At 47.2% G+C, this 72,089-nt stretch overlaps 1 long non-coding RNA gene across 1 annotated transcript; it reads right to left on the reverse strand.

Annotated features, from left to right (window-relative positions):
- Window positions 1-13,872: 13,872 nt before the first annotated feature.
- On the reverse strand, window positions 13,873-33,715 carry LOC109549644 (uncharacterized). The gene is made up of 4 exons (XR_002175990.3): window positions 33,458-33,715; window positions 32,829-32,961; window positions 30,672-30,821; window positions 13,873-22,746 (listed from the first exon to the last, which is right to left on the reverse strand). It is a non-coding gene; the product is annotated as an uncharacterized lncRNA (long non-coding RNA).
- Between the last annotated feature and the right edge of the window lie 38,374 nt (window positions 33,716-72,089).

The raw sequence follows: 72,089 nt of genomic DNA on the forward strand, positions 1-72,089 counted from the left end.
GGTTAGTGTTAGTGTACTGGTTAGGATTAGGGGACGGCTTTGGGTAAGGGTTGGGGTTAGGGAACGGGGACGGTTTAGGGTACAGGTTAGGGTATGACAACGGTTTAGGGTTAGCATATGTGTTAGGGTACGGGTTAGTGTTAGTGTACGGGTTAGGATTAGGGGACGGGTTAGGGTAAGGCTTTGAGTAAGTGTTAGGGTTAGGCTTAGGGTTAGGGTTAGGGAACGGGGATGGTTTAGGGTCCAGGTTAGCGTACGACAATGGTTTAGAGCTAGTGTACGTGTTAGGGTATGGGTTAGTGTTAGTGTACCGATTAGGATTAGTGGATGGGTTAGGGTAAGGCTTCAGGTAAGGGTTAGGGTTAGGGTTAGGGAACGGGGACAGTTTAGGGTACAGGTTAGGGTACAACAACGGTTTAGGGTTAGTGTACGTGTTAGTGTACTGGTTAGTGTTAGTGTACGGGTTAGGATTAGGGGACAGTTTAGGGTAAGGCTTCGGGTAAGGGTTAGGGTTAGGGAATGGGGACGGTTTAGGGTACAGGTTAGGGTACAACAACGATTTATGGTTAGCGTACGTGTTAGGGTATGGGTTAGTGTTAGCGTACGGGTTAGGATTAGGAGATGGGTTAGGGCAAGGCTTCGGGTAAGGGTTAGGGTTAGGGGACGGGGACGGTTTAGGGTACAGGTTAGGGTACAACAACGGTTTATGGTGAGCGTACATGTTAGGGTACGCGTTAGTGTTAGCATACAGTTTAGGATTAGGGAATGGTTTAGGGTAAGGCTTCGGGTAAGGGTTAGGGTTAGGGGACGGGGACGGGGACGGCTTAGGGTACAGGTGAGGGTACGACAACGGTTTAGGGTGAGCGTATGTGTTAGGGTACGGGTTAGTGTTAGCATATGGGTTAGGATTAGGGGACGGGTTAGGGAAAGCTTCGGGTGAGGGTTAGGGCTAGGGTTTGGGTTAGGGGATGGGGATGGTTTAGGGTACAGGTTAGGGTACGACAACGGTTTAGGGTCAGCGTACGTGTTAGGGTCCTGGTTAGTGTTAGCGTACGGATTAGGATTAGGGGATGGGTTAGGGTAAGGCTTTGGGTAAGGGTTAGGGTTAGGGTTAGGGTTAGGGAATGGGGATGGTTTAGGGTACAGGTTAGGGTACGACAACGATTTAGGGTGAGCTTATGCGTTAGGGTACGTATTAGTGTTAGCGTACGTGTTAGGATTATGGGACGGTTTAGGGTAAGGTTTCGGATAAGTGTTAGTGTTAGGGGACGGGGACGGTTTAGGGTACATGGTAGCGTATGACAACGGTTTAGGGTGAGCATACGTGTTAGGGTACGGGTTAGTGTTAGCGTACGGGTTAGGATTAGGAGACGGGTTAGGGTAAGGCATCGGGTAAGAGTTAGGGTTAGGGTATGGGGACGGTTTAGGGTACAGGTTAGGGTACGACAATGGTTTAGGTTGAGCGTACGTGTTAGGATACGGGTTAGTGTTAGCATATGGGTTAGCATTAGGGGACGGGTTAGGGTAAGGCTTCGGGTAAGGGTTAGGGTTAAGGTTAGGGTTAGGGGACGGGGACGGTTTAGGGTACAGGTGAGGGTACGACAACGGTTTAGGGTGTGCCTATGTGTTAGGGTATGGGTTAGTGTTAGCGTATGTGTTAGGATTAGGGGACAGCTTAGGGAAAGCTTCAGGTGAGGGTTAGGGTTAGGGTTAGGGCTAGGGTTCGGGTTAGGGGACGGGTATGGTTTAGGGTACAGGTTAGGGTACGACAATGGTTTAGGGTCAGTATACGTGTAGGGTCTGGGTGTTAGCATACGGGTTAGGATTAGTGGACGGGATAGGGTAAGGCTTCGGGTAAGGGTTAGAGTTAGGGAACGGGGATGGTTTAGGGTACAGGTTAGGGTACGACAACGGTTTAGGGTGAGCCTATGTGTTAGGGTACGGGTTAGTGTTCGCGTACAGGTTAGGATTAGGGGACGGGTTAGGGTAAAGCTTTGGGTAAGGGTTAGGGTTAGGGGCCGGGGACGATTTAGGGTACAGGTTAGGGTACGACAACGGTTTAGGGTGAGCGTACGTGTTACGGTACGGGTTAGTGTTCGCGTACAGGTTAGGGTTAGGGGACGCATTAGGGTAAGGCTTCAGGCAAGGGTTAGGGTTAGGGAACGAGTACAGTTAATGGTACAGGTTAGGGTAGGACAACGGTTTAGGGTTAACGTACATGTTAGGGTACGGGTCAATGTTAGTGTACGGGTTAGGATTAGTGGACGGGATAGGGTAAGGCTTCGGGTAAGGGTTCGGGTTAGGGTTAGGGAACGGGTAGAGTTTAGGGTACAAGTTAGGGTACGACAACGGTTTAGGGTTAGGGTATGTGTTAGGGTACGGTTTCGTGTTAGTGTGCGGGTTAGGATTAGGGGACGGGTTAGGGCAAGGCTTCGGGTAAGGGTTACGGTTAGGGTGAGGTTTAGGGTTAGTGTTAGGGAACAGGTATGTTGTAGGGTACAGGTTAGGGTACGGGAACGGTTTAGGGTTAGCGTACGCCCGCATCTCCTCAAGGGGGCCTGCGGGGGCTCAGCAGTAGGGGGTCCTGAGTGGATGAAGCCAGGGGACGGGAGACAGGAAGTGAGTGAGAAAGGGTCACCCTTTCCTTCCTTCATTTGCTCATTTGTTCACTTGTGTGCTTGCGTATTCATTTGTTTGTTTGTTCATTTATTAGATCGGTCGCTCATCCTCTCGTTTGGTCGCCCGCTCACTCGCTCACCTGTTCAGTCCCTAACTTCTCTAGTTCATCCACTCACTGCTTCATTTGTTTATTCATTCACTCCAAAGCTGTCTCCTGGCACAAGGTCAGGACCTGTTTCCGGGACTGAACAGGAGGTACTGTCCCCTGTGCCTGGTGCGACCCCGCCGCTTCCCGAAACGCCTCCTCGCGTGGCTGCGACCCCCTACCTCCCTTGCCCGTGGTGGGATGGTGGCCTTGCCGGTGTGGGTGGCAGCCTTCCTGCTGGCCAGCCTCAGGGCACAAACCGGGAGAGACCACGTCGGGCCACCCTGCAGGGCCTGGGGGTGCGAGCTCCTGTGTGGCTTAGGTGGCTGGTTCACCAGGTCAGGGTGAAAAGGGCACCGGCCGGAGTGGGGGTAGATGCTGGGGGACCTCTCCCCTCCCAGGACGCCGTGCTTCAGGGGGCTCGGGAGCCGCATCACCGGGGGGCTGCCTCCCCTCTGAGACCTGAGGGTAAACTTGGGGAGGGGGCGAGCGACCCGGAAGACACTGGGACGTTAAAGGTGGCGGGAAGGAGGCTTTTTCCTCTTGAGACGGGGACTCACATTCTCTGACCCCAGGGGCAGAGCTGAGCACAGCCAGTGCCCCATCGCGAGCCGCCCCGTGTCCAGCCACGGGCAGTTATTTATAGCACGACATCCTTTTTACAAAATGACACCACCCAGGCTGCAGGCTGCATCACACTCAAGGCAAGCGTTCTGCTCCCCACGGAAGCCCTGTTGAGGTTTCCACACACAACGTGTGGCTGTAAAGGACCATGTGTAACTGTGTTTCTGCCACACCTCCTCACAAGGGAACAGGTTTCCCAGAGCAAGCTCTGCAGTGAGCGCGGCTGGGAAGGGAACGCCTGACATGATTGACGGCCACTGATGTCTATTTCAAACCAGCAGGAGAAGAACCGCAGTCTTCACGCCAACGCCGTCGAGGGTCTGGAGATGGGAAGGGCCGTGCCGGCTCCCTCTGCTTCGAGGGAGACCACCTCGACTGTCTCCGGGCTTCCCGCATGCAGTCCAGGACACAGCAGGTGGGGTTGGGGGGCCCGGTGCATACTGCTCCCGGCCAGGGCCCGGGGCCCCGCCCCACACATCCGCCAGCTGCATGCCTGCAGGTACAGCTCTGTGTAAATCGTCACTACAGGCCGCCATTCCCAGGAGGCAGAGGCAGAGCCGATGGAGAGCTGGACTCGGCTGAGACATGGCCCCAGGCCGAGGGTGAGGGGCCAGGATCGTCCAGGCCAGGGCGGCCGTGTCCCAGAGGGCGGCAGCGTCCCAGGAGGCAGCCATGAGGAGCGGCCCGGGGACACTGGCTGCGGGGTGGCAAGGTGGATTCTGTGCAGAGAATCGTACAAAGCTTTTTTTTTTTTTCTTTAGCTTTAGCATCAGTGAGGAACACCTTCATTTCCCTGCAGACAGCCTCCCATCAGGCCCACTTTTGAAATGGAAAGTAGTGACTGTGGTGATCATTTTTTTTTTTTTTTTTTTGCGGTACGCGGGCCTCTCACTGTTGTGGCCTCTGCCGTTGCGGAGCACAGGCTCCGGACGCGCAGGCTCAGCGGCCATGGCTCACTGGCCCAGCCGCTCCGCGGCATGTGGGATTTTCCCGGTCCGAGGCACAAACCCGTGTCCCCTGCATCGGCAGGCGGACTCTCAACCACTGCGCCACCACGGAAGGCCCCCGCCTGGACTCTTTTAGCTCAATGTATCAATTTAGTTTTCCCTTTTGGGATGGAGGAAAAATGGAGTCACCATTTCCCTCTTGTTTAGGGAGATGTTGAAAACAAGATCAAAACTCATTCTGTCCTCTGCAGTGAGAATTCCAGAGCAGAAAGAAAAGTCTTGTCCACATCAGAACATGAGGAGGAACCATGGGTGTCCCCTCTACCTTAGGAAGCCGGTGGCAGGGGGTCTAGGGGATGGAGGGGTGACAGCTTCCGGGCCACTTTGTCCAGTGACCCGAGGACGCAGGCACCATCTCATCAAGGTTCATCCAGCGAGTGGACAGTGGGGATCAGGTGCTTATGGGAAACACAATCTTTCAGAGGCCCAGGGTCTGCTTTCCGCTGTGCCGCGCACGTTCGCATGGAGATGTTAGCCTGCCACCACTAAGCAATGCTCGGGGTGGGGGGTGGGGGGCTCCACACCTGCTCCCCAGGCCAGAGTTCACACACGCAGCTGTGACGCTTCCCCGAAGGCCCAGGAGGTGTCACCAGCGTCCTCAGAATGAAGCCACCACCTCCCAGGGACACGCTAGAGTTAAGGCCATGCCGCTGAATAGCCAAGTGATGGTTATTAGTGGGGAAATGGCATAAAATTATTCCATCATTTAGTGAAACCATGATCCTCAAAAGCAGAAGAAGCCGCCTTAAAACTCCATCGGCGAGCGTGTGGAAGCTGGGGGCCTGTGACCTGCTGCCTTTGCGCCACCCTAACACTGCGCCTGTCGCCTGGCCTTCTTGGTCCCTCCTCACGCTGGAGGTCAAAGGTGAGCTGCTCTCCCTCCTGTGCAGCCCTGCCCTGCATCCCCACACACCCGGGAGGCAGCTTGGGGGTTTCCGAGGCCGGAACAGGGCAGGACCCTGGCATAGTGATAGGCACTTCGCAGGTGTGCTCAGGAGGCTGCCTGCTCTTCTCACGTCTCCCCGGGACCTCTCAGCCCACGACAGCTGGGCTTCCGTTTACTGTTGTTTCCAAGCTTTGCCTCGTGAAGCGATCACTTCCTGGGGCAGACTCGGCCTGGTCCTCGTACTCTACCAGGAGCAGATGGCGCGAGGACCAGACTCAGGCTGGCCTTCGGTCAGCTCTCCAGCCCGAGGCACCTGACGCTGGGTTTGGAGAACTGCTACTTGAGGCTAGAGATGCAATCGGCTGAACAACTTAGGAGCGATGACAAATACCTGTCGGCTTCTGCGTGGTGGAAACCGCAGCCACCCTGCAGGGTACAAGGAGATGTTTCCTGTGATTTTATTCTGCATCTTGGCGCTTGCTCCAGGGGGCCCCATATTTCTAGAAACCCCGGCCCAGCATCATTAAAGGAGGCATTATTTTGTGTTTAGTGGAGCACTAAATTGGTGATACAGTGCTGTGATGCTGGTGGCGAGTACCCCTCTTATCATGGCAACAGCAGCATGTCAGGTCAGGCTGCTCCTGGGAGCATGGTCTCCAACCCTCATTGACACAGAGACCCTCACATTCTGTGCGCGGAATGAGATCAGGCTTGTGAGGGCTCCGAATGAAGGCCTTGCTCTGTCAGTACATCAACTTACTGCATGTCAGGAAGCATCAGCATTAAAATAAAACAGTGAACCGCAAGTGACAGACGCACCTGCATCACACACACTTGTCCTTTAACGTTCACACTGCTTGCCTGGGCTCCACGGACCTCAGGGTCAGCGGTGGGATTCCTGTGTGCATGCACACACTCACACAGACACACACATATGGACACATACGTGATTACATGTGGATGGGCACACTCGCATACATACGCACGCACACACATTCACACACACACAGATTTGTGAGAAAAAGAGATTTACAGGGAACAGCCCCGCTCTAAAAGGCATGTCTCACCGTGTGACAAGCACATCGGGAACGACGGTGTTATCTTGGCAGAGAGCATGGGGCAGGGCCCGTGTATGCAGGAAAGAGGTGGCTGCAGGGAGGCCAGGCGGCGCTCCACGCAGGACTCCTCTTCCGCCCACCTCCCCGCTCCAGCCTAGCGTCTCTGAGCACAGCGGCGCCTAGCTGGGAGAGAGCCTGGTGTGTGTGTTGTGTGGGCTGTGTGGTGTGGTGTGTGTGCTTTGTGTGGGTTGTGTGTTGAATGTGTACTGTGTGTGCTGAGTGTTGTATGTGTGGGCTGTGTAGTGTATGTGTGTGTGGTGTGTGGGCTGTGTGTGTGTGTTGAGTGGGCTGTGTGTGTGTGGTGTGTGGCTGAGTGTTGTGTGTGTGGTGTATGGGCTGTGTGTGTGTGGTGTGTGTGGGGGCTGTGTGTGTGTTGTGTGGGCTGTGTGTGGTGTGTGTGTGGGCACTGTGTGTGTTGTGTGGGCTGTGTGGTGTGTGTGGGGGGACTGTGTGTGTGTGGGCTGTGTGTGTGTTGTGTGGGCTGTGTGTGTGTGTTGTGTGGGCTGTGAGTGTGGGGGGGGCTGTGTGTGTGATATGTGTGTGTGGGCTGTGTGTGGGGGGGGCTGTGAGTGTGTGATGTGTGTGTGGGGGCTGTGTGTGTGTGTTGTGTGGGCTGTGTGGGGGGGCTGTGTGTGTGTGTGTGTGGAGTGTGGGCTGTGTGGGGGGGGCTGTGTGTGTATGATATGTGTGTGGGGGCTGTGTGTGTGGTGTGTGTGTGATATGTGTGTGGAGGCTGTGTGTGTGTTGTGTGGTCTGTGTGTGTGTGGGGGCACTGTGTGTGTGTGTTGTGTGGGCTATGTGTGGGGGGGCTGTGTGTTTGTGTGTGTGCTGTGTGTGGGGGGGCTGTGTGTGGTGTGTGTGTGGGCTGTGTGTGTGGGCTGTGTGGGGGGGGCTGTGTGTGTGTGGTGTGTGTGTGGGCTGTGTCTATGGGGGCTGTGTGGGGGGGGGCTGTGTGTGTGTGTGGTGTGTGTGTGGGCTGTGTGTGGGGGCTGTGTGTGTATGTGTGGGCTGTGTGGGGGGGGCTGTGTGTGATGTGGGGGGGGCTGTGTGTGGGGGCGGGGCTGTGTGTGTGGTGTGGGGGGGGCTGTGGGGGGGGCTGTGTGTGTGTGTGGGCTGTGTGTGTGGTGTATGTGTGTGTTGTCTGCTCTGGGTGAGGTGTGGAAGCAGGGAGACAAGGTGGAGGCTGGGGAAGTGATAGGAGACCTGGGGGAGGAGGAAGGGGTGGTCTGATGGCGGGTGGGTGGCCTCCATCTGTGGCCACGAGGAGAGCCCTTTGCTGCCCCGGCGCATCCATCATGAGGTCCGAATGCCAGCTGTGACCCTGCTGCCCGCAGTGCTCGCTGGCCGACCTCCCCAGAGCCAGGCTCTCAGAGCAGAAGTAGGCCCAGGAGGAGGCCCGAGTTCTGACGGAGCCGGGGTGAGGCCTGGCTGACACCGAGTCTTCGGTGGCGGTGACCATCCTCAGCTCTGGAGGACTCGGGGCCCATGGGTCTGCCCCACCACACCACCTCCCAGGGACTTAGAACACGCCTTCCCCTGCCATGTGAGCTTTTCCTCATCACAAACTGTAATCAGCAGGGAATGACTGAGTCGTGCACTTTGGGACGGCAAACCCACAGCGGATGGTTTCCCCTTGTTGTTCAGCCGCGGCTCCCCAGGCGTCCCTGCCCTCGCACCCCACTAAACGGTTCTGTCCCTGGTGGCTCCAAAGCATCAAGACGTGGATGACATAGCGAAGCTGCTTACGGGCTATACTGATTCATGGGAGACATGACATCCTATAGAATTAATAAACTACATAAATAAGAGTTAAATAAGCTGGGGCTTCCCTGGTGGCATAGTGGTTAAGAATCCGCCTGCCAATGCAGGGGACATGGGTTCGAGCCCTGGTCCAGGAAGATCCCACATGCCGCGGAGCAACTAAGCCCGTGCGCCACAGCTACTGAGCCTGTGCTCTAGAGCCCACGAGCCACAACTGCTGAGCCCGTGTGCCACAACTACTGAAGCCCACACACCTAGAGCCCGTGCTCTGAGACAAGAGAAGCCACTGCAATGAGAAGGCTGCGCACCGCAACAAAGAGTAGCCTCCACTCGACACAACTAGAGAATGCCTGCAACTAAGACCCAATGCAGACAAAAATAAATAAATTTATCAAAAAAAAAAAAACAGTTAATAAGCTGAGAACGAATATGTGAAAGGGAAAGTTGAGGAAATTAAACAATTTGCTGGGATGCTACAGTACAGCTGTGTCTATCAATAATATTTTGAACAAAAACAGAAAATGCACATTCCAAATATCGATACTTTGTTGACATCATGCCAAAATCTCAGTACTTAGAGTCATAAAACTTGAGCCAAGAAGCCGGCCTGAGTGGGAGCAGCTACTGAGCATGTCCTTAACGCAAACCGAGCCTGGATCTGGCCCGTGGATCACTCGGCTCACACCACCTCCGCGGAGGGACTGCACTACCCCTGCTGCTGGCCATGTGAGCTCCCACCTCTTGTCATGGGATACTTTTTGGGGTGGGGTTAGAGGGAGCTCTAGTCCCTGTAGACGTCGGACATCCTTTCTCACGGACAGAAGATGCTCAAGGCATGAGGCCCCTGAGGGGCCCGCCCAGGATCCCCGCTCCTTCCTGCCTGGCTGTTCTCAGGGGGCCCCCAGGTGCCACAAAGACTTAGGAAAGGCCTTTTCAAATAGTACCCATAGACACCATTCCCGGGTTAGCCAGCTCTCTTTAAGTAGGTTTTATATTCTCACCTCCTTGTTACAACTTGCCTTACGGTCTGTGAGTGAAGGCCGTCTCTTTACCTGGGCTAGGCCGTTACCTTCAGGGTGTCTGCTACAAGCGGGGTGATTGCGGGCTTCATCCTGTTCTCCAGTTGACTTGCTCATTGATTATGGACAATCTCACCCTTCCTGTAGGGTGAAAGTTTGTTGTTTATGTTAGCAAATATTCTTAATAGCCTTAATCTGCTATCAAGTCAGTACTGTGTTCCTCGACTTTCATGATAAATTAAATCTTTTCCTGCAAGAATCCAGATGATGTGCTGGTCTCTAAGGATTGTAAAGAGGACACCCTTTTTCTTAACCTTTTAATCTTGGGTGTTGGGATGCCTAGAATGAGGTCATTTTCAACCACTCTGTTCATAAGCTTTCACATTAGCTGACCTAACTCTGACACTCTTAAAGAAGAGGGAGCTTAGCTGCAGACATATCGGACTCTACAGGTGACCTTGGACGTACCAAGAGCTGGCAGCTCCTGGGTGGCCAGCTTTGATGGGAGCTGAGACTCTATTTGCAAACATTTGCCAGGCACCCCCACTAGTTAATCTGTTCCTTTGAACCCAAACATTAACCCTTTAGAAAGTACTGTCTCTGGCACAAATTGCTTTCTACGTAATAGCAGCTACTGGGTGATGGAATGAGGCCCTCCCTCCTCCTGTGGGGACTGGAAGAGGGCCTGGATGCTGCGGCAGGGAGGCTGGAGCAACCACTGTGCACGTGAGGCCTGGCAGCCACACCATGGAGCCCTAAGCCCCGTGGAACTGGGAGGTCTAGCCCTCAAATGCACCGTGAGGTTACGTGGGGCTAGATTAGGTCACCAAGAGGCCAGGGATCCCAAGGCAGTTATCCAAGCGGAGGAGAAGTTGGAACTAAAATTCACAGCATGGTGACAGCCTGGAGGACCCCTGGCTTATGCAGGGGTCTGCCTGGTTTTGATTCGGGAGTGGATAAGGTGTGCCATGGACCCTGGGGAGGTCAGCGTGGGGAGTCAAGGCCTGGCTGAGAGCCTCGGAGCGGCTTCCGGGCATCACCAAGCCGCATGGGGGCACTGGGTGGGTGAGGGGCTCGGGTGGGTGTCAAGGCCGACCCAGTGGGATTTGTCATTTCCTGGGGGCCCATCTTGCCACCACAGACAGGATAAGTCTGACGTGCACAGGGGACCTCAGGGGTGGCTGCCCGCGACGAGTGGGTGATGACGAAGCAGTAATGGCAGGGGAGAGCCGGGCGTCCACACACAGCGCCCCTGTAGTTGAACGGGGCCAAGACCGGCCTGTGCTGGGCTAGCTGGTGCTCTGACACTGTCATCACTAAACTACCATCCAGCTAATGTAGGTCAATACCCCAGCCTCAGCTGGCATTCCGGTCTTGAGCTCACAGAGGCTGTGATCTGTGCCTGAGTTTTGTTTAGTTCATTCATTAATAAAAGCCATTACTCCCCAGAAAGCAACAGCCAAGAGCAACTACTCCTCTGAATATCCACTTCTGGATACTCAGAAGTTACAGACATTTACCTGATATCAGATGAAGAGATTAAAAAAAGGTTTTGTGAGAGAGTTAGAAAAATGCAGCCTCTTGCTTTTCTAAAACAAGAATTTTAATTCAATGTACTGAACACATGCTGGGCCCCAGCTACGTTGAAGCACTGCTGAGGGGGGTAGAGAGGCAAACAGACTGTCCTTCCTTCTCTAGGAGGAGGAGGGTTCAGATGTGTCTCAGTCGGGGTTGTCCAGAGGAACAGAACCAATGAGATGTAGGGAGATGCAGAGGAGAGCTACTACAGGTGCTGACTCACGTGGTCCTGGAGGCCAGGCAGTCCACCATCGGCCATCTGCCAGCTGGAGGTCCTGGGAGGCCGGGGCGGGCGTTCAGTCTGAGTCCGAAGCCTGGGAACCAGGAGCTCTGATGTCCGAGGGCAGAAGATGGACCTCTTTGTTCTATTCAGATTGGATGGTGCCCACCACAATGGAGAGGGTGGCCTTCTTCACTCAGTCCACCTATTCAAATGCTCCTCTCTTCCAGAAACACCCTCACAGCCACGCCCAGAGAGAATGTTTCACCAACTGTCTGGGTGTCCATCGGTCCTGTCAAGTTGACACATTAAATTAACTGTCACGATATGTTAAACTCCTAAATCAAGAGAAATAGGATAGGCATAATACAGACAGTACAATGAGAGTATGATGTAGACACATAGTAGTTGCATTATTTTTAATGAATTCATTAATTTAACAAACATATGAAGGCCCCTGTGTAAGCCATGGCTCAATTCACGAAAAGAAAAACAGCAAAACACCACGAGAAAGTTATGAGCAATTCTGGGGACATTCCTACATGTTTCTGTAACTGGCTTGGTCTTGATTTGACCTTTCAAATGTAAAAGGGAATTTTATTATTCATCTGTGTGTCCAGTAAACTCAGTAAAGTTCAGCAGTCCCATGACTATGGCCAAGACGAGCCACAGAAGTCGGCCATCTCAAGCCTGTCCCGCAGCGAGGGTGACCACTCAGAACTGCTGGACTGGCTTTCCTCTGACTTCAGTTTTTTACCCAGAAGATGGAATAGACAGGACATAGCTGAGTGGGGGACATAGGCAACTTCAGAAGGTGACCACGCCCAATCTCAGAGGCATAGGGGACAGCATTGTTTGTGCTGTGAAGGGCACCCTGGTTTACTTCCCAGGTCACTGTCACTCGGATTAACGCTGAACTTCCCCTCCTGAGTGACGGCTGTGGAAACCTGGTCTCATGCTCAGTGAACTCAATGTGAAGTATTTTAAAGTGTCATCTCCATGTCATTTGCACAGAAACACAAAATGCAAAATATACCACATTGTTTTCCTTCTGACCATTTGAGTCAGAAGAATGCAGAAATAAATGCTTTCCCCCCAGCTTTATTGAGGTATAACTGAAAAATAAAACTGCATATATTTAAAGTGTAGAATGTGATGATTTGATATACGTACACACTGTGAAATGATCACCACAATTAAATTAATTAACACAACTGTCACCTCATGTAGTTACCAGTTTTTCTTTTTATTGGTGAGAACATTCATGATCTACTCTCTTAGCAAATTTCAAGTACACAACACAGTATTGTTCACTGAAGTCACCATGCTGTACATTCGATCCCTGGACTTACTCATCCAATAAGAGAAGTGGGTGCCCTGTGCCCGGCACCTCCCCACTTTCCCACCCCCAGCCCCAGCTCTGAGTTCCACTGCTTCAGATCCTGCATGTGAGACCATGTGCTCTTTGTCTCTCTGTGTCTGGTTTATTTGACCCAGCATCCATTCTCCAGGTCCATCCATGCAGAAGTCAATGTTTCAGAAAAGCACTCTCACATTCGTGGTTTTGTTCCACACAAGGTGCTGTGTTTGCGCGTGCTTCGTGTGTTGGCCAGTGGGTGAGCCCTCTCCTCATGGGGATTCCTGGTCCTCTAAGCTCAGGCACCTGGGGCTCTGGCACTGACTCATCCCTCGAGGTTTGGGGTCTTCGTGAGACTTTCCTGCAGGCTGGTGAGCCACCTGGCAGCCTCAGCACAGAGGGGATGCACCTCCACCCTCTGATATAAAGTACATCACTAACTTCTGAGGGTCCTGTAAACAAGACAAGGACATATCGAGTACAGTGGCCCTGAGGGTGCAGGGCTGCTGATGTTACTACGGCAGAGATGCGGCCAGAGGAAGGCAGCAGGGATGCTGGCTGTCCTGGGATGCATCTTGCCTGAATTCCAAAGCCCACTTTTCAGCCTGGTTTGCACTGTTCTGTGCCTACCTTGAGACTTCCAGTTGTCTCGTGAGGCATTGACAGTCTCGCGGCCATGCCCTCCATCCTCCTCTGCTTCCAGCCCTTTCCTCTCCCCTCTACACATGCCCTGCACTTTCCTGGTCCTCTCAGGAGTCGCCCAGAGCCTTGGTACCAAGTCAGAGGAGGCCTGTGCTTTCTCACTGGCACATGTGCCACCACCAGCCATGACGGAGAACAGTCTCACGTGCAGCCTCCTTCAGGTCAGTGTCCCATCTGGAGGCACGTTTCTTAAATTGTGGGTCCTGACCCACTAGGCTCATGAGATCGATTTAGAAAAAAGGAAGGAGGGATAGAGAGATGAAGGAAACAGAATAGAACAGATTTAAGTGCGTTGCATATAATAAAGTATCATGTCATTAAGGGTTAAATGGGGTGTGTGTGTGTGTGTGTGTATGTGCATGTGCAATGGATCGTGATATAAAATCTAACTAGAAGGGTTTGAGGCCACTGATATATGTGATATATTTCAAGCAACGTATACATAGGGCTCCTACATCTGAATTGTTTTTCCTAAAAATAAGAAGGAATTGAGTCCTATATACTATAAAATATTATGCAAGAATATGTGTTGACATATTTATTTGAGTTACATTTAAAAATATCAAGCAGGATTTTTTCCATCAACTTCCTTCCTTCCTTTTCTATCTTTTTTTGTGACAATGTTTATCATCTAATATAAGTAGTGATTTTAATAAGCAGATACACAGCTAGCATAAGTCCCCACCCGCTGAGCAGCTTCCTAGGGAGGACTCAGGCAGGAGTGTGCAGATTCAGTTCTGTGTAAGATGAACAGGACAACAGATGGGGGAGGGAGAAGAAGGCCAGGTACCCGGCGCGAGGTGGCGAGGTGTGAATCTTGGATCCATTTTCTCCAGGGTGTTTCATGGGTCTGAGCTGCGGGGCGGGGGTGGGGTGGGTGGGTGAATGAATGACCTCTTTGCTCTATACTGTTTTCCCTTTACTTGGTTGAATTGCATTTTTTTCCATTATATTCATCCCAGTGATGTGCTGTAAATCTACTCTTACTTTTAGGAAGAACACTTTCATGACACATTTGCTTGACACAAGCCTATGATGAGAGCAGATTGGGGAGATTCGTTCTCCCTGATTCTCTCTTTTCCTCCCGTGAGTGAGCAGCAGTCTGGAGCGGAAGGGAGGAATCTGTGACTCAGCCCATCTTCTGTGTGGCTCGTGTTCCGTAATCGGCTGGAGCATCTGCCGTTTTCACAGAAGCCGAGCGGAGCCCTGGAGAAAGTGACAGGGTGGGTGTGGAGCCCTAACCCCAGTTGTGATTTAGGGTTATCATACCTTGATAGTTGCGTGAAAAACAGTTTTTGCTTCCCGAAGATTCAGTGTTTATTTCAAAAATGAAGATCCAGCTGGAGGAATAAACATTTTCTTATACAATTCTTTAATTCATGGTTTCTCATCTTTGCGTATGAGAGCCCCAGAGCAAAATACTTTACCAAAAAAGGGTAAAATTAAGATCGCAGTTGCAATTATAAGATCTGTAAAGGACACAGTCTCCTAGTGGATAATAAGGGAATGATGATGTCAATTATCATTTATTTAAGTGATTCGACGCAAGTTCCCTGAAATAGCAAACCTGGCTCAGTCGTGTAAAGCAGGATATTTTTGGCCTGAAACCTCTCAGAAACACAAATATTTTGTAAGGTGAGGTCCAGCCTAACAGATTTGTTTTTCATGACTTATATTCATGTGAAAAATAGAATGTCTTGTGACATATAAGAAATCAAGTAATTTAGGATTATACCCAAGCAACATAAATTACAAAAACTGAGGCAGTTTCTAGGGCTATAAGTGATGTTAGCTTTGGTAAGTCACATGCATTTACTGGCTGGATTTAATTTTCTAAAATGACATAGAGGTGCTTAATTCTTAGTCATGTTTCTTATAGAAATTTAGTTAAAAAGTGCAACTGCATTCTTGCTCTTTGTTCCTACTTTCAGTTAACCTCTTCCAGGAGCTGATCTGTATCAGGTGTAAACATTAGGACATATGCAGCGATCAACAGCAACTGGACGATGGGCTGAGATTCTGAAATGAGCGAAGTAGCTACTTTAGTACTGCGAACCTAAAGGCATCCTTGCTGCAAATGTCTGGTCACAGCAGTCCATGGTCTCAGCGACTGGAGATTAAGAACCTTGTTGGTACAGTAACCAACTTAACATCAGGTTTTCACGTTCTCCATACTGTTATGTATGCTGTGTCTCCATATTTGAAAAGGAGTACTTGGTTCTCAAATTGAGGCAAAGGTCAGACTATGCTCTGCGAGCTGGATGCTTCACAGTCACTTTATCACCTTTGCTGGGAGCCTGGTGTGCTACCAAGGTGACGAGCTCGTCAGCGAGGCTTCAGGTCCTAATTTTCTGCTCAACACCGGGTAAGGGCCGAAACCTCACACAGCTGTTGCTAGGGCAACAGACATAATGAGGACAGTGTCAACCAGACTCTGAAAATGTCTCTGCCCAGGAGACAGCGTCGTAAAGCTTTGTACTGTCAGTTTTTCACACAGGAGCAACATGAACTGAGTGTTCTGTCCTCATCTGATCCTAAGAGAAGGTCAGGTGCATGTCCTCCTTTTATTCACCAGGAAACCGATGCCCAGAGGTTTCGCGCCTTTGGCAAAAGCAGAGACGGAGGTAAGTCCACTCCAACAGGACCCCCAGTATTCCCCAGTGGCGTGGACGATGCACAGTCAGGCAGCAAGGCCCCCAGCACAGCCGAGCAGCTGGAGGGTGGACCAGCAAGGCGATGGCTCTTTCCACCAAGCTCCGCTGGTTCTGGTGCTTGTGACTGTGCGTGTCACTATGGGGAGCGTGCAGAGGAAAGAAAGAAGCATCATTTACCGTATTTCTCCACCCAAACTACCTGCAGCCCCGTTCTTCTAGGCTCCTAAAGCTCCCACCACCTTGTGCTAATGTCCGCTTCCTCGTCTCATCGTGGACCATGTCCTGGACCTTCTCTCTCCTCCCTCCAGACCATCTTGGGGCTGCCTAGGCCCCCACATCACTCAGGCAGCCCCAAGGCTTCCTCTGCTCTTGATTCCAATCCTCAAACCACAACGGGCATGGAGACTCCTCACTGGGGATGGTTCCACCGTTTGGAAGGTTTGGAAGCAACAGGCTGTTTCCCAGTCCTGCTAAACCTGACGCAGGAGTGGCTGGCAGGGCCAGGATGGGTCTGTCTATTCCTGCTGGAAACACAACCAACTGCGAGAAGATGCCACCAACTGCAATGGTTTCTAAAGCTCGGGATGCAAACCTTTTCCCCCTTCTTTTGAAGATTTTTATGTAATTCTGTCTCTTAGTCCAGTGGTCACCATCGTCTGCCAATCAAATCCCACTTCCTGAAGCCCGTGCATCTGTTTACACGGCAACACGAATGTGGACAACGCGTCAGGAGCCCATGTGACCCAAAGGCGCTCAGGTCCTGTGCGTTCCCCACCTCACACAAGTTGCCTCCAGTACTCCCTGGTTTGCCCACTGTTTTGGTTTTTCTTACTCATACTTGGGAATTTGATGACATCTTTAACAGCATGGTTTAATTCTTGCTTTGTTCAACTTTAAATTTTCATAAACGCTGAAGTTATATTTTTCATAGATATTTACAAAAGCCTACAAAATCTATCAAATCAGATCCCTAAATATGAGGTCTCCTGAGTGTACAAACTAAGTTGATCTTAATGCACAACCAGAATTTAAATCTTGTATTTCTTCTAAAAATTGAAAAATTCTTTGTCAACCCATATTTTTACCTTTTTATATATCTCTGTGCCACATACTCGAAAGAAAAAATATGCAAAATAGAAAGTAAAAACTTAGAATTCCAATTGTCATTGAAGGAAATGTAAAGAAGGACTCCACAGGGCTTCCCTGGTGGCGCAGTGGTAGAGACTCCGCCTGCCGATGCAGGGGACGCAGGTTCGTGCCCCGGTCCAGGAAGATCCCACATGCCGTGGAGCTACTGGGCCCGTGAGCCATGGCCGCTGAGCCTGCGCTTCCGGAGCCTGTGCTCCGCAATGGGAGAGGCCACAACAGTGAGAGGCCCGTGTACCGCAAAAAAAAAAAGAAGGACTCCACAGCTGCCCCACTGCCCCCTTTCTCCTGTGTTGGACACCTTGGTGTCTACAGCTAAGGGACAGCTCCTCACAGGTTAGGTAGTCTGCACTGTCACACTACAGTCGTTTGCAAAGTCACAACATTATCTTGATAGAAAATGCACACTTTTCTTTGTCCGTTCTTAGTGTTCACTTCAATTCTATTTATGCTAAACAAATTGAGACACTTCAAATTTGCAAATATTATTGTTGGGATTCAGTCTTTAACTTCTCTCTCAGAAAGACCTTTCTGTTACATTTCTGATGAAGGTATCCTCCACCTTCTCAGGCTGAGCACAGTCACGCCCCATGTGGGAATTTCAGCTGGTGGATCAGGAGAGACTCAACCAGAAGGTACACATGACAGAAGGAAAAATTCCCAGTCCGTAAGAATGTTCATAAGCCCTTCATTAAAAATAGCATATCTAAAACAGTGAGCGTGATGTGAGATGCCTTCACGTGCAGTGATCTTTCTGACAAAAAAAATCTTCAGCCATCAATGACAACTTGGTTAAAAATATCTGTAGTGTTTTCTTTTTTTAAGAAAGTTATGTTACACTAGTAGAATGGCCATCCTTAGAAAGTCTACAAATAACAAATGCTGGAAAGGGTGTGGAGAAAAGGGAACCCTCTTGCACTGTTGGTGGGAATGTAAATTGATACAGCCACCATGGAGAACAGTAACCACTGTGGAGGTTCCTTAAAAAACTAAAAATAGAGTTGCCATATGATCTAGCAATCCCACTCCTGGGCATATATCTGGAGAAAACCATAATTTGAAAAGATACATGCGCCCCAGTGTTCATAGCAGCACTGTTTACAATAGCCAAGATGTGGAAGCAACCTAAGTGTCTATCAACATATGAATAAAGAAGATGTGGTATATATATATATACACACACACGCACACACAAACATTTGCAGCAACATGGATGGACCTAGAAATGATCATACTAAGTAAAGTCAGTCATTTATATAAATAAGTGACAAGGACTCTAAAAAGATGATACAAATGAACTTATTTACAAAACAGAAACAGACTCACAGACAGAAAACAAACTTATGGTTGCCAAAGGGGAAAGGGGGTGGGGGAGGGATAAAGCAGGAGTTTGGGATTAACATATACACACTACGATATATAAAATAGGTAAACAACAAGGATTTACTGTATAGCACAGGGAACTATATTCAATATCTTGTAATAACCTATAATGGAAAAGAATATGAAAAAGAATATATATGTATTTGTATAACTGAACCACTTTGCTGTACACCTGAAACTAACACAACATTGTAAATCAACTACACTTCAATAAAAAATAAAATAAAATAAAAAGTTATTTTAAAGAGAACTATTGGTCTGTTTGGGGATAACAGCTTTAACATCTGTGATTAGTACTGAGGACTTAAAATTTCTTATTTGAATTGTTGCTGACATCTTTCCTTACGAATACCTACGGTCACGCCATGGAGCAGGAATGAATGTTGTTGCTCAAGTAACACACCTGTCTGTCTATCTATCTATCAATCTATCTATCGTCTATCTACCTAATCATCTATTATCTGTTGATTGATGATCTCTCTGTTTTCTCTATCATCTCTCATCTATGTGTCTATTATGTATCTGTCTCTGTCATCTGTTGTCTGTTACATTGTGTCTATCATCTGTCTGTCACCTATTATCTATCATCTATTTATCATCTCTCTCTATATCTAATCTATCATCTATTATCCATGGGTCCATCATCTATCCCTATCAACTATCTATTGAATCTATCATCATTCTACCTACCATTTTTATCTAATCTACTGTTTTCTTATTTATTAATCTACCCATGCACCCGGCTCATCACTTTTTTGTGCTACAGAGAATTTGGTTCCTTTACCTCTTCATTTACAGTGAGGAAGCAGAACGTGAAAGAAAGCTGGCAGGTAAATGCTGACGGTTGCACAGCTAGGATTGTAATCAAGGTCTCTGAGCTCAATCATGCCACTTTTCATCAAGTCAGATAAAATGAGTACTTCTGTTTTTCAGAAACAAAAACCCAAAACTTTGATTTTCAGTAGGCTACGTGTAGATAATGAAGGTCTGAAATCCTCTTCCCATATTAAGGGATGTGATTTGGAATGGAGAAGCAATGGTCAACTCTTAGCTGTTCATATCCAGAAAATTTAAAAAAAAAATGCTAAAAGAACAGTATCCTTTATTGTTCCAAGCATGTACTTTTATCATCAAATTGCCTGCCTACTCACTGCTGGTTACACAGAACAATCCCTTTTGCCTCTTTTATTATCTTCTATTATTTTTTAAAGGGGTCAAAAGTTATTTAGCAATTTATTCCTTAGGAGAAAGTTTCACTCTATTCTATTCTCACTGAGTTTTTAAAATGATTTTGCGACATTTCCTGTTGCCTATGGATTGACAGCAGGAGTCAACAAACATGCATGCCTCCCGCTCCATGATAAAGATAAGATACTTTATGCAATTAACCAAAGGACACAAATATTTACTCAGAAGGCCTGATCTTGCAGGCAGGAACAGACGCTCCCTCCTTCTTGGCAGCTCCTGTGGCCTCAGAATCTGGGGCTGAGACGCTTCCTCTGTCCACTCGAGGTGAACAAGCCAAAGCTGAGCGCAGTTCTTGTGGCCAAAATGCCCTTGGAAGTGCAGCCTGGGCAAACGTTCAGGAAAGCAGCGCAGGGCGCGCTGGCTTCTGCTGGCGGCCTCGCTGGGGACGCTGTGTTTTCCACTTTCTCGAGTTCAACAGAATTCCGGGCAGGGCCTCGGGGGTGGCGGGAAACCTGGTCCTGCGCCCCAGAAAACCATCCCCGAGGCCAGTCCTGCCTCCCACCTCATGTCCTTTCCGGCACATCGTTCTGAGGAGCAAATCCATTCCCTGCCACCTGGAACGTCTTGCCTCCTTGGTAGATTGTACTTCCCGACATTTTGTAATTAAAAAAAAAAATCCTGTTTATAAGGGGGGGGCCCTTAGGAAGGATGGTTTCTCAAGGCCTCTCCCCAGGGAGAGCCTTTCCTCCTGGCCCGGGAGAGGCAGGATGGCTCGGGCCGAGGTGCTCTCAGCGACCTGACATTGTCCTCAGCACCACGGCGAGAGGTCTATTTCTGAAATGACCCCAATGGTCTGATTTTTATTTGATGTCATTGGAAACACTTGCAATCAATGCTGGGTTTTTTTTAAGCAAACTTCCACTCTATCTTTAAAACTGAGGTGATTCTCTCAGTCTGAGGGAATTTGTGTGTGTGTAAGGAATAGCTTCACTTCTGCATTTTCTCTCTGTATTCAGTATAGTCTATATTTGTAAGGTGGTTTTTCTGTCTATTTCTCTTCCTGGTAATTTTGGGAGAAAGAGGAAAACATCTTCCACCAAAATCCAGGTGAGAGAAGGGAGGTGAGACTTCCCTGAGGACACGGGGCCCCAGGGCCGGGGGGCGGTCACTTTCCGGGTCTTCCTCACCCCCCTCCCACTGCTCCATTCTCCAGGCATCTGTTACTATGGTTACTCCTTGTCTACCGGTGTCGGGAGACAGAAGATGTGAGAGAAAACTTTAATTTCTGTTTCACCGCATTTTCCATATGAATGAAACACAGGTGAGCGTGCTTCCCTGTTCCTAACTGGACCATGCCTTCTCGGGATGGGGCTCAGTCTCCAGAGGTGAATTCTGTGGAAGGAGGGGTCTGAAAGTGTCCTTTCAAACTACACGTTCTGGCAGGAGCAGTGGGAGGGTGGGAGCGTCTGCAGCACAGCGTTTGCCAGAACAACATTAACAATAAGTTCACGACTCCACTTTCTCGCCCATCTGTAAAGCAGCCTTCGGGTGGGAGGCGCCTCCCTGGCCCAGCCATCCTGGTTCACCGCATGGATCCCTCCCTCACGTGCAGGCCGTTCCAGCAACATCCGTGGCCTCTGCACGCACAGCCCTCTCACTCCCCGTCTAGCCCAGCGTACCCAGAGGAAGGACGGGGCCAAGATCCTGGGCCAGTAAGTGAAGCAGACCCATCTCCCACCTCCGGGCTTGAGGGTTTGCCCCTTCTGTTCCAGTGCACTTTTCCTATCCTCGCATTGTGCTCTCAGCAGTCCCAGAGAGAACAAGTAAAATCTCTCCTCTTAGAGTTCAAAGGATGTTTTGGAGGTAAGTGAGGCAGCAGCTTATTTCATGGATAAGAACCAGCGAGCGCGCGGCTTTGGGTCTGAGCTCGTTCCCTGGTCCACGGTCTCCATCCTACCGTGGACGTCAAGGGGAGTCCCTGATAGACCACAGGTTCCAGGAGGAAGCGGCCCTGCTGAGGTTACTGGTCCTGCTACGAGTTATGCATCCTGAGTGGACTAGAATTTGCACTAAAAAGACTCTCTTCTCCATATAATCCATCCCTTAGCCCTACCTGCTTGTAGAATTAATTCACACCCACATCCTTTATCATTCAATTAAAATAACCAGCAACTGCACAGGACTCGGGGCTGCCAGGGAGACGTGTGCGCAGGTGGGCAGGGCTCACAGACGGGGTGCTCTTCTCCTACTAGAGCGGCTCTAGGGAAGGAACCGAAAAGAAACCAGCACGGTTGGCTGCGGCTGCGAGCATCTACCTCACACAGCAGCGGCCGTAGGGAGAAGAAACAGGAGCTGGGTGGAGGGCGCCAGGCTCTGGACATCAGTCAGAGTAAAGACTCCTTCCTTCTGCTCTGCCTGGATTCTCAAGTTCTGCTTTCAGCGTAATTTCCGAGAGCTCTCTGCCCCGATTCAGTAGTTAAAGGAGATGCACCCTAAACTTTTCACCACGGAGGTCATCTAGAAAACTGACATGGTGTGGATTTGCTCTCCATCGTGGCATGAGGTGCCCTGGGATCGTGGGGACATTCTGGGAGTCCTACTTTATTGAGAGCGTGCACAACGGCTGTGTTCCCAGCCAGGAAAGATTGCACCTGCTCCTTCCCTAGCACACAGCTCCTTCCCCAGCTGCCTGCATGATGCTTGAGATTGAGCAGGTGGGAGGAGGAGCCCAGGCTCCCTCCCCTCGCCGACCCACATCCGTGGAGGCCTTGGCCTTGGCTTCTCTGCTCTGTATCATCCCAGGGGACGGAGAGAAGAGAAACCAATCGCTGGCTCACCATCCTCAACGCTTCACCTATGCTCCCGTTTGCCACGTTCACCGTGACTGCAGAGCTGGTTCTACAGACAACAGAGTAAGCCTTATGCCAACCAAGCAGGCCCTGGAAGACCGACCGCCCCGGACTGCAGTCCTGTCTCACTGGAAATCAGTTAACAGGTGGCACCAAGGCAGGACTTTCTCAGGGGGGTGGGGCACTTTGTCATCTCCTTCGCATTTCAGATAAACTGCTGGCTTCAGTGCCTGCAGGCAGAGCTGCTTGCAGAGAATGGGCCCGCCTCCTGCACACACCTTACCCTGGTGATCCCAGGCCTCCTCTCTGCTTTTGGTTCCATCAGAGCCGAGCTCCCAGTGTGTGCTCGGCGCTCGTGCAGGTCATTTCATCATGGCAGCCCAGAGATCTGGGGGCCTCCAGCAGGTCACGTGGACGGTGAGGCCGCAGCCTGAGATGGGCTGACCCAGGCCACCGATGCAGGTGTCTCTCTCATGGTCATTGGGAACATCTAGAAAACACACACAAGTCATGAAGAAGGAAGCAAAACTCACCCACCGCCTGCAACCCACAAGAGGCCTCTGTTCTATGACATTGGGGCTTTTCTCTTCCAGATTGTGGTCATTCGTCTATGTTGCATATTTAATATAATCTGGTTCATACAACACTGCATGGATTATCTTTTCACTTGATATTGTAGGGGAGGAAAAAACGGTTTTTCCTACTAGTCTCCTGGGTTCTCTGGCTGGAACCCTGTAAATTGGACTGACGAAAGACAGACTGACAGGAGAAAAACATAACATTTATTTAATGTAAGTTTTATGTGACACGGGAGCCTCCAAAAGGAAATGAAGACTCAAAGAAATGGTTTAACCTGAGACTTTTTATACTGGGCTTAATGAAGAAGGATGTGATAGGATAAAGAAACTGAGCTCAGGTGAACTGGTGGGACTTGGCAAGTCCTGTTCATTCAGCTTCCTCTCCGCAACCCTCCATCCTGGAGACAAGGAGGCTCCCTTCCTCGGGGTAGAGGGAGGACACCTCTTACGTGAGGGTCTCACGACCTGCTTCAGGGGAAGGTCAGAAAGCCCTTCTTGCATCTGCAGTATCTCTCAAAAAGATTTTTTTTTTGGATAAGTGAAAACACTCAAGTGTATATTGTAACTATATTGAAGGAAAAGCACAGGGAGCCCCGGGTGTGTGACAGGGGTTCTGATCCTGACTGGGTGTGTATGAGGAAGAGATGGCATTTAAACCGACTCCTGGAGGGAGGGGATGGGTGCAACAGAGAGGCGTTCCAGGCATTCCAGTCTTGGGAATAGCACAGCCATGGCCTTGGGGAAGGGAATGGAGTAGAAAGCCCTGGCTTTGGACAGAAACCCCTGGCTAGGCTGCTGACGGCCTCTTGTTTCTCCTACTAAACTCTGGTCCACAGGATGCCATGGAAGGGGTTGGATTTGGAGATGCAGTCAAGGGGCAGAGGTTGCTCACAAGTGCAGAGGCCCTGTGGCTAGAAGAACGCATGGTGTCAGCAGAGATCCGCCTGGATCGGAGACGGTTGTGGGAAGAGGGAGTCAGGTCTGCCCTGCTCTGCTCACCCTAGAGTCTGAGTTTCACTGTGGGAGGGAGGGAACTCTCCCACTACCCTCTTAGGTTTTTTCCTGGGGCCTTGTTAATTAAACTGACAGAAGACAAAATAACAGGAGAAAATGCATGCAGATTTTTATTGGTGTTGATACTTTTTACATGCACGGAGGACTTCACAGAAAAGAAGTGAAAACGCAAAGAAGTGGTTAGGCTCAGAGGCTTATATACTATTTTAACAAAGGGCAATAAATTGTGGAGTAATGACCAGACAAAGGAAGCGGGGTGGGCCTCTAGGGGGAATAAATTGTGGGAAGGTAAATATAGGGGGAAACCAGTGGAAGATAAGAGTTATTTTAGTAAGGTTTGTTTGTGAAGACTCATTTCAATGCCAACTTTCTGTCTTCTTCGTGGCCCAAACCTCCCCCCACCCAGAGAGGGAATTTATGGCGGTCTCATTTTCAGAAGTTTCTGCCTTGTCAGATGAGGGAAGCTCCTGGAAAGCTGCTTTCAGCAGCTGTTGACTCTCAGTCAGTCGCCTTCAGCTCAAAATGATCCATGTGCCAAAGTGGTATATCCTGGGGTGTCACATCCACATTCCCTTCACATCCCAGATGTTGGTCAGTCCATGCAAAGAACCTGGGACTGAAATGAACTACGTGTGCCACTGGGGTCAAGCACAACCTTTCTGGGTCTCAATTTGCTTGACTCTAAATAAACAAAGCAGAATCTAACACAGTTGACCCTTGAACAATATGAGTTTGAACTGTGGGGTCCACTTACACGTGGATTTTTTTCAATAAATAAATACTAGGACTACACGATCCAAGGTTGGTTGAATCCATGGACATGGAAACGAGGATACAGAGGCCCAACTGTAAAGTGACAGGTGGATTTCTACTGCTCAGTGGGTGGGCACAGTATGGGGTCCGTGTTGTTCAAGGGTCACCTGGCACTGTTCCTGGCCTTCCCGGTACTGTGGCAACCATCTTATGAGGAGATAGTCACCATCCTTATTCTCCCAAGCAGGCAGCTGAGCCTTGAGGATGTGCATCCCAGCTGAGGCCCCTGGACAAGCAGCAGGGCTGGCCTGGGAACCCAGACTGACCCCAGATCATGTGTCCTGGAGCAGAGCGCTGATGAGATTCCCTTTGGGGACTTTGATTCAATCTCAAACTAGAGAGATTCTAGTGGGTTCTCTGTGTTCCAGGTGTCTCGATATGCGGGTGCTTTTCAGGCATCATGGCAACCTGGGACAGCAACCTATTTCTCTGTCTTGTTTTCCATCCAAACCTAAATAACAGGACATGAGTCACTCATGAAGATTGGCAGAGAATAAACTCCTCAGAGAGGCAAAACCATGAGTTCAAAATGCTCTTTTTTTTTTTAACAAAGGATAAACTCACAGAGCACACTGGAAGGGTCAAATCTTACAGAGCTAGGCCAATATTTGTTTAACTGCACTAAGTGAAAGATGATTTGGCCGAGGGACCAGGGAGAGAGACCTTTTATTTGATCTGATTTTACACAAACATTTCTGCGCTCAGAGAGGGAGGGAAGGTTCCAGAGCCTTATCACAACCATCACGCAATGTCTGCTCCAAATGTCATGTCTTAGATGCTGACTTACAGCCCACGGTGATAACCCATGCTTAGTCCATATCAGATGTGCACAGCTGTGGGCACATACCTGCAGCCCTGCTTAGGTGGCAGTTTTGACTGTTCAAATGAAAGTTTGCAAATAGAGAAGATGTCGATCAAGGCTCTGCAGTGAGGGTTATTTAAAGATTCCTTGTAATTACCTGAAGAGAAAAGCTGTCTGTCTGGCATATCGTTCCTTTGGCATGAGCTGGATACAAAGCCACATAAAAAGTTGTCCTGCTCTGAGTGACAGACCTTCAGCGAGGGGCTGACTCTTACATGTTTAAGGGCTGAGATGTAACAAACATGTGTTCGAATGAACCAGATTCAACTGGTTAGAATCATCCATCAGCCCACATGCTCACTTGTTTGTCACCTTCCACAGTTAGAAGCAAGAACAAAATCTCAAGAAAAATAGGTCATGTTTTGGGCTGATCTCAGAAACCACGTCAAGCGTGTATCCCCGGGTTGGTTCTTCCTAGAATAAACTCCTGCTCTATATTTAATTTAAACGTTGATGAGATTTTATATTAGAAATGATGGCCCAAGATATTGAATGGTCTGCAAACATTAAAGGAATGTTTGATTAGGCTCACTGCCTTCTGTTTATGGTGACAGAATGGAGAAATGAGCTCACATTTTACAAAGAACTTTGAAAGTAGAAGGAAATAATTCAGTAACACTTATTTAACCAAGGTTATCACTATCTGGAATACCCCACTCCATCAATCTTGTGAGAAATCAGAGCCCACAAGAAAAGCCCTGGAGGCTCCCTAGGACATTATGAGGAGGATGCAGAGAAGAAAGGAGAGATATGTGAACCAGAGTGAGTGAGGAGTCTGACCCGTGGTGCCCGGTGGTGATTGACGCCTGCGACCCGTCTCGCTCCCAGGCTGGGCTCAGGCTGGGGAGGACGAGACGGCTTAGGGGCCCCTCTGTGCAGCTCCAGTCTGTCCTCAAACCCACGACTAGATGAGGGCCCCAGCAGCAGCAGTGACTGAACAGCATGGGAAGCCGTGGGTTTAATTCTTACCACTTGCTCATGTGTGGTCCCGGTGCCAGCAGCACAGGGGACGGAGTGGGGTGTGGGTCCAGTAGTCCTGGACAAGCCCTTTTCCCTCACTCTGAAGACCTCCTGTATCTCCCGCCTAACTAGTAATTCACATCTCTAGTGCACGTACACGAGCCTGGTGCTACGGTACATGCTTCACACCCATAAGTGTATCTAAGACTCATCTTAACCCCAGAAGGAAAGTCAGCTTAGTTTAGGTAACTTGCTGAGTTACCGGCAAGATGCTGATGTAAAGAAGTCCTGGGGCTTCCCTGGTGGCGCAGTGGTTGAGAGTCTGCCTGCCGATGCAGGGGACGTGGGTTCGTGTCCCGGTCTGGGAGGATCCCGCATGCCGCGGATCCGCTGAGCCTGCGTGTCCAGAGCCTGTGCTCCGCAACGGGAGAGGCCACAACAGTGAGAGGCCCGCGTACTGCAAAAAAAAAAAAAAAAAGAAGTCCTGAACTACTGTCTCACCCCAGTCCTCTCACCTGATTCTTGTGTGGGTTTAAGATCTACAGTGTGATCCCAGTCTGCAGTGATCTGTGGTAGTTACACAGCAGACCACTCCCCCTGGTTAACTGACCAAGTGATGGAGTATGCTCACATGTGTTGCCCCTGACCTTCTATTGTTCTGGATACTTCCATAGTCTACTCTGGAAAAGAAAAGAGCTTCCCTAAAAACCACCAGGGCTTATGTCAGCAGCCCTGAGGACACCCCTGGCCTTAGGAGGGCAGACAGTTGTGTCTGTAAGTTCTGGAGGGCTGGGTGACCTGGGACACAGAGAGAGGGCAACTGGCTGACAGGGCAGGAGAAGCTTACAGTAGGGTCAGTTTTCATGCATCAGTTCCAGTGAAATCAGGCCGCTGAGTGCACTGTGGCCGTGCTTCTGGTAAATACCACCCATTAACTGAACCCCTAACTCCCAACTTGCCCAAGCTTTTGTTTCTGTGTGTTTGTTTCCCAGTTCGATCCCTACAAACCACGCAGACTATTAGGTCCCAGTGGCCATTTATCTTGCTGCCTTTTGGGGAGGAGAGTGTGATTTTTGGGTCCCCTCTGCCACTCGTTCATCTTGTTGTTCTTCCTATTTTGCAATGTGTGGCTGCTACGTAGAACCCAGAGATGACCTGTGACCCGTGGGGCTGCTGGTGTCACCTCCTCTGACCCACGGCTTTAACTGCTTCCTCTGGCTGCTGGGCTTCATGAACCCACACTCTGGGCCTTGCCAAGGCCCCTGCACCCAGTGCTGTTTGGGGGTCACCGAAAAATAACAAAACATAGAGTCCTCACATTTCTCAGAACCTTTCCTTTGTTGATCTTTCAACTCTTCCTCCCCTACAAAGCTTTTCCCAACACAACCGACCCAGAAAACCTAGTTGTCCTCAACGAGGCACAGCTTTCCAGATGGAGCGTAAAGGAAAACTGACCCACATTAATGACACTGGCACCTGGTCTTCACCCCAGGAAGCAAGGCTCCTTCACCTGCCAGCAGCTTCCTGGTAACTTCACGGTCACAGGGCTGTTAGCACCCACTTGTGGTCACACGCCCAGCAATGTCCCGAAAGCCTCAGGGGCCCAGGGTCAGTGGCTCCCAGGGTGGGAGTTTCAAAGGCTGAGTGGTCTTCGTGGACACATCTGGAAGCACAGACCCGAATCCCTCCTGTGTGTAAGTGTCTCTCCTTCTTGCATTGGAGGGAAGAGAAATTTTGAGATGGGCTTCAGGACTCCGTGTGTGTTGCTGTGTTTCTGAGGTGAGGAAGAGATTGGGGGTGCAGCTGAGAGCTCCTCAAACTGTCCCTTCTCCCCTTCTTTAGCCCGAGAGCCTTTCCAGAAAGGGTCAACTTTTGGATTAAGGGTTATTTACATCTAGGATTTGTCATTTTCAAAGCTTTAAAAATTGTAACATAATACTTGCTATAGATTTTAAAAATCAAATTTCAAGAATTCAAAGTGAAAATTTCATTTCCTCCTTTTGTTTGTTTGTTCTCTCCCACTGTAATCAGTCAGTGTAAATATTCACACATTCATTCAACAGTAGTTACTGGATTCCTACTACACGCCAAGAACCGCTGTAGTTGTTGGAGTTGCAGTGGACAAATACGGCTGTCTCTGTGGGTCACGCCCGGGGGTGGCGGTGACGTGCTCACTGAAGGTGAGCCCGCTGATGAATACGCCCGCTGTGGGCAGCGGGGTTAGACCGGTGGTTTAGGGGAGCGGGGCGGGGAGATGGAGCTGCTCAGATGAGGTGGACAGATGGCCCCTCTGACAGGCTGACACTGGTCAGTGTACCCACGGAAACACCCTTGGCATTCTGCACATATATCTGCAAACTGACTTTTCTTCCAGAGCAGGACCTGGACCAGAAAGCACCTACGTCTTGTGGTCTTGAATTCATAGACTTGAATCAGGGGTGCAGAAGGTGGGACTTGTCAATCCTGGACAGGATGTGGACGCTGGGTGGGTTTCCCTGGGGCTCGTTTTCTGTGGTCCTTCGAGAAGTGAAAACACGGAGACACACGCTAGGCACAAAGCCCCCAGAGAACCTCCTGAAAAGCCATCTTTAATCAGAAGTCTGTCCTGCTCGTGGGGTCCTTTCTTATTCTCTGTGTTAAGTAGCATCCCCTGGATTCTGAATGTGAGCAGGTGAAACCACAGGAATGGAAATCAGGTTCCAAGCGGCCGTGCAGGGGCCATCGGTCACTCTGCTTCCGCTCCTGACGCGACTTAGCAGGAATCAATGTGTGCCCTAACTTACTTTACCTACTTCTAAGTCAGCGTCCTTGGCAAGCCTCAGCACAGGCCGCAGGACGACTGACACACGGGATCTGGAGAAACCTCTCCCTTATTAGTGGGGTTCCCATTTCTGCTCATTCTTCTCAGGCAGACGAACTGTGATTCTGGGGGACAGGGCTGTGGCAAGTGGTGCTGGCCTCCCGGCTCCACTGAATCTGCTGGTGGACAGTGGTCTGTGGCTGGAAGCCCCGTGTGTCCCCGAAGGGCCCAAAGCCATTTTGTGCTTTAAGGGCCTGTAGCTGAGAACACCCATGGCGAACAACGTTCACCCCAGACACTGAATGAGGAGCTGTGGGCCGTCAGGGCTGCAGCAAAGAGTACACTGCCAAGCCGCCTACTACGGACTGAGTGTCTGGGTCCCCCAGATTCATATGTGGAAACCTAACCCCCAAGGTGATGGTGTCAAGGAGGTGATGAGGTCATGAGGGTGGACCCCCACGATGGGATCAGTGCCCTTATAAAGAGACCCCAGAGAGCCCCCTGCCCCTTCCTCCAGGTGAGAAGACACTTCTCTGCACCAGAAGAGAGCCATCACCAGGACCCACATGCCGGCACCTTGATCTTGGACTCCTGGCCTCCAGAACCATGAGAAGTACGTGTCTGTTGTTTAAGCCCCTGTCTGTGGGTTCTGGGAGGGCAGACTCGGACAGAGCATCAATAGCACCCGAAATGCCCAGACGACAGGCCTGGGGACCATGGAAGGAAGTTGGTAAATATAAATAATGTACAATTTTAGAATTGTACCCATTCTGTGAATACCAAAGAGCTAACAGTGATGTATATGAAATAGAGATTTAGCCACTCTGTATTCATACATGAGGTGGAGTGGGGCACAGAGTAAGAATGAATGAAATCCTAAGAATTTTAAGGGAGATTTTCTGTGCTTGCCTGGTGCAGAATATTTCCGTCACGTAGTGTTTCTCTCTTCACTTCTGTTAAATCATTTTCTTCAATCATACTTGTACCTGCGTGTCTCCTGTCTGACCTTGAGGGTAGGAATGGAAGATTTTCCTTCCCTTGTCTGAAGACAGGGCCTAGACTTCGTGTCCTGATGGTAATTAAAATATACTTGAAAGGCTATTTGGCCAGGTGGGGTGTTATGTTTCTGGTCTAAATTAGTGAGCCGTGTGTTATTTCTCAGGACAGTCAGATAACCTGAATTACAGGTGGAGTTCAGGAATACACATCTGCTTTTAGTCTCTGGTCCTGACCAGACCACTGGGCTTCAGACCCACCCAAACTTCTTGTGAAGTGGGGACAGGACCACCCACGTGAACTGTCTTCCCCTCAGTACTCAGCAGGTGATTGAGGCATAGTGCACACGAGTGGAAGTACATAGTCAGCAATCCAGTTCAGTCCACACTTACCTTATGTCCGGAGCCCCGGGACCTTGGGGGATGTTCTGATGACGAATGTGTCAAATTCGTATACTGCATCTTGTTTCCAGTGCCTGTCGTGTCGTAGGCAAATGTGTTGGTTGAATGAGTAGATTAAAGTGGTCTGGCTCTGCAAAGCAGCTAAAATAAATGTGACATGTTTTGATATTAGACTATACATGTACAGTCTAATTCCTTCCTGAAATCGAAGTTTCCTAGAGAAATGCAGAGGTGAAAAATGGCCCTGGGCATGACCTAATCGACGCGCTGTGGTCATCTGTCACTGGTGAACCTGGCCACGTCACTATGTGGCGTCCAGGCTGCCCTGGGTCTGCTCTATTCAACGCCTATTTCTTGTGTGCCTTCCTGGGGCTGCTGTTCATTTGGACTAGGATTCGTCCAGTTCAGGAATCTTTAAGCACATCACTTTTTTTTTTTTCTCATTAGCCTTTTATTTTTAACTTAGTTTTAAAATAAACAAACAAAAAAGTAGATCATTAAAAAAACACCATAGCTGTCAATTTAAAATTTTAAGTGAGGTTCTTATTAAACAAAGCACTAACACTATATCCCATAATTACATCTTTACTTGCTTGCAAGGTGCTTTTCAAACTGTAAAGTAAGGCTTGGGAATAGGGTACAAATGGTTATCCCCAGGAGTTACTTACCCCCAAGGTAAGCACACCGCTTTTGCTATGAAATCGTTTACTCCCAAGCAGACGGCAGTTCTGAATTATTCTTACGGCAATAGCCTGGCATCACCACCAACCCATCTGGAGGGCTTGGAAGCAGTTCTGACTCAAACACAAGGATGCTGACCTTGGGGGTCAAGTAGCTATCAATTCACAAGCTGGACTAATAGACTCAGCTCAACGTCTAGATCAAACTCAGCTCATGAAGATTTTTCCAGCCTTCCTGTTGATTTGGGTCACTCCATCGATAATCTGACCTATTGTGGGACTGCTTGTCATCCAAGACAGTTTTAAAAAAATTGAACCAGCTGGGAAAGTCGGTGGTTTTAAATAGATGTCATCTTCAGAAGAAAGGGCGGCATGTTAGCAAACCAGACCATGTGTTGGCAGAGAACCTCAGATGTACAGAAAACCCTGAGAAAAAGTCTTGGCAGCCTGGCCTCCAGCTGAGCTGCCATCTATGACACAAATGTCCTTACAGTTGTAGGTTTAGGGTCGGCATCTTGAGGTGGGCCTTGGTTCGTCTTCATCTACAAAGGAATGGGGCTCCCAGGCTCACCCAGGAATGGAAAAATGAGAGATGGAGAAGGGCCGATGGGCCTGAAGCCTCACACCACCACAGCCGGATAAAATAATCTGCATTTCAACAGCAGGAAATGGAATACTGCATTCATCGTAGAATAATTTTTACTTATTTGGCATTTTAGGGACTTATACATGAGGAGATTCTGGGAATGCTTTCAGCAATGAAAATTACTTAGGATATTGAAATAGCACGGAGGAACTGAGCAATGTTTTATCACAGGTGTGCCTACTTGCCAGTTATAAAAACAATTTTGACTAGTTTAAAACAGGCCTTATTCTCAGAATCCCAGCTTTTTCTGTTTGAAACAGTTAGTACTCAACCTGGGTTCAAAATGAAGATTAATATTCACGACTTCATTATTTGGCAAAATGCTATTAAGCTGATATTGGCTTATTCAAAGGAAAGTATAATTTGATGGGGCAGTTACTTTCTAGCTGAGTAGATACCTTCTTATTTCCTAATTAGAACGATGAAAATTCTAAACATCTTTCATCCAAAGACCATTTCCTTCCTGACATTTTAAGTAACTGGGATTTTCCTGTTAAGGTGTGGGCCACAGCCTGACAGAGGATTTGTTCTCGAAACCATTTCTTGTATGGCAACTTGGTGCAGCCTGATCAAGAAATTTAAACATTGCTTACTGAGCTAGCCTCCGGAGGGAAACATCTCATTTTAATGAGGCCCTCGGGAGGCATGAGGATCAGGCTGCCTAACTTAGGTTTTGTGTTAGGCTTCCTGCTAAAAATAACACACAGAACACCAGCGACCATTATCTTTTAATGCAACCATGGCGATCACAGTGTGATCCTTTAAAAATAGCAAAGCTTCATTAGGTGAAAGCAAAATCCACATTTCTTTTTAAATACCCACCTTCTGTGAATACATGAGCAGGGACATCCCTGCTGGCTGGGGGAAAATCAGCTCTCCTTCACTCCTGCTTGTACTGCAGCTGCTTCTGATTTTTCCTCGTTACCTTCTCCACTTTCTGTTTATTAAGCACAATCTGGGAAAGAAAGAGTGTGGCGAGCCTTCATTAGCTTGGAGGCAGCAAGCTAGCTTTCAGAGAAATCTGGCTAATTAAGTTGATAGTAGGGGTAAAGCGGAGGGTCTTTCATTTGCATAAAAGCAGAGATTTTGCAAGGCATGCATTGCGAAATGTTGCCAGGCTCTGGAGCACCAGTCCATCTGTGTGGATTGAAATATTCAAAGCCCTCGTGGGCCACAGGGTATCCGGATAGAGGGCTCAGTGAGTAATAAGCAAACTGATTTGTAAACCCATCAGATTTTTCATCCAACCACACAAGGCTCCCCATTCTGGCATGAGAGAACGATTCTATAATCTACTTGAAGAGTGAAGGAGTGGGAAGCACCTAGCTACACCCCAAGGTTTGAACTGGTCAAGTGGCCATCACATTACTCAAGTGGAGCAGAGTTTTTTCCTGTGGTAATTCTTCCACGTGTAAGTGACACTTCATATCACTAATGATTTTGCAACTTACGGAGAAATACAGAGCGGAGCTGATCAACAGAACTTCCTGGCATGTGACTTATCATGTAAATCAGATAATTCCTTGTCACTGTCGTTTGTAGTTACATCTCACACAGATTTCACTGATGACCAAAGGATCTCACGAACAGGAAATGAAACGCTGTTGGCATCTGCTGATGGAGGCGGGGCCAGTTGCTTCGCCATGTGCGATGTTTTTGAGAAGGCTTCTTGGCTTACTTGCAGGCACAACTGTTTACAAGCATCTGGGGACAGGCTGCAGAAGGGAAGGGAGAAAGAAATGTACACGTGAGAAAGGACCATTCTGTGCAAAAGTGAACACTTGATAAGAGGCCAGAATCAATTGGAGGGATTATTCTAGTATGACTGACATGGCTCTCATTTCCTACTTGACTGCTCATGACTTTCGTAAAAGGGTTGAGAGCGCATATCCCTCCATTATTTTAATACTGTAACAGTAGAATGCTATTTGCACAATTTCTCTTCACATTAACATCTTAAGTATTAGACAATAGGATGAAAGGGAATGAAAGACTTGAATTATTAATGGGTGCTCTTAGCTTAATGTGTATATGATATCTGAAGAATAGTTATGAGTATAATATTTGCTTGTAATAAATTCCCAGTTAAAAGAATTATTGTTAAAATAGGCATGAGACACAACTCAAATAATATTTTTAAAAATTGTTATAAAATAAAACATTCCTTAAGCCTCATCTCATCTCTATTTACGTTTTCATCACCAGTCCCTCCCTCCTACCCTCTTCCTTCTCTCTCAAACAAAAGAAAAATCCCAGGGTTGGAGGAGAATCCAATTGTTACTGCAAGTTAAATCGAAGCTATCTAAAAAGCTGATAAAAGCTTTTCTTTGATATAAATCTCCTATAAAGTCTTTTGCTTCAGGTTGGCCTTAGGGGGCGATCTCAGTGTGATAAGATTCTTTGGTGCTTCATTGATTTAAATCTCTTTTGCTAGGGTCCTTCCACCTAAACAAAGTTTTGCCTCATACTGTCTTTCTACAGTGAATTTACATTTCTCTACAGTATTTCTCAGGCACATCTGTGTTATCTCCCTTTGTTTGAGGACACCTGAGGGCTCTTCATTTTTGCATAATGAAGATGCAACTCTCCCACAGATAAGTACACAAAGGAATACATTCTTTTGCATCCCGCACACTCTTATTTTTAAGAATGTATTTTCTCATTCTCTTTGGAATCAGCCTTTTATTAAATAAATTTAGGATACTGTTGCATCAACTCTTCCATGAAAACATTTGCTTTTCCAGCAGGCCTTTTATTTCCAATGAATACAAAGGACAAAATTGCCCAGAGTGAATAAATTATATGGGTGAACCAATGATTGCTACAAAATCTGTCACATTATTTCGCTTACTCTATGAATCTCTAAACACAAAACTATACCAGGGATAAAAGTAATATGAACAATATCCTATCTTTGTATAGTGCATAAATCTTTGCAATTCTCTTTTTGTTGCTCTTATTCATTTTGGTTTTACAACCAGCTAACATAGTTTGGGGCTTTGTTAATACTAATTCACAGGTGAAGAAATTGAAGTCCAGCGAGAAGCTGCCCAAGGTCACAGCCTGAATCCACTGGCAGGACCAGGCTGAAAAGTGGCTGTCAGAGCATCCTCATTCTTTTCCTTCTTGGAATGATGCCAAAAATTCAGCCTCTGTGCGCTGTGTGGAATCAAATCTCAGAGACAGAGTTTTGGGGGAAGTAGAAAAGAACAGCTTTATTGCTTTGCCAGGCAAAGCGGAACACAGCAGGCTCTTGCCCAAAAAACTGTGTCCCAATCCAGGAAGATCTGATGAGGAGTTTTACAGCAAAAGTTCAAGGGCGGGGTTGCTCATAAATTTAGGGTGTGTGCAGGGCCGCAATCTTCTAATCTGGTCTCAGGTGATCTTCCTCTTGAGCTTCTCTGGCCCCTTTAATCTCGCCTCAAGTGGTTTCTTGGCTGCACCTCCCTTGATTAGCAACTGTTCGAATTGCCCTTTGGAACTCAGGGAAGGTCACCGAGGCTGCAGTCTGTTCCCTACCAACAAGAAATGGGGGACAGAAAGGCTTCTGTGCCCAGGAGCCCCACAGGGTCCTGCTCAGTTTCAAGGAGACAGTTTTGTTCTTTCTTTCCCAACCCTCATGCTTATTTGTCTTACGCCTTCCACTTTTGGCACCTCCGTGGTGCCGAGGTGACGAGTTGAGAGCAATCCTTCCTGTCCTGCTTCTGATCTGAAAGGGGCAGATTTCAACATTTCAGGATACGTAGGATTTTGCTGTAGGTTTTTGTTTTGTCTTTGTCTCACTTTGTTTTGTATCTGCCCCTTATCAGATTTAGGACATTCCCTTTTTTTCCAGGTGCACGAGTTGGTTCTGTGTGTCCGGTGGGGTTTATTTCGTAGCTCCTCTTCTGAGAGTGTGGCCCCTTCTGATACCAGCACCTTGAGGGCATGGCTTCCTGTGAAGCTGCACTTTTGCATGGCTCCAAACTTTAAGAGCCCATGGAGTTTTATCTTTGCTTGGCTTAGCTGGTGCCCGCAGGACAAAAGCTGTTGGTGCCTGGCTAACCCCTCTGGTTACAGGCTTATAGTCCATCCTGATAATTACTTATCCTGTCAGCTGGTCAATAATTTAAAAATAAGCTTCTTTAGAGTTGAATCATCATTTTATCACTTTCAAAGGGGAAGATGATCTGAATACCCTGATGTGTCTTATTTCTGGAAATGGAAATTTCTCTGCTTAGCTTCCAAAATGTAGCTGCTTTTCTTTCCTACCCTCTTTAGAAGAAAATTTGTGAGTTTACATCTTTCAAAAAATCTTTTTCCATATTTTACAGTGGGAATTCAAGGAAGGGCCAAAATAAATGTGTGTTATCCACTCCCTTTATATAAAAGTCCTGCCCGTATTTTCTTCACTGTATCACAATGTTCTTCTCCTGGCCAAGGAAAACCTATGAAGCTCCAAAAATAATATGGGGAGTGGGGGGATGTCTAGTTGAACTGAAATCTGGAAATAAGCACTTTGTTTTTAAAGATTTTTCTTTTCGATGTGGACCATTTTTAAAGTCTTTATTGAATTTGTTACAATACTGCTTCTGTTTTCTGTTTTTTGGTTTTTTGGCTGCAAGGCATGTGGGATCTTAGCTCCCCAACCAGGGATCGAACCCGCATTCCCTGCATTGGAAGGTGAAGTCTTAACCACTGGACCACAAGGGAAGTCCCTGGAAAGAAACTTTTTTTTTTTTTTTTTTTTCCTGCAGTATGCGGGCCTCTCACTGCTGTGGCCTCTCCCGCGGCGGAGCACAGGCTCCGGATGCGCAGGCTCAGCGGCCATGGCTCACGGGCCCAGCCACTCCGCGGCATGTGGGGTCTTCCCGGACCGGGGCACGAACCCGTGTCCCCTGCATCGGCAGGCGGACTCTCAACCACTGCGCCACCAGGGAAGCCCAAGAAACACTTTTTTTTTTTTTTTTGCGGTACGCGGGCCTCTCATGTGGGACTCGAGGGACATTGTTCCAGCTAATGATTAAGAACTCTCCAGACAATAGGGGCTGCTTAGACAATGGGTGAATTTCCAGGATGTCCGGCCCCCTTCCGAGAAGGAGGGAGATAACAAAATGTAAAAAAGGTGTCTGTCAAAGACCAATCAGGCAGCTGGGGAGAAGGAGGGAGATAAACAAAATAGGTGTCTGTCAAAGACCAATCAGGCAGCTGGGGAGAAGGAGGGAGATAAACAAAATAGGTGTCTGTCAAAGACCAATCAGACAGCTGGGGACAAGTTCCCTCTCTGGTCCGAGCCTAAGCCGGGACCAATCAGCAGGAGAACACAACCAAATCTATAATTTACATACGGGGAAGTGGGAACCTATAAAACTGACATATTCGCGCCCAAAAGGGTTCCTTCTTCGACCTCCTGCGTGAGGACCAAGGAACCCCGGTGCACCGGCCTTCAATAAACCTCTTGCGTTTTGCATCGACTTCCGACTCTTCTTGTTTCCTGGGCGAGTCGAAACTCCTAGGAGACCGCGCAGGTCTAACATTTGGGGGCTCGTCCGGGATTCCACTCGCCCCGGACCACAAGAACATCGGGAGTTGGAGGTACCAGGTAAGCTCGAGCTTGATTGTCTGTTTGTCCCTTGTTCTTTGTGGGCCATTATCGGAGGAAAGCCGTAAGAATCGGCTTATTATGGAATCTGTATCGGACCTCTGGCTAGGCAGACGTGCTAATAGCCGGCGTCCATGAGCCCTAGGGGACGCCCTAGTGGCTCATCTGGAAGGAGAGGCAAACTCTGTCTCCCCTTCACTCGGTTTCGGCAGTTCCCTTGGTGGTAACTGCCATCTGAAGAAGTTTCGGTTTTGAAGCGAGCTCGCGGTGGCCCATACGTATATGTGTTTCGTGGAGTTTTAACTGTTTCTGTATTGTGGTCTATTCTTCTTCTCTGACGGACGACAATGGGACAAACTATGACGACTCCTCTTTCCCTTACCCTAAGCTATTGGACCGAAGTTCGGGCCAGAGCCCATAATTTTTCGGTAGAGGTAAAGAAAGGAAAGTGGCAGACTTTGTGTGCCTCTGAATGGCCAACATTTCAGATAGGATGGCCCCCCGAAGGATCCTTTTTATTAGACAAGATTAAGCTGCTGAAGTCTAAGATATTTAATATAGATCCCCACGGACATCCAGACCAAGTACCATATGTCTTGGTCTGGGAAGATTTAATTCTCTCCCCACCTCCGTGGGTCCGGCCCTTTGTTTCCTCAACAGGTACGTCCGCGCATACATCAGCAGCGTCGGAGATATTAGCCTTAAAGAAAAACCCCAACACGGAGAAGCTACCCGACGCCCCGGATCTACCGAAGGCGATTTATCCTGACCCGCAGTCCGATTTGCTGCTTTTGGATTCCCCACCCCCTTATCCTCCGGCCCCGAATCCCCTACCACCTAGAGGACCCCCAGCTCCACTGCCCTCAGCACCAAGGGAACCATCCATGATGGAAGAAGAAAGGGGTCCCTCAGTGGGCACTAGGAGCCGGAGGGCAATCTCCCCGGACTCCACTGCCCTACCTCTTAGAGAATATGGCCCCCCCGATGGCCAAGGGAATAGACCTCTCCAATATTGGCCCTTTTCCTCTGCAGATCTTTATAATTGAAAAATGCATAACCCAACTTTTTCCGAAAATCCACAGGCCCTTACCGCTTTAATAGAATCTCGTTTTCTCCCACCAGCCCACATGGGATGATTGTCAGCAGCTGCTCCAGACTCTCCTAACGACTGAGGAGAGGCAACGGGTTCTTTTAGAAGCCAGAAAAAAAAAAATGTATTAGGCGCCAATGGGCAACCTACCCAGCTGCCTAACGAGATTGATGCTGGTTTCCCACTCGTCAGGCCAAACTGGGATTTCAATGCCCCGGAAGGTAGGGAGCGCCTGAAAATGTATCGCCAGGCTCTGGTGGCGGGTCTCCATGGAGCGGCCAGATGGCCCACTAATTTGGCTAAGGTAAGGGAAGTAACTCAGGGGCCCCAGGAATCGCCAACTGTGTTCCTGGAACGTGTAATGGAAGCCTTTAGACGCTTTACCCCTTATGATCCAACTTCGGAGGGACATAGGGCTACTATAGCAATGGCTTTCATAGATCAAGCGGCCCTTGATATTAAGAAGAAATTACAGAGGCTAGATGGCTTGCAGGGATTTTCGCTTCAGGAGTTAGTAAAAGAGGCAGATAAAGTATGTAACAAAAGAGAAACAGAGGAAGAGAAGGAAGAAAGAAAGCAGAAAGAGCAGGAAGCCCGTGAAATAAGACGGGATAAGAGACAGGAGAGGAATTTAAGTAAGATACTGGCCACTGTGGTTGGAGGAAGAAATATAGGGGATAGAAATAGGCAGGAAGAGCGAACGGCAGACAGAAGGCAGCCATTAGACAAGGACCAATGTGCCTACTGTAAAGAAAAAGGACATTGGGCGAGAGAATGCCCTAAGAAAAAGAATGGAGGAAGGCCAACCAAAAACAAAATCTTAACATTGAAAGAAGAAGACTAGGAAAGTCAGGGCTCGAACCCTCTCCCCGAGCCCCGGGTAACTCTTAAAGTGGAGGGGGAACCTGTTCAATTTTTGGTAGATACCGGAGCCCAGCACTCCGTCCTTCTCCACTCAAAAGGTCCTATCTCAGCTAAAAGGTCATGGGTACAAGGAGCCACTGGGAATAAACAACATTCATGGACCACACGAAGGACAGTAGATCTTGGGATTGGACGAGTAACCCATTCATTTTTGATTATTCCGGAATGCCCCTATCCTTTGCTGGGAAGAGATTTACTCTTGGGGGCTCAAATTCACTTTCAGCCAGAAGGTCCCACCATAACTGATAATAAGGGAAGGTTACTTCAAATATTGACTATGAAATTAGAAGATGAATATAAATTATACGAGCAGCCTTCATCCTCACGAGTTAATGTTACTGATTGGGTAACTCGGTTCCCTCAAGCCTGGGCAGAAACTGCCGGAATGGGGATGGCCAAAAATCGGCCCCCGGTGCTAGTGGAACTCAAGGCAACTGCCACCCCAATAACAGTCCGTCAATACCCCATGAGTAGAGAAGCCAAAGACGGTATCCGTCCCCATATACAGAGGCTACTAGACTTGGGCATCTTAATAAGATGTCAATCAGCATGGAACACCCCTCTCCTGCCGGTAAAGAAACCAGGAACAAATGATTATCGGCCGGTGCAGGATCTACGAGAGGTAAACAAACGGGTGGCAGACCTCCACCCCACAGTTCCAAACCCTTACAACCTCCTGAGCACTCTTCCACCTCAACATACGTGGTATACTGTTTTGGACCTTAAAGATGTTTTTTTCTGTTTAAGACTCTCTCCCCTGAGCCAACCCTGCTTTGCCTTCGAATGGAAAGATCCAACATCGGGAATGTCTGGTCAGCTGACATGGACACGGCTACCTCAGGGATTTAAGAACTCCCCGACCATCTTTGATGAAGCCCTCCATCAGGATCTGGCATTATATAGAGAATCAAATCCCCAGGTAACATTACTCCAATACGTTGATGATATTTTATTAGCTGCTGAGACCCAAGAAGATTGTATCAAGGGTACTGAAAAACTGTTAACGGAACTTGGAACCCTGGGATATAGAGCCTCAGCCAAGAAAGCACAAATATGCCAACAACAGGTCAGTTACCTGGGGTATCTATTAAAAGGGGGGCAAAGATGGCTCACGGAGAGCAGAAAGGATACGGTGGCCCAAATTCCGGCTCCCAAAAACGCCAGGCAGGTTAGAGAATTTTTGGGGACGGCTGGATTCTGTAGACTATGGATTCCAGGGTTTGCTGAGCTGGCAGCCCCATTGTACCGCCTAACCAAAAACAGCACTCCTTTCGTTTGGGGCGATAAGGAACAACGGGCTTTTGACCAAATCAAACGAGCTTTACTTTCAGCTCCAGCCCTAGGACTGCCAGATGTAACCAAACCTTTTCATTTATATGTGGCCGAAAATAAGGGCATTGCAAAAGGAGTATTGACTCAGAAATTGGGTCCCTGGAATCGCCCAGTTGCTTATTTGTCAAAAAAATTGGACCCTGTGGCATCAGGATGGCCCACCTGTTTAAAGATAATCGCTGCAGTGGCCGTCCTAGTCAAAGATGCTGACAAACTAACTTTAGGACAAAATCTAACGATAACAGCTCCTCATGCCCTGGAAAATGTAGTCCGTCAACCACCGGATAGGTGGCTAACTAATGCCAGGATGACCCATTACCAAACCCTGTTGCTAAACTCAGATCGCATCAAGTTTGCTCCAGCTACAGGACTCAATCCAGCCACGTTGCTACCTGATCCTGACTTGGAAGGCTCCACCATCATACATGATTGTCAGGAAGTACTAGCCGCAGCACACGGCAGTAGGCCGGATCTGATGGACCTGCCCCTCCCTGATGCTGATTTCACCTGGTTCACGGATGGGAGCAGTTTCCTGGAGGAAGGTAAGCGTCGAACTGGGGCAGTCGTGGTAGACGGAAAACAAGTCATATGGGCAGCGGCGCTACCACAAGGGACCTCAGCCCAACGAGCTGAATTAATTGCCCTGACGAGGGCATTAGAGATGGCAGAGAATAAAAAAAGTAAACATCTACACAGACAGTAGATATGCGTTTGCTACCGCTCATATCCACGGTGCCATTTACCAACAGAGAGGGCTACTAACTTCAGGTGGCAAAGAAATTAAAAACAAAGACGAAATCGTGGCTTTGTTGACTGCACTCATGCTTCCTACTAAAGTCAGTATCATCCACTGCCCTGGACATCAAAAAGGAAATGCCCCAATGATTAGGGGAAATAATATGGCTGACCAAGTGGCCCGAGAAATAACATCGGGAGAAGTCATTTTAGGACTGTCAGATAAAGTTCCTGAAAAACCAGGCCGCGATGAAGAAATCATCCTGGCCACAACAAAAGGAACTTTGTCCCCTCAGCAAGCAGAATCCATGTTACAACAGATGCACAGATGGACACATTTGGGGACTAAAAAGATGGTAGCCTTGTTACAAAAAGCCGGGTACGAAACCCCTGGAATGACAAAATTAGCTGAACAAATTGTGCAGGAATGCGTCCCATGTCAACAGGTAAATGCTCACAAAGGGAAACTTGAAACTGGAAAGAGACTCAGGGGGGACCGCCCAGGAACTTACTGGGAAGTGGACTTTACCGAAGTGCGTCCTGGAAGGTACGGTAATAAATACCTTTTAGTTTTTGTAGACACTTTTCAGGATGGATAGAGGCTTTCCCAACAAAGAAAGAAACAGCTGCTGTAGTAGCCAAGAAGATTTTAGAAGAAATTTTTCCTCGATTTGGAGCATCAAAGGTAATAGGGTCTGATAATGGTCCAGCCTTCGTCGCCCAGGTAAGTCAGGATGTGGCCAGATATTTGGGGACTGATTGGAAATTACATTGTGCCTATAGACCCCAAAGTTTAGGTCAGGTAGAAAGAATGAATAGGACTCTAAAAGAGACCCTAACTAAATTGTCCTTGGAGACTGGCGGTACCGATTGGACGGTGCTCCTTCCTTTGGCCCTATTCCGGGTTAGAAATACACCTTCCCGATACCATCTTACTCCTTTTGAAATATTATATGGTGCCCCGCCTCCCCTCCTCACTTTAGGAAAAGAAATAAAACCTGATTGTCAAAATAACACTGACTTATATGCTAGGCTACTGGGACTCCAATTGGTCCAGAAAGAAATATGGTCCCAACTCGCCAAGGCCTACCAACCGGGAACACCGGGAGAAACTCATCCTTTCCAAGTCGGAGACTCCGTATACGTCCGTCGGCATCGAACCCAGACGTTGGAACCTCGATGGAAAGGACCATACACCGTCCTCCTCACCACCCCAACGGCCATAAAAGTGGACGGCATCGCTGTTGGGACCTCTTATTGTTTTATTGTTGATTTTAACTTTTGGACCATGTGTTCTAAATCGCTTGATAGCATTTATTAGAGAACGTATCAGTACTGTACAAGTTCTAATGTTAAGACAACAGTACCAAAGTTTACGAACAGAAGGTTGAGATTCCATGATTGGAATCAATAGTCACAAGAAAAAGGGGGGAATGTGGGACTCGAGGGACATTGTTCCAGCTAATGATTAAGAACTCTCCAGACAATAGGGGCTGCTTAGACAATGGGTGAATTTCCAGGATGTCCGGCCCCCTTCCGAGAAGGAGGGAGATAACAAAATGTAAAAAAGGTGTCTGTCAAAGACCAATCAGGCAGCTGGGGAGAAGGAGGGAGATAAACAAAATAGGTGTCTGTCAAAGACCAATCAGGCAGCTGGGGAGAAGGAGGGAGATAAACAAAATAGGTGTCTGTCAAAGACCAATCAGACAGCTGGGGACAAGTTCCCTCTCTGGTCCGAGCCTAAGCCGGGACCAATCAGCAGGAGAACACAACCAAATCTATAATTTACATACGGGGAAGTGGGAACCTATAAAACTGACATATTCGCGCCCAAAAGGGTTCCTTCTTCGACCTCCTGCGTGAGGACCAAGGAACCCCGGTGCACCGGCCTTCAATAAACCTCTTGCGTTTTGCATCGACTTCCGACTCTTCTTGTTTCCTGGGCGAGTCGAAACTCCTAGGAGACCGCGCAGGTCTAACACTCACTGTTGTGGCCTCTCCCATTGCGGAGCACAGGCTCTGGACACGCAGGCTCAGCGGCCATGGCTCACGGGCCCAGCCGCTCCGCGGCATGTGGGATCTTCCCAGACCGGGGCACGAACCCGTGTCCCCTGCATCGGCAGGCGGACTCTCAACCACTGCGCCACCAGGGAAGCCCAAGAAACACTTTTTAATAAGAAAATTTAGTCAGGGAAATTTCCCCAAGTATGTTTAATTAAATATTACCACTTTTCAAGAAAAACAAAGTAAAGCAATGTTTATGGATTTTAAAGAAACATACTCAAAGGTACACACTAAAAAGTGGTTGCCTCCTTCAGGATAATCCCTTTGGAAGGATGCATACTTCCCAAATGAGGCAGCCTGGACTTCTTTCCCCCTTTCTTCCTCCCTCCCTCCCTTCCTTCCTTCCTCTCTTCTTTCCTTCCTCTTTCTTTTCTTCCTTTCTCTCTCTCTGTCTCTCCCTCTCTCTTTCTCTTAATTAAAGCCCAATTAAAAAAAAAATTTAACCTAGCAGCGTATCCTATGAAAGTCACACTGATGTTTACAAAACGGCCAAAAGTCAGATTCAGTCAGGTATGGTGAATCAGGAATGTCCAACTAGCATGTCGGCATTTTTGATAATGGTGTGTATATCCCTGTGTGTGTGTGCACGCATGACTTTAAAGAATGATAATTATTAGTATTTTCTTATGTGACTGAGGGCAATTCTGAAAGGAGCTGCCCGTAGACACTAGGAGGACGTCTGGTAACCCAGTGGAGACAAAGGGCTTCATCCTCAGAGGTGACTAAAGCTAACCACCTGGGCTCGGCCATGCTCCCTTGGGGAGAAAGCCCCTGGTGCACATGGCCCTTTTCCTTCCTTGCTGCTCTGATCACTCTCAACTGAGGTCTAACTGCTTCCTGGATGTCATATTAACTTCCTATCCTTTCAAAGGTTTTCTTCTTTCTTATATGTTGCTTTGTTTCACACACAGTTTCCTGATAATTAAAAAAAAAACCACTCATGACTGTCTGGATTTATAGACACCTGCTCTGGTAAGGGTACTAGCTTCCTAAGGTTGCATCCGGTCAACTCCTGGGAGACATGAACTTTGTTAGCGATCGCCAGATTGGTGTGTATTTCTAAAACTACATTGGTCAGTCATTAAATAAAAGTTAAAAATAATCAAAATCTCCACACAGACATTTATTCCTTGGACACCAAATTTTCACTAGCCTTTATATATATATTTATTGTCATGGGAGATATTATACATCTTTCAAAAGAAGGAAGAATGAGGAATAACTAGAAAAAAAGATGTACTTTAATTTCAGAGTAAAAAGGATATAAGTAAACAAAGCCATGGAGAAATTACTTACAGACAAAAAAAACGGAAGCTCAACCTCACACCTACACAAAAATTGAGTGAAAATGGATCACAGATTTAAATGTAAAACACAAAACCATACAATGTTTAGAAAATAACATAGGAACAAATCTTCAGGACCTAGGATTTGGGGAAGAGTTCTTAGATATGACACCAATAACACAACCCATAAAAGAAAAACCTGGTAGGCTGGACATCAAATTAAAAACTTTCGTTCTGTGAAGGGCTCTGTTAAGAGCCTTCAGACCCTGTTAAGAGAAAGACTCAGTTAAGACAAGCTACAGACTTGTAGAAAATATTTGTAAACCACATATCTGACAAAGGACTAGTATCTACATTATATGAAGAACTCTTAAACTCAACATTTAAAAAAAAACCCAATTAGAAAATGTGCAAAAGACATTAAGAGGCATTTCACTGAAAAGGGTATGTGGATGGCAAAAAAGCACATGGGAAAATGTTCAACATCACTAGCTGTTAGGGAAATGCAGGTTTAAAAACCATATGGGTTATACTACACACCTATTAGATCAGCTAAATAACAGCAGCAACATGAAATTCTGGTGAGGATGTGGAGAATCTGAATCTCATACATTGCTGGTGGGTATATAACAAGGTACACCATCAACTCTGGAAAACAATGTGGCCATTTCTTTGAAAAACTAAACATACACTTACCATATGGCCCCAAATTGCTGTCCTGGGCACTTACTCCAGAGAAATGAAAACTCATGTTTGCACAAATAAAGGTACATAACTGCTTGCAGCAGCTTGATTTGTAATAACCAAAACTTGGAAACCACCAAATGTCCCTCAGTAGGTGAATGGTAAAACAGACTGTGGTACATCCACACCATGGACTATTACTCAGCTAAAAAGTCAATTACAGGGCTTCCCTGGTGGTGCAGTGGTTGAGAGTCCGCCTGCCGATGCAGGGGACACGGGTTCGTGCCCCGGTTCGGGAAGATTCCACATGCCGCGGAGCGGCTGGGCCCGTGAGCCATGGCCGCTGAACCTGCGCGTCCGGAGCCTGTGCTCCGCAACGGGAGAGGCCACGACAGTGAGAGGCCCGCGTACAGCAAAAAAAAAAAAAAAAAGTGAGTTACAGATACCTGCAATGTGAATGGATTTCAAGGTCATTATGTTGAGCAAAGAGCCAATCTTAACAGATCACTTATGTGTAATCCCACTAATATAACGTTACCAAAATGACAAAATTAGAGAAATGGAAAACAGATGATGGCTGCCAGGGGTTAGGGATGGTGGAGTGGACAGGGGAGTGACAGGTGTGACGATAAAGAGGCATGCATTAGTTTCCTAGGGATTCCATAACAAATGATCACAAACTAAGTGGCTTAAAAAAATAGGAATTTATTCTCTAGCAGTTCTGGAGTCTAGGAGTCCAAAATCATGGGAGAACTGGGATGCTTCCCTGCCTCTTCCAGTTTCCGGTAGCTGCTGGCGATCCCTGTCATTCCCTGGCTTGTGATGCATCACTCCATATCCATCTCCATCTTCATACGGTCTTCCTGCTTGTGTGTGTGTCTGTGTCTCTTCTCTTCTTATGAGGATGCCAGGCATGGGATTTAGGGCTTACTCTAATCCAGAATGACCCCACCTCATCCTGATTACATCTGGAAAGATCCTAGTTCCAAATCAGGTCACATTCACAGGTACTGGGAGTGAGGAGTTGAACACATCTTTTTGGGGGACAAAAATCAACAGGTAGCACTGTTGGTAGGAGGTAGCACCACTCAGTGGTGGTGAAGTATCGTGTGTACCCATTACAGTGGTGGTTACACAAATCTGCACAAATGATTAAGTGACACAGAACTAGGCACGTGCATTGTATCCATGCCAATTTCTTGGTTTTGACATTGTACATAATTATGTAAGATGCAACCATTGGGAGGAAACTAGGTGGAGGATACAAAGGAACTTCCTGCATTTTCTCTGCAACTTCCTGTGAATCTACAACTATTTCAAAATTAGAATTTAAACAAGTCAACACAGCAAACTACACATGTATGTTTATAGCAGCTTTACTCATAATTGCCTAAAACTTGGAGGCAACCAAGGTGTCTTTCAGTAGGTGAATGGATAAATACTGTGGTATATACAGATAGTGGAATATTATTCATCCAGCACTAAAAACAAATGAGCTAGCAGCCATGAAAATATATGGAGGAAACATAAATGCATACTCCTAAGTGAAAGAAGCCAATCTGAAAATGCTACATCCTGTATAATTCCAACTCTATGACATTCTGGAAAAGGCAAAAACTATGGAGACAGTAAAAAGATCAAGGTTTGCCAGGGGTTTGGGGAGATGTAGGGATGAATAGGCAGAGAATTTTTAGGGTGGTGAAAATACTGTGTGATACTATAATGATGGATACATGTCATATATTTGTCCAAACCCACAGAATATACAACACTAAGAGAGAACCCTACTGTGAACTATAGACTTTGGATGATGATGACGTGCCAGTCAATGCAGGTTCATCAATTGTAACAAGCGCACCACCTGATCGGGGATGTTGCTAGTGGGGAAGCTGTGGGTACGTGGGGTCAGGGTGTACGTGGGAAATCTCAGTACATTCCCTTCAGTTTTGCTGTGAATATAAAACTGCTCTAAAAATAAAGTATTTAATTTTTACAAAAGTAAACAAAAACATCTCTTGTCTCCCTCTCCCCTCCTCTTGCACTCTTTGGGTGAATAAGGTTATATAGCCTTTGTTGTGTGGGAGACACACTCACATATACACACACACCCCGCACACAAACAAAACACTAAAAAAAAGTATTTGAGGGTTGACTTGACTTTGGGTATCTGGGTGTCTCTGTAGAAGAAAACATAGTTCTTTTAGTTGGAAAACCCACATGTCAGGTGAGGAAATGGTGAACGTCAACTGGAGAACAATTCCAAATTACTTCACAAAATTGGAGCATTTTTCACTTGCCTATTATATACCTTATATCTTTCAACACCTGGTCAGTGGGTCAGAGTCCATTTACCTGACCGACCAAGAACTGGTTACTGAGCTGTGTCCCTGATTGAGAAAAATTAGGATCCTTCTGACTCTGTCAGAGAGAAAATCTAAGGTTCTTGGTATTTTTGGTGATCCCCAAAGTCATTCTTAAAGTAAAATCTGATTTTCCTCCAAAGCCACCCGTTATTTAGATCTGAAAAAAAGGCACATCAATGTGTTCACAATAGTTTATGGTGTCAGTTTATTTCTGACAGTTATGTTCTTTTAGAGTGAATTGGAGCTGCTGGCTCAATTTGGAAGGAAAATGGCAACCAACAGACTTAAATTCCAATTTTTTTCCTCATATGACAAGGCAGTCACTTTAATGTGAACCTAATGAAGAGTCTTTTTAAGCCTCATCACGTGGAAACTGAAGACATGTATTTAGCAATAAATATGTAACAGCTTCACTGGGAGATATCGCTGAAACTTCTGGCTGCCTCTTGCTTTGGTTTTGGATGGCATAGAAGGTGATGTGTTTATTTCCTGTCTCATTATTGATCAATAAGCAATATGGAAAATACCTTATTCTTTATTAATATCATACAAATAAAGGGTTGGAGCCTCAATGGTTGGTTTTCCTGAGCTTTGATGATCTGATTGTGCAGCCAAACCCACAATGTGGAAAATGGAACATTTTATGAAGTTCATACATTTTCAAAATTGCTCCCACAATGATGCTTTCATTTTGTGTTAGAAATGGAATGATGGCTTCTATCTATTCCAGAAAACTTCAACATTGCCTCAAGTGAAAAGGAAAAGCTTATATTTCAAGGCCACTGACTGTAGCCCATTTACATGTCACAAGGGAACATATGCCAGTTCTTTTTATGGTAAAGAAAACAATGATGGAGTGGAGTCTCTTCATTGTGTCTCTCCATCAGCCTTCTTGTTTTGCAGATCAGCCAGCCTGGCTCCTGCAGCAGGATGAAAATGTAATGTCTCCCAGTGAGCTAGTGAATATCAACTCTTTCACTTTCTGTATGTAAACTCCCTTTTTAGTGGATAGAGCTATTAGTCGATAAAAGTATTGACATTTTTATGGGATTATTCTTGGAAAAGACTAACATGTGATTCTAAATTCAACATATGGTAGTGGTCAAATTGTGTTCCCACTGTGTAAAATGCTTGAAGAGTAACCCATGCATTCTCTTGGCCAGCACACAGAGAGAAACTTGATTAATTTCACCAGTACCCCTTACTCTCCTTCCTTGGCTCTCAGCCCATCCTGCAAGGGCTGATAAATCTTACATCCCCTGAAGATTATTACAGTTCCTAATAGTCTTATGACATTAGAAAGAAGCTAGGCTCAATGGCACAAAATGCATCCAACAAATGAAATCACATAAATAATTTAGGTTTCACAATTTAATTTTTATGGGGCGTTTTTTGTTGTTGCTGTTGTTTATGGGGCATAATAAGTACAGTTGGCTTAGCCTGCAGTAAATGAAAAGGGAACATTCTACACCAAAAATTTCATTGTGTTGCTGTCTTTCACTGTTGGCAATACTCAACCATCCAATTCCAGCCTAAGGTCACTCACATGTTCATAAATAACCATCAGAGAGGCAAATAAATACACACACACACACACACACACACAAATATGCCCTCCATTTTTTATAAAAGGAGCAAATCTGCTCCTTTTCTTGTTAGAAATTATTTTCCTTTCATGAGCCTAGAGCAAATCTTTGTCTGTTTTGAAGTAACTTGTGCTAACTTGTGATCATCAGGAAATATTTTTAAGAATCCTCTGGCTCTTAACACTCTGACCGAGCTCCTTCTATGTGCCAAGGACTCTGCTAAGTATTACAATGGGTGGCAAGAAACTATGACGCATGCCCTGGTTCTCAAGGAGTCAGTCCTTCATGAACACGTGAGCATTTAAGTGGAAAAATAGAAAAGCTTCCAAATAATGCAAGAGCTGATGCAAGACAGCACACACATGACAAAGGGATATAGGAGAGTCTGTTTGACACCACAGATGTACAGATTGGTCTAGGATTTTGCTATAGAATAGCTTTCAATTAGTCCAAATATGGTAAGCAATATATAAAATTTTACATTGCATTTACAATGTAATTAGCAGACACATGATACTTAAAGTTGTTTATACAAGTCTGCTGTGTGGCCATCATTTCTCAAACTCAAGCTGATTGAAGGCCAGTCTGAAAATTTAAAGAGATCCTGAGGCTTAGTCCTTTTTACAGAGAGTCAAGTTGCTTTTCTTCAAACATCTTCTGATGCCATGTGCAGCACAAACACTGGGAACAGACAGGGGAAAACACACTTTTCCTGCCCTCCTGTTGAGTGTGGTCTAGTCTGTCTCAAGGATGGGAGGGAAGGGACAGGAATGACACTTCCATTTGCTGGACATCCACTCTTGGCCACCAGACAAAACATGTATAGACCTGCGTCACACACACAAACTTAAGGACTTTGAGCAAGAGTGTATCCATCTTCACTGGGGGTCCTTCTGCTGGTCCTGCCGGTGTCACTCATGAGTCTGTGTTCAGCTGGCAGTTGCAGGGCTGGGCTGGAAGGTCTGAGAAGGCCTCCTTCCCAGGCTGGGGCCCCAGCTGGGTCCTCGGTTCCCATCCACATGGCTGCTGGCTCTGGTAGACCAGGTGGCTTCTTTCCACGGTGCTCAGGGCTCCAAGAGAGTGAATCTGGATCTCCTGGGAGGTTGTCCCAAATGTCACAGCGTCACTTCTACTGCATCGTGTTGTCAAACCAAGTGACAAGGTGATTCAAGGGGAGGGGAAACAGGCCCCACCCTGGAGGGAGGCAGGAGCACATACCCACCTCCATATACAATCCCCTCTGGTGCTCACAGGAATCTTTCAGAGGAAGGCGTTTCATTACTATTTTTTGTGCTTTTTTTTAGGTGAGAAAACTGAAGCTTAGAGATATGAAGAGATTATTTAACTTGTTGGAGTTCTCTGAACATTTCTGAGTTTTTCTTAAGAGTGAGGGGCTTAAAATGAGACACACTGGCGATTAAATGTTTCTTCTGCAATTTATCATCTGTGAAACGAAGGGCAATTTATTTATGGTTCCTGTAAAATAGCAATAATAATACCTATCTCACACGGTTATTTTCAGAGTTGAATTAGGTGGCGTTTAGCGTAATTGCCTCGCATGGTGCCTTGCGAGTTATCAGCACTCAGGGTATATTACCAAGAATATTATTTATGGATTAAAAGAGGAAATTTGAATCACGTGGTCTGAGAGGAGGAGAAAAATGTTACATTAAGAATTGCCAGGGCTTCCCTGGTGGCGCAGTGGTTGAGAGTCTGCCTGCCGATGCAGGGGACGCGGGTTCGTGCCCTGGTCCGGGAAGATCCCACATGCCGTGGAGTGGCTGGGCCCGTGAGCCATGGCTGCTGAGCCTGCGCGTCTGGAGTCTGTGCTCCGCAACGGGAGAGGCCACAACAGTGAGAGGCCCGCGTACCACCCCCCCCAAAAAAAAAGAATTGCCAGCAGAGGTCTTTAGAGAGAGAAATCATTATTGATTAGGAAAACTTGAAACAGTTTGGCTACTGCAATTGTGGGAAATCACCTTTAAGTCATTAACAGGAAGGTCCAAATGGGCCGAGAGAGTGCCTCTCCTTTGTGGGTAAGGGGGTGGTTAGTGAGGGTGTGCAGGCAGGAGGGGAAGGTGACAGGAGGGGGTGGAGTGGGAGGGGCCAGGAGGAGGTTCTGAGTCCCTGGAGACCTAGAAACTGACATTTAACACTAAGCCTCTGTTGTGCTCCATCCAACCCTCAACATTACTCCATGAGCTTTTGGAAGAATTCTACCTCGATGTAAGCAACTCAACACATTAGTTTAATAAAAGGTAGTCTTCTCAAAGCACTAGTTTTTTTTTTTTTTTTTTTTTGCACCACCAAACTGGAGCTGCTTTTCTTCCTGAATTGGCCCCTGTGTCTTGCAGAGTGCCCAGCGCACCGTGGGTTCTCAGTGAACAGTGTGGGACACTTGGAAGAAGATCACTGCTTCATGTTGTTTGCTTTTCCAGTTTTTAGGTAAGGGCCCAGGACGCACAAGCAACTACATTGTGTGGGTGATTTTAAATGGAAACAACACAAAGTCCGTGTATTCAATATTTCAGGGAACGTGGGGCAGAAAAAGGAAACAGCTGGAAGACCGGATAAGAATTCAACACAAGCAAGGAATTCAAGTTCCTAAAACATTGCCCCAGCTGTTACAGGTGGTAGTGGTGGTGACTTGGTGGATTTTTTGGTTAGTTTGTCTTTTTGAACCATATTTGGGATGAGGGCGTTGAATCATCCTAATTTCAATATCAGGAAGCAGGGACTTCCCCACACTTGGGAAGCTTGGACTTCCCGGCTGTCACCTGGGTCACAGTGCATGAAAATCATCTGCTTTACCTGAAGCCAAGCAACGTAACTTAGTGAAAAGAACACGGGTTTGGTGCCTAGAGCTCTGAGTTCTAGCCCCATTTTGTCATTACTTGGCTCTCAGATTTTGAAGAAATTATGTGAAGTCTCTAAAATAAAATAACTTATATAATGAAGAGATTAGGTGTCCTGTAAGATTCCTTCCTCAGACCCGTGTCCTTCCTGGCTTTATTTACAAATTCATAGACAGCCCAGGTGCCATGGCAGTTAAAGTCAGAGTGGGGAAAAAGGGCAAAATTAACACAGTGTGTGAAGACCTAATGCCAAGCCAAGAGGAAAAAAAAAACATTTCAATAGGTATTGGGAAAAACTGTCAACAATTACCATAACAGGAAATTAGTGAAAGAACTGCAATGGCCAATCAACCAATGGAAACATGTTTAATCTCAATAATAATTGAAGATATCAAAACATAAAGGAAGATGAGATATCAAAGTTCACTTATTGAGTGGGAAAATATGTTTTAAATGCCTAACATTAAGTGTTCTATCACATTGTTGGTTATATAGCATCAAGATATATAGCTGATGAGGTAGGTTTGGCAATATTTATCAAGAGCATTAAGAGTTTATCTTTAACCTAATAATCTTACCCTTCAGAAGCTGTCTGCATTTATTGAAGGATAATTCATAATAATTCCAACCTGAAAGCTACTTCGACACCCATAAAAAGGGAGGAGTTAAATACATTATGATACATGTGGTGACCACCAATACAGCCATAAAAATCTGTAATTTTACACTATGGGGAAAAGCATGGTGTAGTGGTGAATGCGAAGAAAGAAAACATCCAAACTGCAAATTCAGTGTCATCTTAACTGGGAAAAACATAAACAGGTATTCACAGGAAAATACTGAGAAAAACAGACACCCCAATCTTGAGAATACATATTTCAAAAGTGATTGGATAGCTGACACTTATTTCGTTTTTCCTTTTGTTCTGCATTTTCAAAACTTTAATGAACTCGAAAACACTGTGATTTTAAAAAAAGCAGAAAAATGCAATAACAAATATAATTTCCCCTTCAGATATGCTCCAAATCCCTTGAGCACGGACACTTGGACGAGCGTCCTTTGGTGTGTCACTCAGCAAGGCTCTGGCCCCTGTGGGCCCTTGGCTGGTCAAAGGTCACACTTGGAACCAAGCGGACACAGATCCCGTCCCTGGTAAACAGCATGTTCATGAAATAAAGGTATAACCAGGCTTCCTTGGAGGTGGAACGGCAGGTGGCTTTAATTCTTCTGTTCCCAAACACCATCCAACTCCCACACCCTTTTAATCCAAAAATTTTATTTTATTAGAGCAGTTTTAGGTTTACAGAAAAACTGAGCAGGAAGTGCAGTGTTCCCACATACCTCTCCTCGCCCTGCAGGCTGCTTTGCTGTGGGTCGTCCAGGTGTGAGTGAGTGTGGGGCACACCCGATACATCGGAAATACTGTGTTTATTTCCATGTGCCAGCACAGCACCTTACGCAAGGGCGGCCAGCAGAGATCCTGTTTGTAGACGCTGCACCCTGACCTCCCCCCCAGCAGGGAGGGACAGCACGTTCACCGTAGCCTGTCCACCGAGACGTGCCAGGGCCTGCTGCCGCGGCAGACTGGAAAGGCAGACAGGGGCCTGCCTGTCACTTCCCCTAGTGCTTTGTCACATGGAGAAAGGGGCTGCTTTCAGGGGCACCAAGTGTCACCATAAATATTTATGAGAGATCCAGTGTTGCTGTGCTGGAGAGCAGTTTATTATCAGAAAAGTCACAAATAGAACTGAAAAAACAGTGGCAAATGCATTCCAGCCATGTGTGTGTATATATGTTTACATGTGTGTGTGTACATGCACATACATGGTGTTAAATCCGCGGCTACCATACATATGTGTGCTTCTACACCTGCTTCCTTCTTTTTTTTAAGCTCTCCACATACTTCTATGTGTTTCTGAAATTCACCATTTACAGGTGCTCGTGGCATCTAACGCAGGAACCCCAGGGCTGTGTAGTCGCCTTCTCGTTGCCCCGCAGACGGTTTTGCAACATGCAGAAAGAAAGACAACTGCTGAGGATGCAGCGGCAGCTGTCAAGCCCCAAGTCTGTGCTGGGTTAGAAACGAGAATCCTCCTTACGCCTCCCCCTCCCCCAGGCAGCAAGCCCACGTGGCAACATGCACTTTGCGGAAAGTCTGTACACCAGGCACCAGCTGTTTTCAGTTCGCAGCTTGCAGCTCAGACCCACTGTCTAACAAGGTGGAGTTAGGTATGACGACTACCAAGGAAAATACCACAGTTTACCAACAGGTGACTTAAAAAATAACTGAAGTAGTTGCAACTCTCTCTAAAATGATTCACTCTCCCCTGCATTTGAGGTGATTTTCTGAGTGGTTGAGAAGGAATGGTTTTAAACCCGGGCCTGCAGGATGTGCCCAGGGCAGCCGAGCAGCCACCTCCACGCCCTCCCCCTCCTTCTCCTCCCACTGAGCCCCTCAGGCCTCTCTCCTGGACCACAGGGCTCCACCAGGGCCCAGTCCACTGGGATTTCCCCATCCTCTCTCACCCCTCCACAAAGACCCCGCCCCTTCCTCACCCCCCTCCCCCCTCGGCATGGGGGACACCAGTCCCCGGATTCAGCACATGCTCTTTATCAACACTCCGGGCTGGTCTGTCCAACTTTCTGCTCTTAAATTCGGGCTGGCCCCTGGCCTGTCGTCTGGGGGACGCCACCTAAAACCTCTGTACACAGTCATTTCCACGTTTACCCCCAGTTCACCTCCTGCCCTGAACAGCACAGCGTGCATCAACTGTCTGCTTGATAACTTCACTTTTCTGTTTCAGACTCAGCAAGTCCAACCCCCCAATCTCCCCTCCTTGCAAGAAAGCTGGCCTCTCGGTCTCCCAAGTTCATAACCGTCCTCTCATCCTGCCAGCTGCTCAAGCCAGAAACACTGGGGCAGAGTGAAAATGGAGTTTTGGGTCGAATTATGTCCCCCTTAAATCCATGTGTTGAAGCCCCAAACCCTGGGGACTGAGAATGTGACTGTATCTAGAGACAGGTAATTACAGAGGTAAAGTAAAATGAGGTCACTAGGGTGGGACCCTAATCCCATAGGACTGGTGTCCTTATAAGAGGAGATCAGGACACAGACACACGCAGAGGAATGACCACGTGAGGATGCAGGGAGAAGACGACGTCTACACACCCAGGAGAGAGGCCTTGATCACAGGCTTCCAGCCCCCCAGAGTTGGGAGACAATGAATATCTGCCGTTTAAGGTCCCAGTCTGGGGTACTTTGTCACAGCAGCCTGAGCTGACTAATATAGTCCCTTGTTTAAAAATAATCAAAGATTTCAAGACGACACAGCGGAGCATTAAGCGAAGCGCAGGCCCTTCTGATCGCGTGGCTGCTGGTCCCTGCCCAGGAGGCCAGGCTGCCTGGTGGGTCAGCTTCAACTGCTCGCTTTCACACCCATGTCCAGCCCATCCCCAACTCGTGCCCCACAGCCTTCAGAACTCACCAAGGTTAGGCCGTCCCCCGCTGGGGTCCAGCCATCATTTCCACCCTCCCGACAGCCTCCTCGCCCTCCTGCTGCGCTGGGTCCGCTGATCCCTTCACATGATCAGCCAGGTTCTCTCATTTCTCTGCTCAAATCCCTTCAATGCCTGCCCCTCAGTCAGAGCAAAACCCTCCACCCAGCTGTGCCCACCTGCCGCTGTGTCCCTCTGCCCCACCCTGGCCTCCAGGCAGTCTTGTTTCCTCTGGCTCCTCATGTGCTGGTGATGGAGACCCCAGGGGGTGACAATCTCCCTCTTGCGACCTCTCTGCCATCAGCTTCCTGGCCTGAGGCCCAGAGTCCCCTTTGCCCTCTTTGCACACCTCCATCCATCGTGTCGGCTACCGCTTGTTAACACCGACGCCGCGTCACCCCACCCTGTACACTCCTGCCCGAAGGTAAGGACGAGAACTGGAGTCCTCCTTCCCAAGGCCCCTCGCCAACCACCTCGTTCCCTCCAGGCCAGAGAAAGGGCGGCTGGGCAGGTACGAGCTCCAGCAGGGGGAGCTCAAGGCCACGGCATGTCCCTGAGCGTGAACAAGCGTCCCTATGGCCTTTGGATTCTCAGAGTCCGGAAGGGCCTTCCTGGACCCCTAGGACGGTCTTTTCAACAGCTGTGCAAGCCGCCTCACCTCCTATTTTCATCCTCTCCCTCCTCCAAAGGTCAGACTTCCCGACTAGGAGCCAACTGAGGCAGTCCCACAGCTGGGAGTCACTGTCTGAGCAGAAAACAGGGCAGCTGGCGCCCCCCAGGGGCCCTGCATCTGAAGTCTTCATTCTCTGTTTAGCCTTAGAATAAAATGGCCCATAATCGACCAGTTCACTGGCCATTGACACAGTCAACAAACAAACCACCAGAGACCACAACTTTTAATCCCAGAGTTATTATTATGGACAAATGACTTCATTTTTTAAAATGTTTTTTTTTTCCTTTTCTAAAAGAGAGTATAATTATCTGCTTTTCTTTTGATGAAGTGTCATAAGGGATGAATGAATTCAGGTTATTACAAGGCAATTTGGAAATTTCCATACCCAACAATACAAACTTGACTTTCCTTGAAAATATAGAAAACAGTGGGTCTGTGTGACATCTGGTGAAGAATGCAGATTCAAGAATTTGACTACCTGGACATTTACATCCTGGCCTTGTCACTACCAGCTGTGCAACCATAAATAAGCTGGTTAAATTCCTCGTGCCCCAGTATCCTCAGCTGTAAGACAGGGGAATGGTACCCATCTCATAAGGCTATTGGGAGGATTAAGAGGGAGTGTGTGTTATGCTTAGAACAGCGTCGAGCAAGTAGAAAGCCCTCACACATGTAAGCTGTGACCATCACTGCCCATTAGTATAAATATACTGTTACTGCTTCTAAGTGTAATAACAAAGTATAAGTTGTAATTATTATCACTAAGTGAAGAGAAATAAGTTGCACATTTTTATCTCACATTAACTGGCAAAGAAACAACCACTATTTAGATGGGAAATAAAAGCAACCAGATCAATTCTTTTAATGTAAGTTATTTTAATGCCCTAGTACATGGAGTGTCAAATACATAAGATACTCCTGTTTCATTTGATGCAAAATAAAGTAAACCTTACAATATCTGAATATAATTTATAAGTTACCTCAGAAATTTTGAAACCATTATTTCATTGAATCTCCAAGAGAACTTTTGCAGGTAAGCGGTGCCGGTCTTACAAAGTCCCAATTTGTAGATGAGGAAGCCGAGATCCCAGGAGGATGTTTTGCCCAAAGATGCACAGAGCCATCCCCAGGCTGACATCTCTCCAATGTTGTGAGAAACTTCCAAGATCAAGACTGTGCATGGATTGAGAGCACGCACTGAGAAAACCTGAGCACCTCAAGTTACAGCGTGACATTGGAGTAAGGAGGACACCAGCCCTGTCCATCCAAGGCTCTCTGTCACCTTCTGGATGTGTGTGTGTCAGGGTACAGCAGTGGGGTGGGTGGATTATTATTATTTTCTTAACGTCTTCATTGCAGTATAATTGTTTTACAGTGTTGTGTTAGTTTCTGCTGTATAACAAAGTGAATCAGCTATATGCATATATATATCCCCATATCCCCTGCCTCTGTGTCTCCCTCCCACCCTCCTTATCCCACCTCTCTAGGTGGCAACCTAAGTGTCCATCGACAGATGAATGGATCAAGAAGATGTGGCACATATATACAATGAAATATTATTCAGCCATAAAGAGAAATGAAATTGAGTTATTTGTAGTGAGGTGGGTGGACCTAGAGCCTGTCATACAGAGTGAAGTAAGTCAGAAAGGGTGGATTATTTTCAAGTAACTTTGGTATAGAGGAATGATTTTCATAAGCTTCCATGGGAAATGATGGGTTGTTTCTATGCAATCAACCACAAGCAGGGAGCAAGTGTGAACAATAGCAACATAAATAACAATCTGCTGCTTTTCTGCTCTGCCGTCTGGGGAGAGCCTTCTCATGTGCTCTTCCTGGTACACATCAGCCTCTTATTCACATTGAACAGGTGGGAGCAGGCTGCTGCCCGCCACACTCTCACGTCTGAGGACTTGAAGGGCAGAGGGTTTGGGTTCGAGGTGCCTTCACTGGAGCAGAGACCCTTGAAATGATGGTCATTACAAAATGCTCCCGGGGAACACATGCTGTGGCTGTCATCCTTTCAACGCCCCCTTTTCCAGTTTAGAAACCTGTTTCTGGATCAAGCAAGCAGCCTGAATGGAAGTAATGAGAAAATTACTCAGCAACATCTTCTGAAATTGGGTGTCTTCTACTTCTTAAAAAAATCCTCTCCCTTTGCTCCTAGGTGCTGGCAGGGAATAACCTCGATTTCACATAAACAGCTGGCTTGGCAATCTGTTCTGCAGGCTGGGGAAAGAGAATTTAAGAAGGAATAGCCTTGGTCTTCCTCAGAAGTTTCCTCATCAATGATATCAGTGCTATATTTCTTTTAAAAGGAAAATATTGCAGAAGAAACTCACTTCTAGTCTTGATCTACTGAATGCATTCTACACGGTGTTTACACTTCGCACGAGAGTGAAAAGAAATACACAAGTTCTGGGTGCTGTGAACACTCGTTACAGAGGTGGACTGGCCCGCACGGCCAGTGTGTCAGCTCCAGGGAACAGGGGTCCGGGGGCTGGCGAGCCTCCAGCCACCATGTGAGGTCGTGGCCAGTGAGATTTCTTTCTCATCTAGTCCCCCCTTCTCCCCAGTGAGGGAACGACTAGTTTATAGGAATCAGGAGAAAGGAAAGCTGCCGAGCAGGCAGGGAGCCTGGGGCACAGAGACACCAGTGCTATAATCGCGCCCTCCTGGGCCCTGGGCTCCAGGGTGCCTCTTGCTGTCCCTCCAGGAGCGACACAGAAACCGGCCTCCCCAGGTCAGGCATCTGGCTGCCGGGGAGACACCAAGAGCCAGGAGGGGAAACGCACACCAGTGACAGTCCTGCTACAGCAGCATGCCCAGAGTGAAGGTGGGTGACAGCAAACGGAGAGATTGCTTTTGGATACTGTTTTGCTCTGCTTAGTTTTCCTCTGGAACATTGCAAATAAGAATAAGGTAAAGCAATTCTCTTACCTACGATACAAAAAAAATCAGAAAACAATTTTTTCATGGTAACATCTTTCTTGCTGCTTTAGATCATAGTAGACAGAAAGTTAGAAGCAGGCCTGAAGAGCCAATGGCAGCCATTAAGAAACAAAACTTGGTTCTGCTTATAAAATAGACAAGCCACGATGGATTTCAGAGGATTTTTTTTTTTTTGCGGTACGCGGGCCTCTCACTGTTGTGGCCTCTCCCATTGCGGAGCACGGGCTCCAGACGCGCAGGCTCAGTGGCCACGGCGCACGGGCCCAGCCGCTCCGCGGCATGTGGGATCTTCCCGGACCAGGGCACGAACCCGTATCCCCTGCATCGGCAGGCGGACTCTAACCACTACGCCACCAGGGAAGCCCGATAGCTTGGCTTTATTTTTATGGTCCAACCAAGGAGACACGTTCATTCCAGTTTTCATATAAAAGAACATGTTGATGGAGGGGACCTGTCAGATGAAGAAACAATTCTCAGAAATAATATCATTCCAAGCCTTTGGGACGGTCCCCTATGAACTCCAGGAAGTGAAATGTGATGTCGAGGGGATTGGACTCAACACTAGTGTCCTTCTGTCCTTTTCATGAGGAAAGGGTGGAGCCGGGGTTGTTAAAAGACATCCAAGGCGATAAGACCCTCGCTCAGGCAGCCAGGGACGCGCAGTCTCACTTATTCCCCAGAAATATCAGCGGAACTGAACACTTTCAAACAGCGTTTTCCAAAGTTCATTACGAAAACGGAAGGAGTCTTTGAGCCCTTTGCATTTTATTTGTCCAGCTCACGAAGTATCTGAGTGTCCAGTGGCAGCAAGGTCATTCAATTCCAAATGTGCCCATCTGTGGGAAAGGTGTCTGCTAGTGGTCACCAGAGAGCTGCTCTCTGCAGCCCCTGCACAGTGAGGACCAGGGGATGGGAATGCTCCCTGAGGCAGCTGTGAGGGGCACTGCTCTGCCTTTAAGGAGAGATGAGACACTCCTCCTCTTCAGAACTGCACCCCGACATTCCTAAAAACCTGGGTGCCTGTCTTCCACCCTCCCTGGTGTGGGCATCTTTTACAGAATGCGGCATCCATCCTCAAAGGCCTTGTCCGAACAAGGGAGATGTATGAACCTCCCTTCCACTCATGACGAGCTAATTTGAAAGATAAGGATACGTTAAATCACACTGGAGCCTCCATCAGGATGCGGTTAATGAGGGGAACAGGACTTCAATCACTAGCCCTAGTCCCACGAATAAAACACAGTGTTTCAATTTACATTCCCACCAACAGTGTAAGAGGGTTCCCTTTTCTCCACACCCTCTCCAGCATTTATTGTTTCTAGATTTTTTGATGATGGCCATTCTGACTGGTGTGAGATGATATCTCATTGTAGTTTTGATTTGCATTTCTCTAATGATTAGTGATGCTGAGCATTCTTTCATGTGTTTGTTGGCACTCTGTATATCTTCTTTGGAGAAATGTCTGTTTAGGTCTTCTGCCCATTTTTGGATTGGGTTGTTTGTTTTTTTGTTATTAAGCTGCATGAGCTGCTTATAAATTTTGGAGATTAATCCTTTGTCAGTTGCTTCATTTGCAAATATTTTCTCCCATTCTGAGGTTGTCTTTTGGTCTTCTTTATGGTTTCCTTTGCTGCACAAAAGCTTTTAAGTTTCATTAGGTCCCATTTGTTTACTTTTGTTTTTTATTTCCATTTCTCTAGGAGGTGGGTCAAAAAGGACCTTGCTATGATTTATGTCATAGAGTGTTCTGCCTATGTTTTCCTCTAAGAGTTTGACAGCCACTGTGGAGAACAGTATGGAGGTTCCTTAAAAAGCTACAAATAGAACTACCATATGACCCAGCAATCCCACTACTGGGCATATACCCTGAGAAAACCATAATTCAAAACGAGTCATGTACCAAAATGTTCATTGCAGCTCTATTTACAATAGCCCAGAGATGGAAACAACCTAAGTGTCCATCATCGGATGAATGGATAAAGAAGATGTGGCACATATATACAATGGAATATTACTCAGCCATAAAAAGAGACGAAATTGAGCTATTTGTAATGAGGTGGATAGACCTAGAGTCTGTCATACAGAGTGAAGTAAGTCAGAAAGAGAGAGACAAATACCGTATGCTAACACATATATATGGAATTAAAAAAAAATGTCATGAAAAACCTAGGGGTGAAACAGGAATAAAGACACAGACTTACTAGAGAATGGACTTGAGGCTATGGGGAGGGGGAAGGGTAAACGGTGACAAAGCGATAAAGAGGCATGGACATACATACACTACCAAACGTAAGGTAGATAGCTAGTGGGAAGCAGCCGCATAGCACAGGGAGATCAGCTCGGTGCTTTGTGACCGCCTGGAAGGGTGGGATAGGGAGGGTGGGAGGGAGGGAGACGCAAGCAGGAAGAGATATGGGAACATATGTATATATATAACTGATTCATTTTGTTGTGAAGCTGAAACAAACATACCATTGTAAAGCAATTATACTCCAATAAAGATGTTAAAAAAAATAAAAATTAAAAAAAAAAAAAGAAAAAACCACAGTGTTTTTGCAATATCAGAAGCCTCACGGAAGTCTGTTCTTTTTATGTTAAGTCCCTCACTAAAGAATCTGAAAGACCAGCCATGCGATGTACACTTAACAAGAATTCCTTTTTCTTCAACTAAGAAGTCCCATGCTGCAACTAAAAAGATCCCACATGCTGCAACTAAAAAGATCCTGCATGCTGCAACTAAGACCCGGTGCAGATGAAACTAATTAATTAATTTAAAAAAAAAGAATTCCTTTTCCATCCTAAGACACCTCAGGGACATGACTTGTGACAACTCCCTGGTGGGGCGTGCAATAAAGGGTCCAGTTGAGAAAAGTAGAGAGAAGAAAGGAAGCAAGTTTCCCCTAGTCCCTGTATAAACTTTAAAATCAGCAAGAAAGGCCAGGGGTTGAGGTGCTTTTGAGACCCAAGTGCCATCTGTGATGTGGTCCTTTATATCCAAGGGGAATGCCGGCTCACGGAAACAAGAACGTCCAAGGAACAGACCGCCTTGGGGTCCCTGCTCTCACCTCTACAGCCCACAGCTGCCCTGAGGTCTGCAGCATGAAGGAGGGATATCACTAAACTGCTGTGCTCAGCAGCAATCCTCTCAAGGTCCATCCTGCCCTGCCCATGCCCCCTCCATGGCACAGACGCAGCCCACAGTCTCCCAGCACGGAGCCAGGGAACCCCCAACATTCTCCTTTGTTTTAAATAAATCAGCTTCATGAAAACATAACTCAAATACCATGAAATGCACTCATTTGAAGTACACAATTCAATGGCTGTTGGTGTATTCACAGATATGTTACCATCGCCACAACTTTAGAACATTTTGTCACTTCAAAAAGAAACCCAGGACCCTTTAGCTACCAGCCCCCATCCCCCCACTTTCCTCCAAACCACAGCCCCAAACAACCACTACAGATTGATCTTCTCTACAGAGTTCTCTACTCTGGATTTTCATGTGAATGGAATCATATTGCATGTGGTCTTTTGTGGCTGGTTTCTTTCACTGAGCATGTTTTCAAGGTTCATCCACAGTGTAGCATGTGTCAGAACAGTGCTGTATTCTTTTCAATGGATGAATAATATTCACCATCTTTTGCTTATCCGTTCATCCACTGATGGACACTTGGGTTGTTTCCCCTTTGTCTATTAGGAATAATGCTGCTGTGAGCACTCACATGCAAGTTCTGTGTGGATATGTGCTTTCATTCCTCTTGCGTATATGACAGGAAGTAGAATCTCTGGGTCATATGATAACTGGTTAATCATTTGAGGAACTGCCAGACCAATGTCCAAAGACTGTCAGCAGTTTGCATTGCTGTAAGCAGCGTATAAGGGCTCTGCTTCCTCCACATCCTGGCCCGGGGGTGCACAGCTTCAGCTATGCAGGATGAGTAAGCTCTGGGATCTAATACACAACTCGGAGACCACAGCTCACAATGTTGCAGTGTGTACTTGAAATTTGTTAAGGGGTAGATCTGAAGTGTTCTCACCACACACACACACACACACACACACACACACAAGGTAATTATGTGAGGTGGTAGATGTGTTATATAAAACATCAAAAGGGCCCCCTTAAATATATATAATTCCTATTTGTCAACTATATCCCAGTAAAGTTGATAAAAAAGGACAGATGCCAATGTTCTTCAACCCCAGCTTCCTCCAGCACAGAGGCAGCTCTGAGGCCGACTGACAGGCCAGATCCCGAGTTCTGGACATTAGGGTACACGACTTGGACTTATGAAGAAAAACGCTTACATAGTTACACATCCGTTTCTGTTATGAGCTTGTCTTACATGGATGTGAATGCCGTCCATGTGACTAAACGAGAGAGTTGGTAGGATTTAAGAGGGCGGCTTCCTCATCCAGCAGAACAGGAGCACAACCTAAAGTGAATCTGAAACTAATAAGCCGAGATGCAGGGACGTAAGCCTGCTGTTTATAATTAAGGAGATGAATTCCAGCAGGAACACCTAGCAGAGTGGATAAGACACTGGCTCTGGAAAAGAGGATTGGGGGGAGGAGTGTAACAGTGGCGGTTTAAAACTCTGAGCCTTTCTGTAATTGATTTTTAAATTATGTGCATTTCCCGTTTATGGAAGGAAGGAAGGGAAAAGAGAACAAGAACGTGCTTGGATCCTAGGCATTTCTTCAGCCTGGCCAAGTGGGGATGGGTGCTGGGTGTTCAGCTCATCTTCCTGTGCAGGACTGGACTGGGGGAGACAGGAAGCCCTTAAGGTAGGAAAAACCACATTTCCGGGGCACCAACTGCACAAAGGCTCACAAGTCTGTGCACTCTTGCTGAGTTAGCAGGTGGCCCCCATTCTGCAGGGGAGAAGACTGAAGACCGGAGGGGCTGACCAAGCGATAATAGTAAAACTACTATTGGACTCTGGACAGGATGGGGTACCTCTCAGCCATCAGTCTCAGTGGGCTGCCACTGAAATGGACGTTTCCAACAACAGTGTAATTTTTGCACATTTTCTCCAGGAAGTCCCTATTCGAATGCACCTGCATTCCCAGATAAAGCACTAAGCCATTATCTAAAAAAGAAAAGCAGAACCTGAGGTTGGGAAGTGGCTTTTAAAACTTACCCAACCATATTAGCTATCCCCCTCCTTTCTTCAGTATTTGAGTTCAGTATTTAGGATTCACTATGTCTCCCTATTTAGGAGGAAGAGGGTCAAATGTTGTCTCTAACTGGTGGGAGTGGGCTGTGTACTAGGGAGGACTGGAGCCTCACACTGGTTGAGTTTAATCCTCCAGAAGGCAGGGGACGCTCTAGATGTCACGCCCTCTGTATGGCACCTCGTAGGACTCTGTGTGCGGTTAGAGATTTATACAGTCATCATCAAACCACAATAAAGACTATTGATTACTGTGATGATGATATATGTTGCCAGAAATGCTTTCCATCTTTTTTCCCTCAGTGGGTGGGAAAGAATTGGGAAGAATTTTCACTTTATGAAAGCAAACAGAAAATACAGCATTTTGAAGCAGAAACAGACTCTACAATATGCCCACAACATAGTACAGCAATAATTAAAAGTTACCAGACTGATTAAAGTGCCAACTGTCTGACAGAAACAGTAATTACACAACCTCCAGGGTGAAACGAGCCATCGTGGAGCCTGCAGAGGGCGGCGGGATCGTTCGTGAGGCTGGTAGGGCAGCCCCCTCCCGTGCAGGTGCTGCCCTGGGGTCGCAGCTGGGGAGAGGCAGCTCTGGGGCTCTTGACATGGTGACGCTTAGAGGGAGGAGGGGGAGATAACACAGCTGGAGGCAAGAGGAATGCAGGTATCCTCAGGTGTCTCCTCCCTGTTTTCAGAAATCTCCTTTTCACTTCATTTCTGTTCTTTTCACCAAAATTATGATCACGAGCTAAGCCTGCAGGACCTCTTGGCTTCTCTTCACCCTGACTCTCTGTTCTGTATTCTTTTATGGGATGGTCAGTCAGGTGCTGCCACAAGAGGATGCAGAGGAGAGGCTCAGGAGAAAACAGAGTGTATTACACTCATGGGTCCTGCAGACAGGAGGCAGGAGGCATGGCCACCACGCAGGGCCAAGTGGGGAAGCACCAGGCTGGTCCGGAGGGAGGGGAGAGCCACAGCCTTGGCCTTTGCTGTGGTGTCTGTAGGAAACAGAAGGCAGGCAAGTGAACAGTTTAGGGCTGGCTAGTTTGAATAATTAAGGGGTTTTGGGCTATAGGCGTGGGCCCTGGTCACCTGGCCCCTGGTCCTGGATGATGCAGGCAGAGGAGAAGTGCCCCCCTGGGGTGCACAGGCAGGGAGAGGGGGTCTGGCTCTGGGTTGGCTGGTCTGTGTTTCACAGCCTCCTCCCACTGGGCCCTTTGCCATCTGTAAGAACTGGTTCATCCCAGGAGGGCAGTCTCCCCAGCCAGGAAGGTTCTCCAGGATGTCAAAACATCATACTACACAGAAAATTAAAAATATATTCAATACACCCCCTTCCCCAATCAAAATGCCATTCCTCCAGATGGCAGAAGTGAGAACAGGAAATATGACTGTTTAGAAATTCGAGACACAATTTATATTCTGCCTCCCTCTAAAGAAGATTTGAGGGTCTCATAATGCTGTAACATAGTAGATGAGGACGATCAGAGGTCAAGTGTAAAAAGGATTTTCATGTTTCCGGGGCTCTGAGCAAGCACAGCTTCTCATCCAGCTGGGAGCCAAGGGCAGTGTGGTGGATTTAGGGAACGTGACGGGTAGTGTGTAAGGGCATCTGTGAAGCACTAAATTCTAGGAGGAATTTACCAAGTGGGTCAATGTTTCCACCTGACCAGCAGGAAGACAGGAGGTTCTTGTCCTTCCTCTGAGGGAAAAAAGCAGGGCGCTCACTCTGTTCTGCTCCGCCTGTTCCCGGTATCACACCTCTGGGTTTGGGGATGGCTTTGCTTCTTGGCGTTGCCGCATGAGGTGCAGTGGAGACAGTGCAAACTCCGGAGGGCAGGAGCACAGAGGGCCCTCTGCGCACTGAACGGCTGCTTATGTGCCACCAACCTGGCTTGCAGAGGAGGAAACCGAGACTTGGAAGCCAGCGTGGCTCACGCACGATGCTTGTTCCATCCACAGTAAAGAGGGGGCCGGACCACAGGTGGGCTTCCTGCAGGAACTGCTAGATTCGTCATACCCGACAGCCTTCCCCACAATCCACAGTGGCCCTCAGAGCTGGTCTTGCCATATGCCGGGCGCCGTGTGGGTACCTCATCATTGACTCTTGTGGCATGTTCTTGGAGTGTGTGTTCTCACCATCCTCACTTTACAGGTGAGGAAGCTGGGCCGGGGGGTTCCAGACCCCGCTCCAGGCGGCACAGGTAGTGGCGGATGTGGGGGTCCCACCTGTGTGGCCAGTGGGCACGTGCCAGTCTGTCACGGAGCTCCAAGCTGACCGTCAGGAGTCTGCACCCCGCCGGCTGCCTCTGCTTCTCCCCCCGAGTGTCTCCCACCTTTCCCAGTGCCTCCCACTTGCAATTTCTGTGATTTCTTGTCCCTGGGAGTTTGGCGATTTTAAGGCAGGTCCCTCTGGGCTACCCTCAAGAGCATGAGTGCTCTTGTAAGGACACCAGAAGTGTTTTTACAACGAGACTAGGCTCATTTAATTTGGATGCTATTAAATTAATAAAACTGTAAGAGCTGGCCAGTGACAATCTAATTAAACCTACAGAATGCAATTCAATTATGTAACAAGGTAGGCTGACTTTAGGCAGGTTAGTTTTGGACGCACATCAGCTGGTTAATCACCTGCCTGCCAGATCACGTGACCGGGAATTCAACGTTTCATCACAGGAGGCCCTAAACCCATCCCAGCTCCACGGCAGGGTCTCTTGTGGGTGCAGGTCAGCTCTCTCTGCTGCAGAGATTATTGGTTAAGTTACGATTGCCACCTGCCCAGTTATGATCTGGAGGCGCCTGCTTGTCCTGGACGCATCTAGTCAGGTGTCACTGAGAGCGTCCTGTGAGGTTGGATCGCTGCTCCAGGAAGCAATTTGGTGACACGCAATAGGCTTGAAGGTGCACACCTGTGCGCCAACCAACCACGGGGCTTCTAGGAACGCTCCCGAGAGCAGCACTCACCCACGCACACTGAGACGTGCCCGAGAGCACTGGCTGCAGCTTTCCCTGTGCTGGGCAGAAACTGGAAATGACTTTAAGTGACCGTGGGCAGGAGAATGGGTACTTACAGTTTGGTACATTCACACAATGGAATTTTTTCAATTGTTAAAACGAGTGAATTAGAGCTTACGTATCAAAATGGATAAATCACAGAAAATATTGAATGAAAAATATACAATGTAGACTGATACAGTATCAGGCCATATACATAAATTTTAACATACTATTCATGAAGGTGTACCCTCACATAATGCAAAAACATCAAAGCAGTATTGGGGCTAATTAAGCACAAAAACCACGACAAGAGTTATCTTTCAGAAGGGATCAAATGCAAAGAATTGGAGAAGCACATAAGGGAGATTTAAACTGTAATTATAGTGATCTATCTCTTTAAATTAATAAGAACTGAGGTAATGACGCAAAATACTGTTTTTAATGATGCGAGGTTATGAGTCTTCATTCTATTTTTCTCTATGTTTTCTGTGAGCATTGAAATAGTTCATAATATAGAAAGAGCTTCCTGTGAGCTAAGCATTAGTATGACCAACACCTGCAAGGAAGGTATAGGCACCCCAAAAAAGGGCATCACATAAAACACCCATCCAGCCGGTACCACGAGCAGCAAAGGCGAACAATGATTTAATCCTGTCTTTGATACAAGCAGACTTTATATGACAACCTTTCTCTTGAGCAAAATCTATTCCCCAAATAACTCACTTTCCTGAATGTTTCTCTTTATAAATATGACATACATATGAACTAGCATTCCAAAGAAAGGTCGGGAGAATGGGGTAGAAGTACAGAATGATAGTGGGCTTGGAGAGACGTCCTCCCTGGGGGGTGCCTGGCTGCAAGCCTTTTGATTTTACTGCTCATTTAGAATTAATTTGGCTAGTTATATAAGAAAGAAGAAATCACAGGTGGCTCTGGGCTCCTGCCAGGTTTTTGATGGACTGAAATCTTGGCTTGAGGATGTCACTTTCCACAGCAGGTCGGAACGGCTGGTTCAGCTGATGGCACCTGATTCAATGTTTCCTGCTCAGGTTTTTTTCCCCTAGCTATTTAAAAAATGCTTGAAACTTGACTTTTTCAATTCACTTCACGTTTAGATAAATTTGGCAAAAGTCAGAGAAACAGTCGGTAGCCAAACAAATGGGAATAGTGTAAGCCACCAATCCTAAGCACCCAGTGGGTAAGAACGAAGCTGTCATCTGTTCCCCAAAATGTTCAGGAAACATTCTTTGATGCTGATTAGCATGACTCCCAGGGTCCACTCAGCTCCTGCAGTGACAGGTTTGCTTATGCTGAACAGAATCATTCAAACTTTCTTGATGTTCCCTGGTTCTGTCTAGAATGTTTTGATACTCGTCCAATATAGCATTCTCATATGTGGGCGATGCATGTTATTATTGATTATTAGAGACCTGTTCTCCAACACAAATGAAGGTCATGACTTTGTAAAGAGGTTAACTGTACACAGAGGTCTAAGATGATATTAGCAGTTTTTTTGTTTTTAGATAACACTTTTTAACGAGTTATGTAGCAAATACGTCTGGTTCCTCACGTCACATCTCTGCAGCCCATGTGTGATTGTGACTCAGCTGTGGTACACAGGTCACATGAGCTCACCTGCGGTGACAGCATCCCACCTGGAGCACGGGCTGCATGTCTTTACTCTTTGCTTCAGCATCTTCTCCAGCGTCCTGGGGGCTCGCTGGTCCCAGACTAGTGCAGACCAGATGTCAGAGGGATTCACTTCCTCAACCAACGGTGGATAAATGCTAAGGCCCCCTGTGCATCAGGAAGATGATTCTGGGGGCCATTCTGCGCTTAGGTGGGGTTTTGTTTCGATTTTACCTGGTTGGATTCTGTATGACTCTCACACTGTGGCTTGACGTTTTTTCTCAGTTTTGAAATTTTTTCAGAAAGTTTTCTCTCTTCTTTCTTACTGGAACTTGACTTATACCCTTGTCTCTTTGTGCTGCAGTCAGCATATTTTTTCTTTACCTATCTTCCAGTTCACGAATTTTCTTTCACTTCTCCTTGGCTGCTGTTAAACTCACCAATTCAATTCTTAATTGTGGCTATTTTGTCTTTTTGTTCTAGAATCTCCCTTTGGTTCTTTCTTGATAGTCTCTCCTTTCTTTAACTCTGCTTATAGCTCCTTAAACATGTTAATCATAACTGATAACACCTTCACCTGAATCCCCTGTTTCTATTGTTCATTGTTTCACATTATTTTTCTGTTATGTGCCCTATTATTTTTGACTGAGTGCTAGACATTGTATATGAAAAAATTAAATCTGATGTCCAGGATATTTTATTTCTCTAAAAAGAATGCACACTGCTGTTTCTCCTGAGGTCTCTCTCCTCAGCTTGCAAATGGCCACCTTCTCACTGTGTCTTCACATGGCCTTTCCTCTGTGTGTATGTATTCCTGGGGTTTCTCTGTGTCCAAATTTCGTGTACTTATAAGACACCATATTGGATTAGGGCCACCCTAATGGCCTCATTTTAACTTAATCTCCTCTTTAAACACCCTATCTCCAAATACAGTCACATTCTGAGGTACAGGGGGTTAGGGTTTCAACACATAAGTTTGGTGGGAGGGTCACAATTCAGTCCATAACACTAGTCTGCCATTACTGGAGGGAGAAATTTCTTACTTGAAGTGCAAAGGAACTATTCATCTTATCACCCTAAGTGATTTAATTCCATTTTAATAAAACAACTTGTGTTTGTATATGTGTGTGTGTATGCAAAAGCTAAAAATAGTATTTAAAGAAAAAATTCTTGTAATCTTTGTGTATATAAACTCTCAGATTTTCTGTATTCATACACATTCCATCTATGTAAAAACATATTTCAATTAAATTTTTGGCAAGATTGACAAATTTGCATAGAGAAAATGAATTCCATTAAGGCAATCTAATTCATTTCTAAACATTGTATAGCATTTAAATAAAAAATATTTATTTTTCATGACATTATTCTATTTGCTATTATCTTTTTTCCATGTAAATGTTTATTAAAAGTTGATTCATTGAGCAATGTTTTGCCCATATCATGTTTTACTGGTTAGAGCCTCTGCATTTTCAATGTCTGTGTAAGCATGATTTCTGAGGAATTGAAATAGGGTGCTGCAGTGCGCAGTCCTTAGCAATCGGCCATTGCTGCAAGCCATTACCATCCCCACCCCCCTACCTCATTACCAGGCAACGGTTACTCAGAGACCATTAATGCCAGCTGGTTAGAGCCACGTAGAGGTCCTGCTCAGGCACTAGTCGGTGCCACAGTGGGCCCCATTCAGCATTGGTTGGTGCTGCAGTGGGCCCTGCCCACAAGCAAGCAACTGTCAATGAGCAACCATAGGAGGGGCATTGAGCCAACGGTCTGAGGAGCGGTGGTCCTCAGGTGGAGACTGAAGTAAGAGGCAGATCCTGGCCTTCTGCCCAGGGCCCTCCACTTCACCCAGCCTAAGGCTGGCGGGTGAGCTGGGGGGCCCAGGAAACAGGCTGGGGGTGCATCCTGCAGGGCTCCAGAGCCCTTGCCAAGATGGCCCACTGGCCGGGCCCAGGGCCTGAGGTGGCAGTGAACCTCTCTCCCATCCCTGCCTCTGTGACCTAATGGCAGCAGCAGTCTGCATAAGACACAGTCTGGGGGACCTGGCTCCCACCGTTTGGGTGGCCTGAGGAGCCTGAAGGCCAGTTGGGTCCTGGGCGTCTGGCTCCCTCAGCGATGACAGCCGGGCAGGGTCTGGGGACCTGGCCCTGAGGGAGCGACCAACTGAGATCTGCCTCTTCAGCCAGGCCTGGGCACTGGCAGGAGGACCCAGACTGGGTGCTTGGTGAATGCTCTGGGGCAGGGTAACAGCCCCTTGCCCCGCCACAGGGACCCCCTTCTCTTAGCCAGGCCTGGACCTCGAAGGGTGAAAGTTGTGCCTTGGGACCTTCGCCTTTTTTGTCAGAACAGAGAGTAACATTTGTTTGGTGGAGATTTACAGGAATATCATCACCTGACTTTGACCTGACCTCAAGAACAAAGGATCTGACACTAAGAAGTTTGCAACAACTAACCACGCCCCTCCCTCACCTTTCCTATAAAAGGGCTTTGCTGAAAGCTTTCAGGGAGTTTGGTTTTTTTTTTTTGTTTTTTGGCTGCATTGGGTCTTCGTTGCTGCGAATGGGCTTTCTCTAGTTGTGGCGAGCAGGGTCTACTCTTCACTGCGGTGCATGGGCTTCTCATTGAGGTGGCTTCTCTTGTTGCAGAACACAGGCTCT

The sequence above is a fragment of the Tursiops truncatus genome, chromosome 2 (genome assembly GCF_011762595.2).
Source record: "Tursiops truncatus isolate mTurTru1 chromosome 2, mTurTru1.mat.Y, whole genome shotgun sequence".
NCBI classification, from domain to species: domain Eukaryota; kingdom Metazoa; phylum Chordata; class Mammalia; order Artiodactyla; family Delphinidae; genus Tursiops; species Tursiops truncatus.